The sequence below is a fragment of the Thermobia domestica genome, chromosome 18 (assembly GCF_964235325.1).
Source record: "Thermobia domestica chromosome 18, izTheDome1.hap1.1, whole genome shotgun sequence".
NCBI classification, from domain to species: Eukaryota; Metazoa; Arthropoda; class Insecta; order Zygentoma; family Lepismatidae; genus Thermobia; species Thermobia domestica.
The window spans coordinates 24,414,253-24,486,341 of NC_137471.1; the positions used below are offsets into that span (position 1 = coordinate 24,414,253).

Here is a 72,089-nt window from a genome sequence, read left to right on the forward strand (position 1 = left end):
GTCACTGAAAATTCTCTTTAGAGTTATTTTTAGATGGGGCAAAATACAATTTAGGGGTGCAGTGCCCTCTCTAGCCTCTCCTTGGCTACGGGCCTCATTCGTGCCCAGGATTCTTACAAAATCATTTTAAATGTTTTTCTCTGACTTTTTCCGGATTTCCAGGTTCCAGACCAACCATTAACTTGCGACATTTACTAAGATGTAATGGGAGTTAAATAAAACCTTGGTTAATAACAGTGGATAAAAAAAAATCTGTAAACTAGCCAACAACTTGCTATTTGAGCTACTGAATAAATTTAGAAGATATCTTTAAGATAATATACATCAATAATTTTTTCGGAATGAAATTGTCTCTCCTCCCCTATGTAGCATTAAGATTTTCATAAAAAACTTAAGATAGATGCTTCAAAAAAAAAAAAAAAAAAAAAAAAAGACAAGAAGACATAGCCCTACGTGTCTGATGAAGACAAGTGGTTTAGTTGGCGAAACTGTTACAAGATATCAGTTTTATAGGGCCTAATAATAAATTGGTTGCTTTCCTCAGCTGTTAGTTTATTTTTTTTTAATTATAAGAGGCCAATGTAATAGGCAAAGCTATGTAATGTATTATAGTATGTAGACCTAATAGGCAAATGTATATTATTATTATTATTATTATTATTATTATTATTATTATTATTATTATTATTATTATTATTATTATTATTATTATTATTATTATTATTATTATTATGTATTCTGCGTTTTGGCACGTCCTGGGACTATTGAGTTTTTTGCCCTTCTTAGTTTTCAGTTAGGGCTTGGAAATGTTTCTTCCTTGTTTCTCGATTTTCAGCTTCGTTTTTTAACTCCCAATATTTTCTTCTATTTTTCAAGTCATCGATCACTTGTGTTCTTCTTCTTCCTATTCCTCGCTTTCCTTCCATCTTTCCTCTTATGACGGTATGAAGAAGACAATTTTTTTCCAAGATGTGTCCAATCCAATTGGCCTTCGTATGAAGGATGGTGGATAGAAGCATCCTCTTCTCTCCTATCCGTTTTATAACGTCTTGGTTTGCTACTCTTTCTCTGTCCATTTTATCTTCTCCATCTTCCTCCAACATCACATTTCGAAGCTTTCTAAATATTTCTTCTCTAAAAATGTAATGTCCAAGCCTTTGAATCACACAGTCCAATAGAAATAAACTCCATATGTAGCACTTGGCCAATTTCTTCCTTAGTCCAACATTAAGGGTGTTAGTTAATAGTGATCTAATGGAGAATAATTATTAAGCATTACGATGGTTTAAAAAAACAGATCAAACTGTTGTTTCATGTCTCATACAGCCTCGATACTGAAAACGGACGCTAAATTTGAACCAACCAACATTCGTCAATAATTTTAATACATGCCGGTGATTTTAGCTACCAATTTTGGGAACGAAAATCCGGGTTCGATTCTTAGTGAAGATAAATGTACTTATATACTTGTTCGGATTCCAAGTTAAACTGTAGGTCGAAGTTTCATGCAAAAGAAATAATACGAGAAAGCACATTAACATTTTTTTACTATAGTGTACAAAGGGATTGAATCTAATTTTGTTAATAAATAAATAAACAATAAAGAATGAATAATATTATCTTGAAATCTCGAAAATGTTTTGAAAGCAGTGTTTGTATTGTGGGAAGCAACACTGTTGGGACCACCCGGTAGTCCGCGGTAGGACTTCACATCACTTATGAGCGACACCTTAACATCCCCTCCCCAGCTCCTGCCCACATTGTGAGCTATGGCGCCGCTGTTCTTTTCACCCTGACCCCGCCCACAGCGGCAGCGATTGGTCAGCTGCATGTAGTCGGCGTAAGACAGCGTGGTGCTTTTGCACGAGGACCAAGTGGCGTGAAGAGAGAGAGAGAGAGAAGAAGATTCCCTTTGCAAGTGGGTGCTCTCATTTGGCAGTAGTTGCATATGTGTGTGAGTGCGTACGTGTGTGAATCAAGTGTGAAGTTATTCTGCGAGAGAAGGAAGGCATACAGGAACCCGTATGGCATCGCTACTCCCGAATCCAGGGATTGCTTATCATCAAAACCAGGTTGGTAAACATATTTAGCATAATAATGATCTGTTTATATACAATGACTTATTCCTTCGTTTACACTTTGACGCGTGTTTTCAGAACTAAAGCTACGTAAGACGTGAACCTAACATATAAAAGTGGAATTTGTTTTTTTTTTAAAAAAAGTAAGGCATTCAATGCTCTCCCACTGGGAATTGAAAACGGGTTCTGTGCGCAGAAGACGCGTGCATTAGTTACTTAACAAGGGTGTATATTTAAAGTACAATTTCGAAATTCGCGTGGTAGAACTGAAAAAAAAAAGTATGGGAAAACACAGGATACCCGGCCATCAAACACGAACGTGAAAACATCCTCTTGCAAAGCAAAAACACTTCCATTGTCTACGTTTTCTACTGCAAGCTATCGTTGTTAAAAGTACTTTACATAAAAAAAAGTAATGTTTATTCAGCGTCTACATTGGAAGGGGGGCAGCGTTACATTGGGAGTCGTGGGTAGCAGAGCGCTCGCCTCTGGTGCGAAGGGTTACTGGTTCGATTCCAGTCTAAGCACTATCGTCGTGGACAACATCGTATTCGTGATTTTTACGGGTTCTCCCACATTATCATTCTATCACATCTTTCGATACCACTCATTTTCATTAATTGTGGGATGTAAAACTGAAATATATATTTTTTAAATATCTAGGTTATGTATACTAAGATTTATTACTGTAATGAGATACGTACTAAATGTTTTTAAATGTAGGCGCTAATCAAACAATGCTTCAAATTTCGAAAGCGCTAATATTGGTGTAGCGCTATAGGAAACTAAGGTATAAGATGGAGACAAATAATATACAGTCAGTGACAAAAGTTTTTTCGTTTCGAGAAATTAGTTTCGTAAATAACTTCAGAATGGAAGGACAATTTGAGTAGTTTTTAGTAAGTTGAAAAAAAAAACTGTAATTTTTCTGTACATTCCAGTCTTGAAACTGGTCCAAGATAAATTTTTACCAAACAAAATGAACTTTTGTCGCTCAATGTACACTCATGTCCAAAATTATTGTCGCATGTCTATAAATATGTTGTTGTAGGAATATAATTTGATAAAGAATTCACCTAGTATTTCTTACAATGTTAGTATATACGTGTATAATCGGCAAAGACAATGTATGTGGCAAATTTCATGCTAAACGAGTAATAAATAGGAACAACATAACGAAAATAAAAATTTTCTTGTCCATTTAGCACAAAATTTTACTTTACTCATTATGATTTTCGTTTCTTTTCCTATGAAATTTACCACAAATATATATTTCCGATTATACACAGTATCAGTATTAAAAGTACCCTGCAAAATCATTATCAAATTATATTCTTACAAGAAGACAAATATAGATATGCGACAATCATTTTGGATATGAGTGTACAAGTTTTTTTTTTTTTTTTTTTTTTGAAACACAAATGGTTGTGGTTACTAATGTCCATTAGGAATGTTGTCCACGAGACAAAAAAAAAAAAAAAAGTCTCGTCTCGAAAACAAGACCAACAATTTCTGAGTCGTGAGCATCATTAGTTCAATGAAGTTTTAGTTCTCCAACACTATGTTAGTGTTACATAATTCATAGCACAAAAAGTATAAATTGGTAAAATGACTGAAATTGAACAGAATAAAAAAGCATTTATTAATGTTTAAAGACATACAAGTCATTAGAGAGTATACTTTAATAATAAACATGGTTTTAAATGTTGTTATACCACACCCTTGATGGACCTCTCGTAGCGTGAAAAGATTCCGGTAACTTTTTGATCAAATGAAGAAACAATCAAGGCCAGTGGCGTATTTAGGGGGGCTTTCGGGCTTAAGCCCCCCCCCCGAAATCTTACTATAGTAAAGTATATGAAATATCTTGCAGAATTTTCACATTTTCAGGCAAAGCCCCTCCCCCCGAAAGTTAGCAAAGCCCCTCCTGAAATAAAATCGTAAATACGCCACTGATCAAGGCATAAACTTACTAATCGAGACGAGAAAAGCTTTTCGAGGATCGAGACGAGCCATTATTATTATTATTTATCTTCTTGTCTCGTCTCGTCTTGTCTCAAACCCTGGTAACGTAAAAAAATCATTCTTTGAAGAAACTATTGGGATGTATTAAATATATGGGCACACCGATGATTATACGGTAATTTACTTCAAGAGCTCCCCAATTGCCTCATGATATCAAGTCAACACTGCGAAAGTTGTGTCTGATCGGGAACCGAAATCGCGAGTATGTAATATAGATATGAATTCTATTTTCATGTACATACGGGAACAGTTTAGTTTTTTCCCTATAATAATGATACTCGTTTGTTCATATGTCATAATGAGGACCTAGTGCGCACCTAGAAATTTTTGTTTGAGGGGGGGGGGGGTCCAATAGTATAAGCTACTACATCCGAAAAGACGATAAGTAATTGTAAAATACTTGCACCTGTATTTTCTGCGGGGGGGGGGGGGGTGATAGACTATTGTTTTTTTTAGATATATATATATAAGAGAAAGAGTACAGATGAAGCATAAGATGAAATTTTTATGCTACATCAATCATTTCCCTGTAGAAACAAATATACATTTATTGAGAAAGTGTATGAATGTATGTTAAGTTAGGAAGTTTTCTTGGGGTGTCCTTGGGGTGCGGTGGACCCTCCTCGTGGGTGCACCCCTGACGAGGACAATAGCTCTATTTTAGAAGATGTTTAAATTATAATTTTCTCATGTATCAGATATCAACAAATTTTCAGTGCAATATAATTAATATTTTTGTTCAATGAATTTCAAAGTTAACATGAAAATACAGTTTTTTGAAAATAGATTTACTTAATCATCAGATTGTACTTACAATGTTCAATAATTTCTTTAACTTAACTAATTTTTACATTTTATATTTAGCACTTTCGTATATTCATGTAACCTGCTGACATAATAGTAACAGTGTAGATGTAATATTTTAGTTACGATTGTAAAGTTTGATGTAATAAGGGCGTAAGCGAGTTCATGTCCTTTTTGCATTAAACACATTTGTGGCTTTTGCCATGCTTGTTTAACCTCCTGGTAACATTTCAATTCAATATCGGAATAAAATGCTGCATATTACATTGTCTTATGTAAGAAAAAAAAAAACACTACTTAAATTGTCAACATCGTTTTTCTCCAACTGCATGTTTCAGACTTACGCCCTTTCAATTCATACTGTTAAAATTCAGAATACTCAAATTATCTGGCATCTCTATCCTAAAAGGTAGACAAACCAACAAAACAGTTTGATTTTGCAGGTTGTATACCCAATAAGCGGTTTTCTGAGTTTTCAATCATTTGGCTTCTGTACAAAGTAAAACTCTTCAGTTGCAACACATTTTGTACACATTAGAATATCTCACAAAAATATTTCAAATACATACAGTATGTCTCAAATGTTTTAAGTATTACATATGCTCAAGTGTTTCAGTATCATTAAAGTAAATTGCGTATCTTTAAACGTTGATAAATGTTCTTTCATTATACGTATTTACAGTCACTTTTATCTATTTGTAGCTTTTATAATATGAATTATGTAACATTAATACAGTGTTAGAGAGCTACTTTGGACTTGGAGAAACTAATTGAACTAATGTTGCCCACGAAACTCCTGGGATTGTTATGAAATGAAATGGAATATTTCAGTTTTACGTCCCATGATGTGAAATAAAGGAAATGGTGGAATGAAGAAAGTGGGAGGAAATGGGAGAAACAAGAGAAAATCCACATACACGATGTGTGTACACCACAAATCCCACTTGGCGCGAATTGAGGTTGAACCAGGGACTCCGCACAACAGAATAGAACGCTCTACCACTTTGTGGAATTGTCATGTTTCTTTCTCGACTCGAATTTTAAAAAGTACTGTAAGTCTTAAAATTCGAGACGGGACTAGAAACATAACGAGATTTTGTCTTGTTTTTAAGGCGAAAAATTTCACTAGTCTCGTGGGCTAATCACCCAAGGCTTAATTTTTAATTACTACTTTGGTGTTCCACAATGTATAGTGTAAAAGTGTAAATTGATAAAGTGCACGGAAACGTTGAAGAACATTTATCAACGTTTAAAGATAGGCAAGTTATTACATATTATATTCCAATAGTAAATATTGTTATACCACACTTTTCGTAGACCTCTCGTGACACGGAAGGATTTCGATAACTTCTGCATGAAATTAAGAAAAAAAAATCGGGGAATAAATTTTGTATTTTAATTTACAAATCGAGACGAGACGAGAAAGATTTTTCTCGAAAATCGAGACAAGACAATAACGAATTTTTCGATAAATGAGACGAGACAAGACGTCTACAAATTTATGAGACAGACGAGAAAGTCTTATTAATTATTAACCGAGACAACGTAAATAGTTGAACGTCTCGTGTTGAAAAACAGTAGGACATAATTAACGAATAATTATAATGAAAATAATAGGTCATAAATGAATTGATGAGATGGGTAGATTGGATTGGGTTTTTTCTTATTTTGCGTCCCGTTCAGTAGCAAGACTATTTGAAACATGAACCTACAGCTTAACGTGGGATCCGAATTACATGAGATCCCGCCGGGAATCGAACCCGGATCTTCGAGAGGAGTAGAATGAATGGAACTGGAGACGAATAAATTTTGTCCACTGCATACTCACACGGGCTGAAGGCGGACCAGGGACAACTTTCACAATAGGTTAAAGGTGAACGGTCTTGCATTGTGTCTCCATATTCCTGAAAATCATAAAAGAAGCAGTATGTTCCTTTGATCGACCAAACGACGTCGATCGACCAAATAACGTTGTGTTTTACAATATGAGAAATCTTCAAACTCAAGTAACGCTCGGCAAAATTTCGCCCGTTCTGCACTATCACCTTCCCCCAATGACTCACGAAATCTGGAGAACTATTATTTAAAAAAAAATATGTGTATGTGTTTCTTTTGTTTTAAGTTTTACGATTCTACCCTTTAGGCCAGCAATTCTCAAACATTTTTCAAGTGGGAGCCACTTTTATTAGTCAAAAAGTTCTACGAAACATCCTATTCTTATCTCCTTCAAAAGCAAAATTTATGATTAAAAAAAAGTTTTGAGGATATATTACTACCAATTTATTTATATTTGAAAAATAACACTATTAAAATTTCCTTAATTTTATAACGGTATTAAAATAAATACGTGCTAGTTTTTTTAAAAATAAATAATGAGTTACCGATTAAAAAAAAAAAAACATTGCATACATATCGATACAAACTATTTGAATCTGGATAAGCTTTACCTTATAAAATTGCATGCTCTGTACGTGTAATATATTGTTATCATGTAATTCATTTTTTCTTTGGTTTAACGTCCTACACTTATGCTTCGAGGCTAAGAGAGACGGTGATGATAAAAGAAAATGGATGAAGTGGTGTAATGAAATCTTACGTCCCACGGTTATGTCGGTTAGGCTAAAGGAGACGGCGATAATGAGAAATGAATGAGATGGTGGAATGAAGAAAGTGGGAGGAAACGGGAGAACCCCGAGAAAACCCACGAGCACGGTGTTTGTCCACCACAAACTCCACGCGGCGCGAGCTGGGATCGAACCAGAGACCCCAAGCACCAGAGGTGAACGCTCTACCACTGAGCCACCGCGCCCCCTATGAAGTGGTGTAATGATTATGCGTTTGTCCACTACAAAGCCTACTTGGCGCTAGCTGGAATCGGACCAGATTCAATTCACTCGAATTTTTGTTTGTTTATTTGTCTTTTTTCGACTAATGTTCAAACTAAGAGGACCACAAGGGCAGACCTCGAGGACCATTTGTCACCCGCGGACCACAGTTTTTAAAATGAGTGATAATAATTGAAATGAACGCTAAAAACACAATACATAACACCCATGTCCTGATTGGGATTCGAATCAGATATGTCTTTCAATTGTACTATAGCCAGCTTAGGTTTTTGCTGTATATAATTCTCCATAAATGCTAAACATCTAGTAGACGCTAACATTTTCTTTTTTAAGCAATATGTTTTGTATTTCCTGTCTTTGGAACAACATTGGAGGTGTTCAGCAGATTGTTGTCCATTGGTTCCTTAGGTGAAGGTTCATTGTTCTTTGTCGAACATGTGTGTCTCTGTGTGTGTGTATTATTTCTATTTCCTGCGTCACACATGACCGTCAACCTAAGCACTTCAGAAATCCCTTCCAGATGGTTTCACAAAATGGGTGAAAGTTGTCTTTGATAAACAAATGTAGCCCAGCTACTTTTGTACACAGCACAAAGATTCAGTTTTGGTCAGTAAATGGAAATGGAAATTGAACAAAAACACAAAATGAGCGACTGGAAGTATGGATGTATATACATATTCGCAAATGTTTAAGTTGTGCTTCTCACTGAAAAGATGTAGCAATCCTGTTTAGCAAAACGTTTCGTGTTATTAGAAATGTTTTTCTAGAAATACCTTCTTACTTTTGTTGCATAGACACGGGTTAAATACCACATAAGATAGTATGGTTTTTCATGAAATTAAATATTTCAGTTTTGCGTCCCACGTTTATGCCGGCTAGACTGAAGGAGACTGTGATGATGGGAAATAAATGTAATGGTGGAATGAATAAAGTGGGAGGAAACGGGAGAACCCCGAGAAAACTCACGCACACGTTATTTGTCCATCACCAAGTTCACGTGGAGCAAGCTGGGATCGAACCAGGAACTCCCCCACACAAGAGGTGAACCACTACTACTGAGCTATCTCAGCCCCGTATGGTTTTACGTTACGTTACGTTGTGGGTTTACGTTAAACTGTAGGTCCTTGTCTCCTAGAGCGTTGACGCTGAAAGTGGTATACGCTCTGTTATAAACAAAGGATAAATTCTCCATTGACAGTTAAGAGGCCTCGTCCCGGCGAAATTAAAATACCGCTAATTTTACAGTAATTATGTGATATTTTCAAATAGGTAAAAGATAATTGAAATATCGAACAAGAGCGCCCTAGACAATATTATTTTGCGTGATGTACCGTTATCAATAGTCACCTAGTGACTTTCTGTTTTCATGTGTTTAGTAACGCGAAAATAAATGCCGGTTTTCTAAATGACTCGAAATAGAAAGCAGATAAGTGAGTCGTGATAACGGTATCTCATGTAAAATGATATTGTCTAGGGCGCTCTTGTTCCACATTTCCATTATCTTTTATCTGTTTGAACATATCACATAATTACTGTAAAATTAGCGGTATTTTAATTTCACCCGGATGAGGCCTCAGTTCCCAAATACTAAACTAACAGTGCTTTATGATGTTAAAAAAACCTTCTCAAGTTTACGTACGAGAAACTTATTTTTAGTGTTTTTTTTGTTTCGTAATCTAAAGATTTCGAGTTCAAATACAGTGATTTATTGCACTGTCTGAGGGATTTCTGAATCCTATAATAATAATAATAATAATAATAATAATAATAATAATAATAATAATAATAATAATAATAATAATAATAATAATAATAATAATAATAAATATTTAATGGTTTGTTCTACATATTCCCTCCAATTCTTGTTTTAAACATTTATCAGTAAAAAAAAAAATAAGAAAAGAAAAACTAACCATCCTCATCATAGTTATTCTGTCATTAGGGCTATTGGCAGGTCACTTGTTGCAATTGAGAAGCTTCCATACTCCACTTTCTTCAGCTAATCTCTTCCTCTTTACGTACGATTTTTTTTTTGTTTATTTGTTTTGATATCATTCATCAATTGCAGTCTCCTTCGTCCCTACCTCTCTGTCCTGTCATCATAACCTCTAACACGTCCCTAATGACACAGTTTCTATTCTAGAATTGATCTAGAAGAGATCCTATTAAAGTATGAAACAGCTCTCCCTAGGGAGACAGAAGTTCTAAAATTTCCATGTTGCCCACCAACCAATAGTTGAGGTGAGAAGGAAGAAGAAGAAGGAGATCTAGAATGGAAGGGTGCTTCCCTAACATGCCAACAGTAGACTCAGTGTTTTCGATGTTTGATCTAGAATGGATGAAAAAGGGATGGAGTCAGGGCCAGATCCAGAATTCTTTAAGGGTGTGTGTGTGTGTGTGTGTGCACCAATAACCACCAGTACGTTTGAATTAGATTTGAGTTATTTAAAAGCCTTTAGGCATCTGTGATGTGAATGAGGAATTCTTTTGAAAATACTAAATGTCTGCTCTCGATTAATTCTTTTCCTTCAACCTTCAGAAAATTGACTTAAACTATTGATTTTTGCAAAACTCCTGCTAGCTTCTCACTTTAGGTAGTGTATATGTACAACGAAGGGGGGTGGAGGTGCACGTGTACCTTTGCACCCTCCTAAATCCAGCCCTGGATGGAGTACTTCCTTAACATTCCAATACTAGACCTTTGAAATTTTTGCGAGATTGAGTTCAGACGAATGTATGAAAAACATAGAAGGAAGAATTCAAAATATTCTGTAACAAAGGTGTAACTAAGTACTCGGGGGTCCCCTCATAGTGTCCAATGAAGTTTCTTCCTCATGTTTCTATTGAAAAAATAATACGTATCACAGGCCGATTTTATTGCAACTTTCAAGAAGGCCTTACTGATGCTATAACGATTTGTGGAATTCATCACTGTACAGTAGATCGGAAAGCATCACTGTACAATGCTTTAAAAAGTCCTACCTTTATGAGTCAGCTAATTCCAAACCGGCTTTTCTCCATTTATTGCAAATCTTGGATATCTGAGGAAAACTGTATGATCCATATGCTTTGTAGAACTGGAAATACTTGAGTGTGTTCATATGATCAAATATTTCCAGTTCTACAAAACTTTTTTTTTTTAAAAAAAAAACACAAACCACTTGCCGTAACGGCCCGATTTGTGAGCCTGAGCCGCTCCACCCCATCTGGTAGCCGCTGGTGGAACTACGTCTAGCATAGCGAGGAAACGCGTGGCCAGGAGCTAATTTTCGTATCAGGGGCTTTCTACACATAGTGTCCATTTCGTCTTTTATTCACGTGAGTCCCCAGTTTGCCTCACGACGCTGGGTGAACGCCGAAAGTTGTAGAAGCACCGACCGAAAATCGAACCCGGGATCACAGGAACATGAAGACTACGGTATCCCTCTCTCTAGAAAACATATAGATCCTGATTTATTTTCGTTTTTCGAGATTTCCTGTAAATAGACAAAAACCCATTTGGAACTAGATAACTCATATAAATCGTACTTTTTAACCACTATACAGTGGTGGTTTCTGATCTATTATATAGTGATGTAACATCAGTAAGCCCTTCTTGAAAGTTGCAATAATGGATCTATGCTTCATATTATCTTTTCAATAGAAACATGAAAATAGGGACTTCACTCGACACTGTCTGTTGGATTAAGGGGACCCTCGACCCCTTAGTTACGCCTCTGTTACAATGGGCAATATTTGCTTTCTTTCTTCTCCGCCTTTCATTAATTCGTCTGAACTTAGTCTCACATAAATTTTGAAAGTCTGGTATGAGCATGTTAGAGAATTGGACAACTGAAACACAAAATATTTATTTAGGTCAAACAACTAGTAAGAATATAAATAGTCAATTTTAAAGAAAAAAGAAAAAAAAACAATGCATGTTGGATATGAATACTTACGCTGTAACAAATCAGGCGTGCACAATTTTTCATTTTTCTTAGCCTATAACTTGCTTCTAAATACAGATTGATTTCTGTTGCTCGTAAAAAGTCAAACATCGTAAATGTTATTTCGTTTGACAAAGAAAAACAGAACATACACAGAATAGAATGTAAGGTGCACTAGGAGTATCAAAAGTTTTTGAATGATTTCTCAAAATCAATAACAGTTTTTAAAATTATTTTTCACCGAAACAATCCGACCTAATTTCTCTAGCTCTACCACCCTACTTGGGCTCTTAGTTCAACATTTCAACATTTCAAAAGTTCAACATTTTCCAAATTGCGGTTCCACAGTTAGAAATGTGTTCACTACAACGTCCAGATTCAATTTGAGATACGCTTCATTTTCAATGCTAGCGCACTAACCCACACTCTCGGTTCGATCCCCGCTGGTGCCAAGTGAGCTTCGTGGTGGACAAACAGCATGTGCTTGTTTTTCCTCGGGGTTCTCCCTTTGACTCCTACTTTCTTTATTCTATCATTTCATTCATTTTTCATCATCACCGTCTCCTTTAGCCTAGACGGCATTTTCATGGGACGTAAAACTTTAAAGATTTCCTTTTTTTTTTTTTTAATTTACACTGAGTCATGGTTTTCCTTCAGAATGTTTTGATTAATTTCAACTTTGAAGAAAGAAAAAAAAAGCTTTCTACAGTTGGTTATGTTACTGGTAAAGTTAATAAAAGCTGCAGGTAAATCAGGCAGACTACTTGCTAAGCAGTTTAAAAAAGAAAAGAAAAAGAAAGAAAGAAAGAAAGAAAAAGAAATCGTGCGAGATATCTAACTGATACAAGTTCTTTTCTTTTAATTTCTGCACTCACAAAGTGTTCCACAACAGAGTAGCGGCTGAAACAATTCACCAGTTTCATCTGTAATGAACTGAAAATGAAATTAAATGAATTATTTGAGTTTAACGTCCCACGATTATGATTTTTAGACTAAGGGAGCCGATAATTAAGACAAGAGAATGATTATGGAAGAATTGGTGGGATGAGAATGAGGGAGAAAATGGGAGTGCTCCGAGAAATCTCACGGATACGATGTTGTCCATTAGAAACTTACTTGACCGGGAGTCGAATCAGGGATCTAACATACCAGAGGTAAGCAGTCTACCACTGAGACATCATGTTCCAATCCCCTTAATCTATAATATCAGCAATAGTAAAATAACATTTAATAGTGTTAATTTAGGTAGTATGTGCGTCCTTGACTAAATACTTTATTAAAAACTTAGGGTTGGACGGTGGTTCAGTGGTAGAGTGCTTACGTCTTGTGCAGGGGTTCCCTGGTTCAATCCTCGGTTAAGTATGTGGTGGACATCATGTTCGTGGGTTTTTCCCGAGGCACTCCCGTTTCCTCCCACATTTTCATTCCATCAATTCTTCCATCATCATTCATTTGCCTTAATCATTGCCACCTTTATCCTAAAAGGTATAATCGTGGGACGTTAAACTGACAGATTTCATTTCATTTATTAAAAAACTTATTCACCTTAATTCCTTTTCACGATTTGGGAGCCCCGTAAAGGCTTGGGCATCTTTCCAGATTGTAGGGTATGGGGGGCCGTTATTTACGCCACTGGGCCCAGCGCCGTAACTTAGATTTTTTCTGAGGGACAAACATTAATACCTGTATTTGGGCCCCTTAGAAAAAAATTCCTAATTTTTGGTCCCATCTTTCTCTTACTCTTTATAGGCCCCCCGGAGCCTGTAAGCTCTTCCGCACGGCAAGGTCTGCGGGGCCGTCAGTTACGCTCCTGGGACCGTCCCATATATGACAAATTAATTAAGGGAACAATATTGACAAATCTCAAAGCCATACGAATTAATATTATTTCTAAGCGCCTTAATAATATATATCGAAATGCATCACGATTCTTACCTTTTGTGTGCTGTTTTGTTTACGTATTGTAGTGAACCTGTTTGATGCTTCATTTATGATTTCGTGTTCGTATCGTACGTTGCGTGTTACTTGCCACGGTGTTACTTGCCACTATTGGAATTTCGTGTTACTTGCCGCGGTTACCTTATCGCATATTTATCTATCTATGACAGCGTGTCCGTTGCCACGCATCTGCATCTAGATTTGACCTTGACGGGATGGGAGTAATTTCCCTGTGTTGTTTTATCTTGGCTGGAAAGCTCATTCTAGTTTCTTATAACAGCGAAACACACTTCCACAATTTCTTCTTTAATGCTGGGCGTTTCTCTATTTCCTCGATTATTTTTTCATAGTCTTTATCACTAATTAAAGACATGCTAGTCACTAATCAAAGAATGTATTAGTTTCCATTGCGAACACTTCTTTTCACGCGCTACACACGGAACGAACTGTTACGTGAAAAAACTTGTAGAAAACATTTATTTTTTACCTTTCTACTTGGATATATATCGGCAACTTTTCTGTTGCCGTCGCCTCAGTGAGCGGACTCCCATAAGATTCAATGCATTTTTAGATGTTGTGCAACTGTTTCGTCGCCAAGCTGTTGCCCTGCTGTCACCCTGCTTAGCAACACCTCGGCAACTTTTCTGTCGCCGTCGTCTCAGTGAGCGGACTCCCATAAGACTCAATGCATTTAGCCAGAGCAACAAGATAGTTGACCAACAAAATGATGCCAGTGAGCGGTAGGCCTAAGGCAACAGCTTGGCGACGAAACAGTTGGGCAACATCTAAAAATGCAATAATTCTTATGGGAGTCCGCTTACTGCGGCGACGGCGACAGAAAAGTTGGCGAGGTACATCCAAGCAGAGAGATAAGAAAAATAGATGTTTTCTACAAGTTTTTTCACATAACAGTTCGCTTCGTGTGTAGAGTATGAAAAGAAGTGTTCGCAATGGAAGCTAATACATGTATGTCTTTAATTAGTGGTAAAGACGATGAAAAATTGAGGAAATAGAGAAACACCCAGCGTTATATATATATAAAAAAGTTTGCAAGAATATTCAGACATAAATTGAGAGAAGAAATTGTGGGAGAAAGTGTGTTTCGCTATTGTAAGAAACTGGAATGAGCTTTCCAGCCAAGAAAAAAATACAGGTATTTACACAGGAGTCTATTACACAGGTATTTACACAGGAGTCTATTACATTTTGAAATGAAAATGAAATGAAACCTTGGAGTTTTGCTCCACGGTTATGCCGGGCAGGCTAAAGGAAACGGGAATGATGAGAATGAATGAAATGGCAAGATGAAGAAAGTGGGAGGAAATGGGAAAACCCATCTACACGGTGTTTGTCCACCACAAACCCCACTTATAATCATTATGACGTGCAACTCGCCAGTGACAAGGTTCCTATTGGAACCACTTAGGAGTATGGATCGAATGTGATGTAATATATAAATCATTGCGTTTCTTCCATGCTTTCAGGCGGCAAAATGAGCGCTCGAATTACTGAAGAACTTCAATTGTTTGTGTAGATTTGCAAGAATACTCCTTTGTTCAGAATCTTGTTTTGTTTCTTGTATTTCGTGTGAATTTGTGAGTTTTGTGCACGCATAAATGTAACAAGGCAGGGGCGTCATTTAGGGGGGCAGGGAGGGGCATTTGCCCCCCGTGAGTTTGAGATTTATATAGATTTTATCAACAGAATAGTAGCAAATCAGTTAAAAACGCGAAATTTTGCTTATTTCAAGGGATCTCCTCACCCCAAGCAAAATTTAAAATGACTCTTCAGTAACAAGGTTCCTATTTCTTAAATCAGAAATTTGCTTTGTTTCTTCGTTTCACGTGATTGCCTTGCTTTGAAAATTGCTTGGGAAATTACTCCCACCCCTTCAAGGTCAAATCTAGATGCAGGTGCGTGGCAACGGACACGCTGCCATAGACAGATAAATATGCGATAAGGTAACCGTGGCAAGTAACACGAAATTCCAATAGTGGCAAGTAACACCGTGGCAAGTAACACGCAAACGTATCGTACACGGTATAAGAAAATTTTGTCTTAAAATGGGCCCCCTCGAATGACGCGAAAGCTTCTCTGGGAGGGCAGTTGCCCCTCCTGCCCCCCACAAGTTACGGCCCTGACTGGGCCATTTGTTAATCATTCATAAATTCTCTTCATTACGTTTGTACAGTCATTTTTATCAATTTAAAGTTTTTATGTAATTTATCATGTAGCTCTAAAATGATGTTTGAGGTTGCTAAAACTTGGGTGAACTAGTGTCGCCCACAAAACGCGGGAATTTCGGGTCGTCTCGGAGAAGAGACAAGAATTATGTTTCTCGTCTTGAATTTGTGACTGTAGCCTACTTATTTTCTCCTCTAGAGTCTCGTCTCGTTTTGAGCCACAATAGGATTATATTTGATTTCCACTTTCCAGTGCATATCTTAGCTAATTATCAAGACAAAATTAGTCAGAAGGAGCTCCTTCGTGGCTAAGCGGCTAGCGCACGCGCCTTTGGCATGGGAGGCCCGGGTTTGATTCCCGGCGGGAGCTCATGTGGTTCGGATTCCACGTTAATCAGTAGGTCCCGTCTCATATAGCCTTGCTGCTGAAAGAACGTTAAACTCAAAAATCAAATCAAATCAAAATTAGTTAGAAATTCAGAATTAACATTATCTTTCTAGATAGATTTCCAAGTAGTTTGAAACACTTCTCAAAATGCAAATATATTCCAGGTGTTACAAACTATTATAATGATCTTCCTTTGCTGACTTTATAATGAACTCTTAATTAAGTTCTACTGAATAAATAGGATAAGCACCTTTTCATTACTATCAGCTACGCCCTTTTTTCGTTTTAATATCCTAATTGGTTGAAGCGATTTCGACCACTCCTTCAGTTTTGCATACAGTCCATATTTTCTTTTATTATGGCTATCGTAAAACTAAACTTCGTGGTGCTACAACTTGCATGAGCTGTGTATGGTTGGATTGTTTTTTTAATTGTGTGGTGTGTGTCCACAATACGACAATACCTTTACAAATTCGAGACGAGACTAGAAGAGAAATTTCTCGAGCCTTGTGGGCAACACTAGTTTATGTAAGCTTTAGATCTCAAAGACTGTTTTAGGGTGACATGATTCACAATATAGAAGCTATAAATTGATAATGTGATTGTGCGAATACAATGAAGGGCATTCATCACCCTTTTAAAAATACTCCCGGTACACAATATACCCAAACAATAAAAGGGGGCAATGTGACTCAGTGGTAGAGCGCTTACTTCTGGTGCATAAGGTCCCTAGTTCGATCTCCGACCAAGGAAATTTATGATGGACAACATTGTGTCCGTGGGATTTCACGGGGTGCTCCCGTTTCCTCCCAGGGGGGCACGGTGGCTCAGTGGTAGAGCGTTTACCTCCGGTGCTTGGGGTCCCTGATTCGATCCCAGCTCGCGCCGTGTCGACTTTGTGGTGAACAAACACCGGGCTCGTGGGTTTTCTCGGGGTTCTCCCGTTTCCTCCCACTTTCTTCATTCCCCCATTTCACTCATCTTTCATCATCACCGTCTCTTTTAGCCTAACCGGCATAACCGTGGGACGTAAAACTTAAAGATTTTGTATTTCATTTTCCTCCCACTGTCTCATTCCACCAATTCTTCCATCATCATTCACTGCCTTAGTCTAAAGGGCATAATTATGGGATTTTAAACTCAAAACATTTCACTTCATTTCATTTTCAGATAATAAATAAGGTTATTATATTACATGTTATTATATTACGATATAGTGTATGTTACTATTATGGTATATGCTATTATATTACACTCTCCGTGACCTCTCGTGGCACTGAAGGTTGCTGACAACTTATAGATGAAATTAAGAAAAAGTAATCAGGGCATACACTTTGTGTATATATATTTACAAAATGAGACGAGACGATAAAAACTTTTCGAGGGGCGAGGCTAAACTTAGTAAATTAAAGAGAGTAGATGATAGTACTTTATTTTGTCGTCCCTTCTTATTTCGTGGGCAATTTATGTACTAAGTTTACTTTATTTGTTGAAGCACTTTTGGATTTCGTTTTACATATATTTTCAAGATACTAATGCATGGGTTTTCTTCCACTTTAAAGAGACCCCATCACTGCGAAATTAAAATACCGCTAAATTTACAGTAATTATGTGATATCTTCAAATAGATAAAAGATAATCAAAATGTGGAACAAAAGCTCGCTAGACAATATTATTTTACATAAGATACCGTTATCACGACTCACTTATCTGCTTTCGATTTCCAGCCATTTAGAAAATTGACATTTATTTTCGCATTTCTAAATGGCTGCAGACGGAAAGCTACTAGGTGACTCGTAGCTTGTGGTAACGGTACCTCATGCAAAATAATATTGTCTAGGACGCTCTTGTTCCACATTTTGATTATCTTTTATCTATTTGAAGATATCACGTAATTATTGTAAAATTAGCGGTATTTCAATTTCGCGGTGATTAGGCCTCATAACAAGATCGGACTAAGAAAAAAAGAAAAAACATGAAATACAAGGTTTTTTCTCTTTCTTTCTTGTTTGTCATTCTCTTACACGTTGGTGATTTCAATGAATGTAAAGAAAGACACCTTTTTTCATTTTATTGCATTCTCTACTTTTCTGTGGCAATCTTTTGTTTTCCTTCCTTTCAGTTTTTTCTGTATATTATAAATAAACTTGGTGATGTTACACCCTATTGAAAGATTATGCCCATTCAGATTGTTCTTATTTGTGTGATGTATGGTCGGCTCATCACCGGAATTGACTGTCTCTTAATTCAATTAGATATTTAGCTCTCTTACGATGCTAGGCCAACACGAAACATTTTATATATTTCAATGGGAAATCGAGATTTCTATTATCAACCGTAATGTCTTATTTCTTCTATTACATAATAACCATTGTAAGATGTAATTTTTTTTTCTCCTCATAAGTAGCACTATCACGTGAACACCATGTCAAAAAGTTTGGTTTGTTTGATGTGGTATTTTCCTAATTAATAACTAGATTTCTACCACTTCCGGTTTTATCAAAGAATTGTAATACACTTTTAGGACGCTTAATTAATTGCAAAAAGCATTTTTTCGCTATCTATTACAGTTTTTACTACTCTCTAGAATGGGGGCGCGGTGGCTCAGTGGTAGAGCGTTCACTCTGGTGCTTGGGGTCCCTGGTTCGATCCCAGCTTGTGCCGTGTGGACTTTGTGGTTGACAAACACCGTGCTCATGGGTTTTCTCGGGGTTCTCCCGTTTCCTCCCACTTTCTTCATTCCACCATTTCACTCATCTCTCATCATCACCGTGTCCTTTAGCCTAACCGCCATAACCGTGGGACGTAAAACTTCAGATTTCATTTTTACTCTCTAGAAATCGACGTTAAAACCGGAAGTGGTTGATTTCTGCCACTTCCGGTTTGAATAGAGAGTTAAGAGAGAAGATGATACCTATGCTTCCAGGGACGTACGCAGGGGGTGAGTCTTGGGGTCCGCCCCCCCCCCCCCCGAAATTTCGACTTTTGTATAGATTTAGCCTATTTTTAGGGACAATCTTAGGAATTTTAATATAAAATGCCCTGATATTGGGTTTGGACCTCCCTCGAAATAAATTCCTGCATACGCTACTGCTTAGGACGATAAATCGGTTCCAGAAACCCGCTTCTTGCTCTTTCTTATCGTTTTTACTCTACATTTATCAATATTGAAACCAGAAGTTGTAGTGGATTTTTATCACTTCCGGTTTTAGTACAGAGTTAACGGCAAAGATGAAATACATTCTTTGGACGTCTAATCGATTACAGGAAACCACTTCTCGCTCTCTATTACCGTTTTACTCTATACTATACTGATTAACGTTAAAAATGGAAATGATTGATTTCTGTCACCTTCATTAACGAACGTGACTCCTAACTATTGACTATCTACATCATAGCCAAAGTTGATAAACTTACTTAGCCAGGTTCGAACCAGGGACTTCACGCATCAGAGGTAAGCGCTCTACCACTGAGCCACCATCCTGCCTCTGATTAAAAAAAAGAAAAATCATATGAATTTGATTTGATTTGCAGTTTTGCGTCCCTTTCAGCAGCAAGGCTATGGGAGATGTGGATCTACAGCTTAAGAGTCTTCATTCCGGCGAAATTAAAAATACCGCTAATTTTACAGTAATTATGTGATATCTTCAAATAGATAAAAGATAATCGAAATGTGGAACAAGAGCGCCCTAGACAATATTATTTTATATGAGAAACCGTTATCACGATTCACTTATCTGCTTTCGATTTCGAACCATTTTGAAAATCGGCATTTATTTTCGCGTTTCTAAACGGCTGAAAGCTACTAAGTCACTTGTGGTAACGGTACCTCATGCAAAATAATATTGTCTAAGGCGCTCTTGTTCCATATTTCAATTATCTTTTATCTATTTGAAGATATCACATAATTACTGTAAAATTAGCAGTATTTTAATTTCGCCGGGATGAAGACTCTTAACGTGAAATCCGAACCACATGAAGTCTCGCGAGACTCGAACACGGGTCTCCCATGCATAAGTGGTACACTAACCGCTTAGACACGAGGGAGCTCATATGACTTACGAAGAAATGTTGGAAGGAAATTGGACGACTATATTGGAAGGTATTATACTGGTGAGAAAAAAAGGATTTGAACATGGAACTTCCTAAATACGAAGCAGGCACCCTATTTTCTACCCTACTTCCACTGAATAATGTTAAGTTTATGCTATACCTTGAAACAAAACAAAACCCTGGTTCAAACTGAAGATACAAACTAGGAGTCTTTCCTGCCAAAGATAAGAGCGCTAACTTCCTACTTCATAATTCCAAATTTCGATTTGTTTTACCCGGCGAGAGTTCATGTGGTTTGGATTCCACGTTAGTCAGTAGGTCCTGTCTCATATAGCCTTGCTGCTGAAAGGAGCGTTAAACTCAAAGCAACTCAACTCGGATTTGCTTTAGAGTTTAACATCCTTGTCAAGGCTTTATGAGACATGGAACCAGGCCTGTATCCAGGGATCTAAGGGGCAGGGCCCCACCCTAAATTTTACTGCCCCCTCTAAAATTTTCACTTTAGGCTTGTAAATGAACAATAATATGGTGATAGCCATAATATGGTTGGATCGGCCCACCTAACTTCTACCCCCCCCCCCCCTTCATTTTTGGGCTGGCTACCTGTCTGCGTTGAATTAAGTTCGTTGTCGTATATAGGGTAAGAGAAAAGGGGCAAAACTCTTTGTGTCATGTCTTACGATGCTTTGGATGAAGTACACAGTTAAATGCCATAGTATGAATCCCTTGACCATGGACAACATAAAAGATGAAAAGATCCAGTTTTAACTAAGCGTCAGGTCTTTCTAGTTCTTGGAAATGATTCAATTCAAAGAAAAGCTACTTAGCAGTCCTTGTTCTACAGATCAACAATGACATATTTAGAACATTGAAGGGCTTGGCGCCTCAAGCGTTGTACTGTCTTTGTCTGGCGACAAGGAAACGACAAGGATTGGGCGCTTATTAGAATCAAGGACAAAATGACAGAATACCATATACTAGCTCTCTATTGCCGGGAACAAACACCATTCCCTGGGCGGGGTATTGTAGTTTTGATCAAGCGATATACGGTTCTGTTCTAGTTCTTTCTAATTGGTTTGTCACGAGTAGGGGAGACCGATGCACACTTGCCAACTTTTTAAAATTGCATGTGTGGTATTTTATCTGAAACCTATTTAGAGGTAAACAGGATATCATTTTCTTCCTTATACCTTTATGAACGAAGTGGAGTAGGTATTTTTTTCACAAAATTAATATTGATTTTTTATTACCAATGCTTAAGCGTGATTATGTGACGTTGGAAAATGTGCCCCGTATGCGGGACAAGTTGGCCAACCTACTAAAACTATACAGGGGCAAGTGTTCCAACTATTTCACATGCTAATAAAACACAGGTAATAAATCGTTGCTTTTACTGAAAATGTTGCTTGGACAGTGTAGAGAAGTGAGATTATGGTGGGACTAATCAACAAGTTAACAAAAGTCAAAATTGTCTGAATCACAATGAACGTGAACAAAAAATACATCTCCCTTTGTACAGTTTTCGTGTGCCCAGTTATCGCATTTTGTGTACCTGACCCACTTCTCCTTTGCCTGAGAGTTGGAGAAAGGTTCAAAGCAATAAATGCATAAACAATGTTCATCATCTTCATCACTCGAATTAAAGTTTTTTACACAATAGAATATATAGTCAATTGCAAACACGTATCCAATATTGTTTTTTGGGGGAGGGATAGGGCCACAGCCACTTCGATATTTCGAGGGGGTTGTTCGGATGTCATTAAAAAAAAAAATGTCAGTATAGAATAACATTAGCTTTTCTTACGTTCCCCCTGGCTGCGTGCCTGGTCACGGGCTACGTATTGTGTACCGTACATTGTTATTTCGGAGATTTTTTTACACAGTAGGCTCTATATGCATTTGTTATAGTCCTACTAAAATTAGAGAAATTGACTGAGACCAGAAAAATATTGGAATAGTGCCCCGTTCCCGTATGTTGGAAAACCTATCCCATCGCCAGTTTTGAACTCCAACATAACCTTGACGAGTAATGGTGTATATTATTTGCAAAACAAACACATCATTACGTAAAGGAAGAACACCATCTTCAGTACATGCAATGTCAAAGCATTACGTTTAACGCTAGTACATTTATTTTAAGTTTAAATGCAGACCTGCTACTTTACTCATTTTCGAAAAAAAAAAAAATGATTTCACAAGATCTCCTGCCACGTCAACACAGCTACTCAATTGAAACTTGCGTAGATGGCGTGCCAAGCATTACTGCTTCAGCCAGTCCACCCGCAGGAGCGATCTACCAGATCCTTTCAGAACTAAAGCCAGTTGGAAAATGTGCCCCGGTCTCCCCTACTAGAACTTAGAGAGAGGGCGTAAATGAATGGTAAGCGTTATTGCTTTACAATCGGTAAAAGAGGATTAGATATCCTCTTGGACTTAACCTCGAAATCACACCTCAAATTGTGAGGTTGAAATATCATAAATTGTAGTGAGATTCAAAGGGGGGGGGGGAGGCAACCGGGGTCGAATATTCGAAAAAAAAAAAGAAATATGTTAGTTTAACGTCCTACGACTATGGTTGTTAGGCTAAGGGAGACGGATGATCAAGGCAGATAATGAGAGAATCGGTAGAATGAGAATGTGGAAGGAAACGGGAGTACTCCGAGAAAACCTAGGGACAAGATGTTGTCAGTACCTACGGAAATTTACTTGGTCGGGGATCGAACCAGGAGTCTTCATGCATTAGAAGGAAGCGCTCTACCACTGAGCTACCGTGCCCCTCCCCCCGCCGAAGAAACGTTAAAGACGGCTAGTTTGTATTCTAGACCCTTTTGAGGTCTATCTGTTCTCAAGTCTATGACTGAATATCAATGTGGATAACCTTTAAGCAAGGGCGCTGATCCTGGGGGGCCCGAGACCGCCAAAGCTCATGTGGGCCCCCTATTGTATTTATGAATATACAATATTTGGCATAATTTGAATGCAATTTGTCTTAAAATTCTCATATATATATATATATATACCTTCTGTATATGAATGGGCCCCCCAAATTTACTTAGAAATCGGCACCCTTGCCTTTAAGTCACTGTTAACGATGAGGTTGAGGTCCAAAAAATGTGAGCTTCAAATAGTGTTGAGATAACAGATACACACACACACAGACACAAGCGGCGCGCGTCAGTGATGCCAATCGTCATCTGCAGAAAGTAGCTAAATGATCTACAAAATCTAGATAAAAAAAATTAGCCAAACTTCTGCAATTGTGGCTAAATTTATTTATAACTAACAGATTTTAATAATAAAGAAAGTAGAACATTCCATAATTGAATTGCACTCATCTAAAGGAATCTCAAACATTTTCTTTTTTGTAGTAAATAATTTACACTAGAGAACTTGGAGTACGCTTTCTTTGCATCATTGACCACATATTAAATATCCCTTCAATTCTTTCCTTCGCCTGCAATTCTTCAGAGAATGTTGGCAATCCTTACACTACTGATGTAACACACCCAGTGGTGTATTTACGATTTTGTTTCGGGGGGCCTTTGCCTAAAAATATGAAAATTCTTCAAGATATTTGATATATTTTACTATAGTAAGTAAGATTTCGGGGGGGCTTAAGTCCAGAAGACTCCCCCTAAATACGCCACTGAACACCCCACTAAAAGTATATACTCCTAACTACATACCCTCGAAATGCTGATATGAAAATTAACCACATATTGAAATTAGCAATTCTTAAGAGGCCTTATCCGCTAATTCCGCTATTTTTACAGTAATTCCGTGATATCTTCAAATAGATAAAAGATAATTGAAATGTAGAACAAGAGCGCCCTAGACAATATTATTTTGCATGAGGTACCGTTATCACGAGTCACCTAGTAGCTTTCCGTTTGCAGCCATTTAGAAACGCGAAATTAAATGACTGGTTTCTAAATGGCTGGAAATCGAAAGTAGATAAGTGAGTGGTGATAACGGTATCTCATGTAAAATAATATTGTCTAGGGAGGTCTTGTTCCACTTTTTGATTATCTTTTATCTATTTGAAGATATCACAGAATTACTGTAAAATTAGCGGAATTTTAATTTCGCCGTGATGGGGCCTCTTAAGCCGGTATATCAGGAATCAGGACATGTTATTAGAGCTATGACACATAAGTAAGAATAATAAAAATAATGTACCGTACATAAAACAGGTTGTATCTACTATTACTGCTAAAAATTATTCGATTAAATATTCGATCATGGGGGAAGCGGTGGGTGAGTGGTTGAGCGCTTCTCGCTGGTGCATGGGGTCCCTGGTTCGATACTCGACCAAGTAAGTTTGTGATGGACAACAGCGTGTTCGTGGGTTTTGTCGGTGTATTATTATTTCCTTCCACTTTCTCATTCCACCAATTATTCCGTCATTATTTGCTTGTCTTAATCATAATGTCTTCCTTAGCCAACAGGGCATAATCGTGGGACGTTAAGCTGAAACATTTCATTTCACTTTTCATCTTTGATCATTTACTCGCATGTTCATCTCCAATTATCTGTAGCATGTAAAGCAGTGATGCCAACCTGAAATGTTATAAAATCCCATCTTGAGTGGCAGAAATTCCCATTTTGCTTTGAAATGTCCCACGGTATACTAATAACAAAATTTTCTAAACTTAGAGAACATAAACAGTGAAATTAGTGTATATTAGTTATTTTCTTTAATATATGAGCGAATGACCCAAAAATTCCGATCGTCTTCGTGTATCAAACAGCTTATGAACACATACTTTCCTGAATTGAAAGAGACAGTTGAAAGTACTGATGAAAATAAGTACATTTTGTTGTTGAGTTTAGTATTTCCATTATGTTCTTGAGCCACGATTTTCCACTGAACGTAAGAAAACTAGTTTAAACTTTAAGTCTTCAGTTATTTCGTATGGAACATTTTGGAAGTTGACGTTTTTCATTTTACCTTTCTCCATTAATTCTATTCTTTCTTTCATTTTTTTAAATTTAATACCAGAATAAAATAAACTTGGTGCTTGTTTGTTTTAAGATTCACAAGTCACTCCATAAATCACTTTAACACTAACATGCATTTTACACTAACAAAATTTGACAATTAGCATTATATTCATGTTTATGGAAGACTCGTTTGTTTACTCCTTGCTCATAGACAATTTTGTTGGGGTCAATGGAATAGATATATGAAAAATCCCATAAATCTTGCCAGTTTTTATGAAAATTCCCTTTATCCTATTTCGAGGTTATCGTCAAAAAATCCCACAATATCCGATTTTTCCCACGGGTTGGCATCACTGATGTAAAGTGACAATGTGTAAAGTACGTCTTGAGACAAAATATATGTAAACACCAAGTTTTCCTTTATGTTGTTATGTTTATTAGTATTTAAGAGAGACTGTAATTGGAGAGAATATTTTAAATTACCGTTAAAATGCAGATAGTTAGAAATTGGCAATTATAATTGCAGAAATTAGCCAAAGTGAATAACTAACAGTTAAACTACATTTTTGTTGGCCAATTGACATGCGAAATTGACTAGATACTGCCATGAAATTATTAAATTGGCAAACACTGCACTCTATTGTGTTTGATCTTCTACATATAACACGTATCGTATGTAAGCACATGATTTCCGCATGGCATTCCTACCGTAACAACTGTGTTTATAACTAACTTCCTGGCGTCAGCTAAGACAATAATATCGTCGATTTTCTCAAAGACGTCACAACAATAGTGAATAAAGTCTATTGTTTCACCTATGTTGCATTTCTTGTTAAGGTTGTATTGTTGCAATTGATTTTCAATCGTGGCTTCATTCTGATTTTCCCGTCACCAGTTTTTTTTTTTTTTTTTTTTTTTTTTTTTTTTTTTTTTTTTTTGAAACGCAGCAAAATCTCGTATCTATAGAAAATAAACTGTTACCGATTCCAGTTCAACAACAACAACAAAGAAAAGAAGATGCTACAACAGACCTATATCCAAGGGGGTCTTGGGGGGCCGGGCCCCCTAAAATGTTCACGGTAGGTTTGCAAATGAACTATAATGTGGTTAATGAACTATAGTATGGTTGGATCTCCCCCCCCTAACTTGTACCGGCCCCACCCTACATTTTTGGGCTGGCTACAAATGGCTTGGGATAACATTCAAAAAGCCTACGAAAAAAAACTTGTCACATTCTTCTAGCCACTTTAATTTTAGATAATTTCTTGACAGTGGTACCCATCTCCCTTTGCAACACTGAAATTTACTATTTTCCCCTGAAAATTTACTATTCTTCCCCCAAATTTACCATTTTCAATTAAAATTTCCATTTTACCCTCAAAATTTACCATTCTTCCCCAAATTTACCATTTCCCCATAAAATTTACCACTCTTTCCCAAATTTACCATTTCTCCTTCAAAATTTCAGGGAAGAATTTCGGCACTGGGGTCAATTCATTGATTAGAGGTCCCTACAAACACCGTCCTACACCGGGGCCCCTAAGCGACTTGTTACGGCATTGTATGGGAGGCCCCTGGGAACATATGTACTGGCGCAAATTATTTTTCAATAATATTTTAATTCTGAAACTGCCGGAAGATGCACCTGAAAAATTCTTATGTTTTTATTTTGTATCTCACTCTCTACATAGCAGACAGGAAACACACGACTTTATTAAGAAGTTTCTTAAGAAAGGAAAAAAGAAAAAAAAGAAAGAGTACAATTTCCATTAAAAGAACAGAAAAAAGAATGCCATTCAGAATAAATTACCTTAGAAAGCCTTTGCCGCTATATCTTAATATGATGTCTGACTGTAACTATATGCAAAATAGCAATAATACACACACACAAAAAAGTATATCAGGACATTCGTAATTTGCATAATAATGATGAGAAAAAGGGGTGATAGGATCCTGTCTACCTACATTTGTTTTATTGTGTCGCCAATTACGTATGTGACGGAGAAAACAACATGTGAAGCCATTTCACGATGAAATTGCAAATAGCTCTTTCTGCTACAAAACTGTTCTCTTACATATAAATATATAGCGCATGTTGGATGTCAATTATTAATGCTTTCCAGTTCCGTTCATTAGGATCCCTTTTGAGGGACCTAAGGGTGCCCACAAAAGGAAGACATGGAGTGACGCAAAATATAATATTGGAATTTTAAAAGTGAGACAATTTGATTTTTTTCCCAATCATTTTGAATGAAAGCAAAATACTAGGAGTCCAGGGGATGGTTTTGAACGCCCGCGTGGCCGATTAGCTGGTGGTAATAGGCGACTAGTCTCTGGTGTTCGGCTTCCGATGAAATTGATTGTGGTTTTAAGAGGCTTAATCACTGCAAAATTAAAATACCGCTAATTTTACAGTAATTACGTGATATCTTCAAATAGATAAATGATAATCGAAATGTGGAACAAGAGCGCGCTAGACAATATTATTTTACATGAGGTACCTTTATCACGAATCACCTAGTTGCTTTCCGTTTGCAGCCATTTAGAAACGTGAAAATAAATGCCGATTTTCTAAATGGCTGGAAATTGAAAGCAGATAAGTGAGTCGTTATCACAGTATCTCATGTAAAATAATACTGTCTAGCGAGCTCTTGTTTCACTTTTCAATTATCTTTTATCTATTTGAAAATATCATATAATTACTGTAAAATTAGCGGTGTTTTAATTTCGCAGTGATGGAGCCTCTTAAAAGCTTTCAACTTCATTAAAAAGAGACAAGTTTTTTTTTTTTTTTTTCAATTAGCTCACATAAACAGCGCATGCACTCACTTCATCATTAGAAATGAAAATTCTTATTTGTAGAATGTTTGATAGATACTGTATGTGACATTACATTAATTTAATTACATGATACGTAGGAGTTTACATTGTTGTTGACAACACTGCAGTTAGCAATTATACACGAAATAGGTGGCCAATTTACAAAAGATTTCTTTCTATTATAGAATCACATTTTGTGACTTAAGGCAATATTCACAAAAGGTCATTTCATGAGTAGCAATCATTGTATACTTGTTACGATATAACGGAAACAAGTATAGCCTCAAGCGTTCACATATATATTCTGTCTTGTAATATTATATTCAAGCTTTTCCATGATTTCTTTACTATTATAATGCTTTTTACAGCTCGAGTTTTATTATTTACGTTACGATTTTATTTAGTAAGATTTTTTTTTAAATACTCTTCTCTTTGTCTAATTTTTATTCGATATGTAATTCTCTGTTTTATAAGTTAAACTGGCGCGGAAATTGGAGAGTCTGAAACAGATTAAAGCGAGGAAATGAATAGAAAGACGTTAATGGCGGGAAAATGTGGACGGAAAGTTTAGCGTATTTAAAAATATATAAATATAACGTTCATTTAGGCTGGAGGAGATTATTAAGAGGCCTCATCCCGGCGAAAATAAAATTCCGCTAATTTTACAGTAATTATGTGATTTAGATAGATAAAATAGATAAAAGATAATCGAAATGTGGAACAAGAGCTCGCTAGACAATATCATTTTACATGAGATACCGTTATCATGACTCACTTATCTGCTTTCGATTTCTAGCCATTTTGAAAATCAGCCTTTATTTTCGCGTCTCTAAACGGCTGAAAACGGAAAGCCACTAGGTGAATTGTGATAACGGTACCTCACGCAAAATAATATTGTCTAGGGCGCTCTTGTTTCACATTTCAATTATCTTTTATCTATTTGAAGATATCACATAATTATTGTAAAATTAGCGGTATTTTAATTTCTCCAGGATGAGGCCTCATAAAGTGAACATCCCTAATTTTGAAAGAATCAGTGGAATGAATGAGAATGTGAAGAAACAATAAAAGGAAAAACCTCCAAATTTTTTAGAGGAAAAATATGCGATTTCTATTAGGTGAAAGGAAAGGAAGATGGGGATACCGCATATTAACTCATTCTGCTAATTATTACTACCCACCGGACCGCGGACGAGACGAAACGAGACGTGAAATAACGTTTTCTAATTTCGTCACGTAATTTTTTTCTGTTAGAGGAGAAATATTGTGCAACATTCCTACATAATTTGGAATACCGAGAAAGCTAATTAGATTAATTATGACATATTTAAATGAATCCCATAGTAAAGTTCAGGTAGAAAAATTTTTGTCCACGAGCTTTCACGTCGAGAACGGTCTGAAACAAAGCAGATGCATTATCGCCATTATTATTCAACTTTGTCCTGGAATACACTAGAAGGAAAATCAAAGATAGCAACCAGGGCCTAGAGTTGAATGATATTCACCAGGTTATGGCGTATGCTGATGATGTAAATTTAATAGTGTATAATAGGAGAACAATAGAGAAACGTACAGAGGTCTTATTAAAGCTTGCAGGGACATGGATTTAGAAGTAAACGCAGAGAAAACTAAATACATGGAAGTTCGTGGGGGTCGTAAAACGGCAAATGATGAATGTGTCAAAATATCGAATAATACTTTTGATAGAGCATATACTTTCAAATATCAAAACTACGAAAACCATATTCACGAAGAAATTAAATGTCAACCAAAAACATTGAATCCTTGTTATTGTTCAGTTCAAAATCTCTTGTCGTCGCGAATTCTGTCGAGGAATTTGAAGCTTAAAATATGTAAAACAATAATCATGCCTGTTGTTCTGTATGGTTGCGAAACATGGTCCTTTGCTCTGAGGGAAGAACGTAGACTGAAAGTAATTGAGAACAAGATCCTGACACGAATATTCGGACCCAAGAAGAACGGGAATGGGAAGTGGCGGAAACTTCATAACGAGGAACTACATAATTTATATGGTTTACCCAACATTGTTAGGGTCATCAAGTCAAGGATGGGCGGGTCATGTAGCTAGAATGGAAGAAAGTAGAAACGCTTTGAAAGTTTTGACTGGAAGACCAAGCGCAAAACGACCAATAGGAAGACCTAGGTGCAAATGGAAGGACAATATTAAGATGGATGTCGCAGAAATAGGAATACAAAGTAGAAATTGGATCGAATTCAGGGACGGCGCTAAGGGTGGGCGGGGGTGGGCAACCGCCCACCCGATGGATGGCCTCGCCCACCCATCCGCCCACCCCAACAGAACAGGGGTGTCATTAAAGGGGGACAGGAGGGGGCAATTGCCCCCCCGCAAGATTTTGAGGAATACATATACTTTATCGATTGCCTACTAATATACTAGTGCAAACTGTGAAAGTCTTATATTGTTGGTGTTCTTGCCCCCTCAAGCGAAGTCTGAAATGACACCCCTGCAACAGAAGAATAATAACCCACAAACGTCCAAGTCCAGTTTTATTCGTTAGCAACTGCCTTGAACAATACCGTGTTACATCGAAAACCTGAGAAGAAAACTGAACGAAATTTGTACAACAAGAGAACGGGTAGTGTGCCTGAAGAGGAACAACGGTGGTTTGGCTAAATGAATGATATAGCCCGTGTAACGTAGTGAAAAATATAGTGGGTCACTGGTGGCACAAGGGGCGTTTGTGGGATAATAAAGGTGACCAGTGCCGGATTTTGGTTTGATGTTGCCCTAAGCTATTGAAGATAATGGGGCCAATTTATTTCTAGCATTCTTTTTCAGCAACAAAATTTCGTCTTTTCTGTTTGAATATATTCTATATGGTAATTTATGGACCTAATACATATCTATTAAGTAAATACGTTTTGGTGTATATTTCGTTAACTTAACTTACTGTTTTGAATACATTACAGAAAAACTGTAAAATTTGTAAAATTAGCGGTAGTTTAATTTGGTACCAATAAAGTCCCTTGCCGATCTTTTTGCACCAACTATGATCCACGCTCCACGCCATGCTTCTACAATATGTGGAGACCGCATCATTTCTCATTTCAAGTTGTTTCTATTCAGTTTGGTAAAGTTTGAAACGTTTCCAGGGATCCGTGTAAGTAAATACAGTCTAAATATCATCCAGGGTTGGTAATTACTGCCTGAAGCTCAACTAATCGTGTGAGCTTTTTCCAGGTCAGGTTACTGGAGTAACTCAAAATGGAATGCAACCCTCGAAGATTACACAAGGTGTAATACGACACAAATTCGCTGGAACCAGAGGCGAACTTAGAAGCTTTAAACTGGAGAAGGGGCAACTAAAACCCAGATTATGATAGATATATCGTAAGTTTACTCTGAACTTTCAAAAATATGTAAGTAATGGCTTCAATTATTTTTGTCACTCAAAAAACTGGGATCGTAGACCTCTCCGCCCCTGGATCCGCCACTGCCTTTAGTGATCCATTATCGCACTCTATAGATCACTATATTAGACCCTCCGTGGCTAAGCGGTTAGCGTACGCACTTTTGGCGTGGGAGACCCGGGTTCGATTCCCGGTGGGAGCTCATGTGGTTTGGATTCCACGTTAATCAGTAGGTCCCCTCTCTTGTAGCCTCGCTGCTGAAAGGGACGTCAAACTCAAAATCAACTCAACTCTATAGATCACTATGAAAATCAGTGCCAAGTTCTGAAAGTTATGAAAATACTTCTGCAAACTACTCTTTTCATACTTACGTACAGCGAAATAAAATAGCTATAATTTCGCGATGTAAAGATTATTGCCGCTTAGGACTGTAATTCCTTTATATTTTACTATTATTTCGCGAGCTTGTCGTTTCATGGCTTCTTCTTAAGCATCCACTGTTACCAGATTCAATTTCTTGTCGAATTCCAAATAGTACAAGAAAGGGTAGCACTAGAGTTCTATCCGCATACAAGATTCTGTATCACTTATGCTGTGAAATCTTATTAAAGTAGCTAAGTGTAATGGCTGGAAAACAGTGTCCCGATTAAAATGGGGCTCTGAAACAAAATCCCCATTACAAGCGGAGCTGGGAAACGAGGGTTCCATTATAAGCGGGACTGGGCAACAGAAATCCCATTGCAGGCGCGTTGGAAAACAGGGCCCTATTACTTGCTTCATGAGAGCTTAATACATAACAGTACAGAACACCGTTGTTGTATGTGCGTTTTATCTTATTTGCTTTTTCTTATTATTTGGAAATGACACTACAGCCACTTTTTCTTTAAAATTTTTGGGGCCCCCAAGAGAGCTATAGCTTGTTTAGCTTATACGCAAATCCGGCACAGAAGGTGACATCCTGTACTTCACAAGCAATAGGTATTACTTTCGATTGTAATGTAATAGGTTCTATGACTCTGTTTAACTCTGCAATGGACAATGATTTTAAGACAGATACTTGTAGTAATATAATGATGCCAAAAGTCGTGATTAATGAATTGAAGTTTAACACACACGCACAATCGTGCTATTAAAACGCCAGTGTTTGTATGTGCTGCACTGAAAAAAAAAAGTGCTTTCTAAAAAGCCAACTAAATAATTGACAGAGCTGGCCAGTATTATCTATTCTCTCATTTTGAGAAAGAGAGGGAGGAGAGTAGTGCTTTGTGTCAAGGGCGCCGATCCTGGGGGCCCAAGGGGGCCCGGTCTCCCCCAAAGCCCATGTGCGCCCCCGCATTTTATTTATGAATATACAATATTTGGCATAATTTGAATTCAATTTGTCTTAAAATCCTCATGCATGCCTTCTGCATCTGAATGCCCCCCCCCCCCCCAAAAAAAATTACAGAGAAATCGGCGCCCTTGCTTTGTGTTGACGCGATAGCTTCTTATAAGAGGGTTCCAACTTGTAATTGTTTACAGCAATGTACCACATGTCTTACCCGTGTGGCATTAAACAGATTTGTAAAAACCCTTATTATAGCATTGTTGAGTTGATCTCTGTTGCGTTTAGAAGTCTTGGCGGTCGGTGCTTGTTCAGCTAATATGTCGAAAAAAATTAGCGATTTCTTCTCAGGCTCGGTGTCTTTCTCGTGTTCAAAGAAGCGCGATTTTCAATCCGTTGATGTTAGTGATAATCCTTGTTCTTCAATGGGGAAAAAGACAAAAAATACAAATACATGTGACAACCAGGATTCGCAATTTGAAGTGTTCGATTTCGAGGAAAGTGAAAATGAACTAGATGTTGGAGAGAGCGAAGACGACAGCATTGCTTCTGAAGTTACTCATTTATATTTTTTGCCTCTTGCTTTCTTGTAATAAATACTTCAAAGATAAAAATGTTTGCAGCAGCCTATTTTATCCTTGTTTTACTTTACCTACTTATTGTGTATTTTATGTTATTAACGAAAAGTATAGTATTATTTGTTAGTCTGCGTTGTTTGAACCTTCTTTTATTTCTATGCATTCATGTGCATTCTTGGAGGGAGAAGAGTTAAAGCAGTCTTGAACTTCTTCGACTACACAGAACACACCGTTATTATTATTTAAAAAGCTGAAAGTAGAGGTAGTGTGTGTGACACGCGGAATTCGGTAGGTCGAGCATATTGCCACGAACTCACGCAGCCCATCCTAAGTCCTGCATTTCTTCAGTTTTACCAGGTGAATGCTGGAATGGCACCTTCTATAAGGCCAACACAGCTGTTTTCCACATCCTTGTTTCTCCCCTATTTCGGTCTGAGCCTTAGCTAACTAAAGAGTATAAAAATTGAAATTTAATTATTGTCAAAAAATGTCTACATTGCCCAGTTCTCATTTCCGTTGTCCGCCCACCCAGCAACTAGGTCCGCCTTTTCCCGCCCACCCCATCAAGCGTTCCTCGCGCCGTCCCTGATCGAATTGGCTAAGGACAGAAGTCAGTGGAAAGCTTTTGTGAACGCAGCATTGAACCTCCGGATTCCATTGGCCATAGGGTGAGTTTCCTGTAGAACTCTCGTCTTGTCTCGATTCTCGAACAATTCTTTATTGTCTCGATCTCGTCTCGTTTGGCAAACTTATGTGTTGATTTTTTTGTATCATCTAGAAGTTATGAGAATCGTATTATGCACGAAGGGTGTTATATAGCATCATTTAAACCATACTTATTATTTGGATTATATTTTGTAATGATTTGCGTATCTTTAAGCGTATTTAATTTCCATTTGTACAGTCACTTTATAGTTTTTTTTTTTTTGTAAAATAATTAATATCAATAATGTAACTGTAAAACAATGGTTGGGATCTAAAAATTGGGTCAAATAATGTTGCTTACGTGAGTCTAAAGACGAGAATTGCCAAGTGCTAGTCTTGACTCGACTGTTAATATTCTGAATGTTGCTCAGTGATGACTTTCTACATTCAATTCAGCATTTTCTAGCGATGAACCCAGCGGTGGCACATAAGATTTCAGATCAAGATAGAATGGCATGATGACCGAGACACAGCAATATACTTCCAACAAAAAGAGACAAACCAGTAAATCGTGATGCCCAAATATGATACAAATAACCATGCACACATACATTAGATACATAGATGTAGGGATGTCCCCTACAAAATTACTTTTCCTTCAATATTATCAACAGTCGAAATTCATTAAAGGTCATATACAAATGTGCTAAACTCTTACACACCACCACCCCTACGCTGGGTGAGAACCGAGAATCAGCATTATTTACGAGGTGAGAAATAAGATTTTCGCATCTTGTCTCTCTAAATTTTGTAGAAGTTTTTTCTCGTCTCATTTGGCAAATTTATGAACAAGATTTACACTCTGATTTTCCCCTTAAGTGTCTTCATCCCGGCGAAATTAAAATACCGCTAATTTTACAGTAATTATGTGACATCTTCAAGTAGATAAAAGATAATTGAAATATGAAACAAGAGCGCCCTAGACAATATTATTTTGCGTGAGGTACCGTTATCACAATTCACCTAGTGGCTTTCCGTTTTCAGCTGTTTAAAAACGCGAAAACAAATGCCGATTTTCAAAATGGCTCGAAATCGAAAGTAGGTAAGTGAGTCGTGATAACGGTTTCTCATGTAAAATAATATTGTCTAGGGCGCTCTTGTTCCACATTTCGATTATCTTTTATCTGTTTGGAGACATCACATAATTTCTGTAAAATTAGCGCTATTTTAATTTCGCCGGGATGAAGACTCTTAATTTTATCAAAAGTTATCAGAATCATTCCGCATCACCAGAGGTCCACGAAAGGAGTTACATAACAGCATTCAATCCATATTTAGTATTGGAGTATATTGGGTAATGATATTAGTATACTTAAACGTTTGTAATTGTTCTTCATTATGTTCGAATAATTACTTTATCAATTTATAATTTTTATACTAAGAATCATGGAATACTAAAACAACATTACGAATATCAGAATAACGAATATAATGCCTTGTGTTCAATGTTGTCTGAATCTACGTAAGTGTTCGCCGCTCTCAGTTAATGATAAATTCAAGGAGTTACTCAGGGGATAACCAAGCATAATCGCTGACGCATAGAAAACATCGGCGATTCTAACTTTAATTTCTTAGGGGCAAGCGAAGGAAGAGATATTTCTTGGGGGGGGGGGCAGCTATTTCTTGTATACTGAAAAAAATAGTTTTATGTTATTTGAACAACATTGGAATACAACTTGTCTGAGGGACAGGTGTAGCCCTCTTCGTCCTCTGGCATTCTCACTGGGAGGACTCAATTACCGTAGAGTTTTATTGTATAATTGTTTCCTAACGTTGAGAGTAGGTGTTGAGCTTCTTAAGTGGTTCCATTACGGCGAAATTAAAGTACTGCTCATTTTACAGTAATTATATGATATCTTCAAATAGATAAAAGATAATAGAAAAGTGGAACAAGAGCTTGCTGGACAATAATATTTTACATGAGATAGCGTTATCATGACTCACTTATCTGCTTTCGATTTCCAACCAGTTAGAAAATCGTCATGCGTTTCTGAATGACTGCAAACGGAAAGCAACTAAGTGACTCGTGATAACGGTACCTGATGCAGAATAATATTGTCTAGGGCGCTCTTGTTCCACATTTTGATTATTATTATTTATCTATTTGAAGATTTCACATAATTACTGTAAAATTAGCGATATTTTAATTTTGGAGTGATTAGGCCTCTTAAAGACGTTAGGAAGATGATACGGTCTGAGCCTCAGGTTCCGGCCTCTATGCCCATGGCATCACTCTTTCTCCCGTGTATTTCAAGTCCTCTCCCTCCCGAAAGAAACTGAAGTAACCACATCACCATTACTTCCAGCACATGTTATATATATTTTTTTCTTTTTCAAAATGAGGTAAGCCCACTTCGAATTGGGTTGCAATATCTTCGTTAATGAAATGAAATCTTTTAGTTTTATTTACCATGTTTATGCTCTATATACTGAGGAAAATCCTTTATCCGGACAGCCGTATATTGTACAAATATATGGTATTCTTATGTTTACTACCAAATTTAGTACGGAGCATACGTTATGCATATTCTAGATATGTACGGAAGCTTTCCCCGTTTAGATGTTAACACAATGCCGTTGCAGGATGTCTGACATCTAATAGTCTTCCATATATTACATACGTCAGCTATTTATTACATACGTCCATCTGTATGTGAGATCCTGACCGCCTATATTGTTTCATATGGAAAGTACGTATAGATGGAACACTTACACGGAAAGTACTATAAAATATTCGTTTTCAGTTATACTTTTGCTGTACGTTTAGTCCAAAAACTACAGGATTTATACACATGTAACATACGTTTTTACATACACCACGTACGATTCCTTTTCTCAGTGTAGAGTAAAGGAGACGATGATGATGAGACTGATTGAAATGGTGAATGTAAAAAATAAGAGAAAAAAAGGAGCGTCCCGAGAAAACCCACGCACACGGTGTTTGTTCACCATAAAGCCCGTTTGACACGAGCCGGGAACAAACCAGGGATCCAAAACACTAAAAGTGAACGCTCTACCATTGAGCCACTCCGGTCTTATATCTTCATTAGTGTAAAAAAAAATGTTAAAGAAATGCCGGGTTCGATGCTAAGTAGGACACCGTGCACTTCGTAATGTCTGAAACTTTCTCAATCTTTTTGTATGTAGAGTAAAAACAATCTTGATGTATTGGTATTTTTGATTACACCACATTCATTTCTATTTCCTTTTAGAACATATCTTTAGGGAATTCTCATTATTACCTTGCATATTGTTAATATTCTCAGACCGTATTATTTTGATTGTAATCCTGGTATCTTCTGCTCTTATAAATGGAAGTGAAAAGAAAGAAAGAAAAAAAAATGTCCGCCATAACATATCAAAGCCTCCTCAGGACAATCACGCCGCGACACTGTGGCGATTCTCGAAAGTCACGACCCGCACCGTAACGCACGCAAGCCAAATATCTAGCCCGTCTATTCCTCTGCAGATATCCTTTAAAAAAAAAAGACGCCATATTACTCCCCGCTAACTGCACCCAAGGCCATACTATATACGTGTGTTTGGTATATATAAAAATCCAGAAATGAATTAGTATTTCCCTATACAAAATCCAACGCAATGGCAATCTTTAGCCTGTAAGGAAGGCTGTTGGTTATGTCTTAATGGATATTTTGTTTATCTAGTTATTTTGATGTTTCAAGAGGAATTTCTACAACGAAAAACTAATTATAGTTTTCTAAGAAATAACTGGGATAATCGAATTTTGCTATGCATAGATATTAATTTGTAGTCAATGCACAAGTGTATTTTTCTATCTATTTTTATCCATACAATTTTATTGTTGATCGTATTTTTCAGTTTTTCACTTTTTTTTTGGGGGGGGGGGGGGACAAGTACGTTATTTTGGGTGTGTTCACTTTTATGTTTTATTACTATCACGAAGATTCATATAAAATTTTGAGTAAAAGGTAGCGCTGAGTATCTTCCGAACTTCCTTTCATCAATCCGGAGGCAGATACAGTGAAATTAGCGTTGTCCACGAGATGATACTTTTTTAGTATTGTCTAGATTCTCGTCTCGAAAACAAGACGAAAGGACAACAATTACCTATTTCTTAAAAAAAAAAAAAAAAAAAAAAATCCAGCCGAGACCACAAATTTCTCCAGTCTTGTAGGCAACACTAATTCACCGAAGTCTAATTCACCGAATTCACTAATTCACCGAATTCACTAATTAAGTGTTACATTATTCATAGTGATAAAAAATATAAATTGATAAAGTGATTGTCCGAACATCAGTGAAGAGCATTTATCAACGTTTAAAATAGACAAGTGATTAGAGAACATCCTCCAATAAGAAACATAGTTTAAATGTTGTTATATCACAGCATCGTAACGCGGAAAGATTCTGATAATTTCTACGTGAAATTAAGAAAAAAAAAAAAAAAAAAAAAAAACAGGACATGAATTTTGTACATAAATTTACAAAACGTGACGAAACGAGACTTATATATCGTCTCGTCTCATGGCCAACATTACTCGACAGACGGACTCGGGAGTTTAAACATCTATTGTCTAGAACAGTGCTATTCAACCTTTTTTCCTCGCATGCACCTTGACACTGTTCGCCATCCAATTGTGTACCCTTGAAGCTGTTTTATAAAAATAAGTCGGAATGAACTTATTAGGCCTAATACACATGTTCTGTCGATTAAAAAGGGGGACAAACAGAGACCCAACAACAAGACAATCAGTGTGCCAATCAAGAGACTATTTACAGGGATGAAGGACTGATTGTTTGTAAAATTGTGGGATGATTTACAGAAGTGTAAAAAAAAAAAAAAAAAAAAAAAGATTCATGTGTGTGAAAAAAAATTCTGATCGTGAGACTGTATGCAATAAATGTTAACTGATTACTTGGAAATATTAGACGCACTTGACGTCATCTCGAAAATCGTCCATTGGCAACAAGAAATTTTCTCCAACCATGATCATTTAATAATTATTGGAAATATGCCTATTTTAGTATTACGTACTCCCAGAAACATCTTCGCGTATTCCCAGTTGAATAGCATTGGTATAGAAGGTAAAACTCAGCAATCTCTGGTTTGATTCCAGCTCGCGCCGTGTGAACTTGTGGTGGACAAACACGGTGCTCGTGGGTTTTCTCGGGTGTTCTCCCGTTTCCTCCCATTTACTTCATTCCACTATTTCACGCATCTCTCACCATCACCGTCTCCTTTAGCCTAACCGGCATAACTGTGGGACGTAAAACTTTAAAGATTTCATTTCATTTCTTTTTCCGTAACACACATCAATAAGGGAAACATTGTGGCTCAGTGGCAGAGCGCATGCCTCTAAGGATAGAGTTTCTTGTTCGATCCCCGACCAAGGAAGTTTGTGGTGGACAACATTGTGACTCTGGTTTTCTCAGGATACTCTCATTTCCTCCTACGTTCTCATCCTACCAGTTTTTCTATCATCATCCACTTGCCTTAATCATCGTCTCCTTTACCCTAAAGAACATAACGTAGGACGTTAAAGTAAAAATTATTATTATTATTATTATTATTATTATTATTATTATTATTATTATTATTATTATTATTATTATTATTATTATTATTTGGAAATTCAATGTTAGGTAAGGAAAATTTCAAAACTAACTAAAATTATTTTGTCCTTCAACTTATCTAGTCACAAATGAGACATTTTGACCAATCTATGTGAGTCGTTAGTGAGAAGGAAGGCCTATAGGTGAACAGTTAGGGAAAATTTGTGGCTGTCTCGACTCGAAAATGTGGTGTAAAAGTGATGTCTCGACTCGAAAAATGTATATTTTTCTATTGGAAGAGAAGTATCTCGACTAGAATTTTGTAAAAAAAAAAAAAAAAAAATCCTGTCTCGACTCGTCTCGTGCGCATCCCTATGAACACTGATTGTGTATTGCCGATGTTTTCGCAAACTGCCCAGTGCAGTACCGGTATCCCATTTCTCATACATCATGAACCGGCAAATGTGTAAAAAAAAAAAAAATCTTGACTTTTCGAGAAAAAAAAGACGTTGAAAATCGTAAATTTTTCGTTACTTGTGTATTACTGAAAAAAAAAAAAAGAATATTCGAACTAAATGGAAACTTCATATTTTTCAGAACAGTGTAAAAATTGTTCCAATACAAACAGCGACACAATACTCAACATCTCAAATTTTGCATATGAGTTTCTAGTACATGTGGAGTGGGATATTTACGAATTCATGAGAACATCGACGATATACAGAGTGGCCTAAAAGTAGGTATACACTAGGGGTGTTCCAAGAACCGGTTAACCGTTTTCGGTTCGGTTTGTAGTCTAAACCGAATCAATCGGTTTGGACTTCAAACCGGTCCGGTTCGGTTTGGGAACGGTTCGGTTCGGTACGGTTTGGGAACGGTTCGGTTCGGTTCGGTTAGGTTTGGGAACGGTTCGGTTTGGAAACGGTTCGGTTTGTTCGGTTTAAGAACTGTTGGGCCCTTTTTGAGGACTGTTTTGTTCAGTTTTAGTTCAATATTTGAAATCAACAGAAATGCAGTTTGCATTATTAGCAACCGTCTACCCAGACATTATAATAAGGGTGAATGTTACGTTTTTCGGTATAACTTTATTCAGATTAAAATTATTTCGATATTACTGAAACAATTTAGGGGTCGTACTTGTGTGGGTACTTTTACTGATGCTTTGGATTTTGGATTAAAACTCTTAATATCAGTTGGAAGACAACTTTACGGCATGGGTTGATTTAGGAGACAACGTGCTAGGGGTGGCAGTTACTTGAAGGGTGGATGCTATTCCAGGAGAAACTACGTTTAGAATGAAACATTAAATTCATCTTGAAATTACATGGGGGGAGGGCATGATTTACACCTGTATGTGGAATATATCGTGGTGTAATATTATCAGATAACCAAGAAAATTTATGCTGTTTTTGAGAACAGTTACTTTTGTCGCGTTAGTGTAGTCAAATTGATTCTGATGACGCTACACAGTATGGCGCTAAATTCGTTATACAAAACCACTCACATGTGGTGCTAGAGGTCGTCGGATCAATCCCTGCTCATGCTATGTGAGCTTTGTGGTGGATAAACATTGTGTGCGTGGGAGTTTCTGTGGTGGTCCCGCTTCCTCCCACTGTTTTCTTTCCACCAGTTCATCCCATCATCATCCATACAGCCTGAGCCGTAGTTACCTAAAGAACGTATAATAAAGTCAAGTACTTGACCTAGTAAGTAGAATTTGGTACGCTATCATTGGACCACGGAGGGCAAAACCATGAACTGGCGTGCTCATAAGATCAGTGCAATTTGTAGTAATGTTCAATTAACAAGGAAAATATCGAATGGTGTTACATGTTCATGTATTGTTTATAGTATGATGCTACAAATATAACAAAATATAATGATCAAATAAATCACCAAATCGCCAGGGTCGATTAGGTGTTCCTGGAACGGTGGCTCAGTGGTTGAGCGTTCACCTCTGGTGTATGGGGTCCCTGGTTTGATCCGAGCTCTCGCCAGTGAACTTTGTGGTGGACAAACACCGTGTGGGGGGGTTCGCAGCGTTCTCCTGTTTCCTTCCACTTTATTTATTCCACTATTTCATTTATTTCTCATCATCATCGTCTCCTTTAGCCTAGTTGGCATAACTTGGAACCACCTACCAAGAAGAATAAACTAATGGATTGGGAAGATAGACATTCAGTCTCTGGTGAATTTGATGCTAAGTAGACACCTACCTCAACATGTCATCATGTGTAAGAGAACTAGATATACTGCAGTGGTGGAAGCAACAAGAACAAATATTACCAAAATTATGTAAATTAGCGCGTCAGTATCTCGTCATCCCTGCTTCTAGTGCGTCTACTGAAAGAGCTTTTAGTACTCAGGAACGGAGAAATGCTCTAAAGCCTGAAACTGTTGACTCTGTTTACGTGTTATTCGATGCATACAAGGACATACAGTAAAGCGATGTTCATTTTGCACTATTGGTTTCTTAGGAAACGTTATATTTTCATTTTCTTAATATCAACTATCCCTTCTATTATATGTGATGTTAAGAGGCATTTTTGATAACTGATATCTATACATTTTTCATTCAGGGGACTTTCGAGGTATTTTTCGTTCAACAATGATATCTGTGGATTTTGTTTTGATTTACTGCCTCGCATTCCGTCATATAGCTCTGTTATTTACTTGTTACGACCCGTTCCAGGAACACTTCATCGATCCTAGGGTCTGGGTGATTTATTTGATCATTGTTTTTTGTTATTATTATTGTAGCATCGAATTATAAAGAATACAGGAACATGTAATATGATTTGGAAACTGCCGTGCTAATTGAACATTACTACAAATTGCGCTAATCTTATGAACACGCCAGTTCATGGTTTCGGCCTCCGTGGTCTAATGGTAGCGGAACAAATTCTAATTAGTAGGTCAAGGACTTGACTTTCTCATATGTTCTTTAGGTAATTACGGCTCAAGACGTATGGATGATGATGGATAAATTGGTGGAATGAAGACAGTGGACGAAAACGGGCTAATCCAAAAACTCCCATGATCACGATGTTTGTCCACCACAAAGCTCACATAACACGAGGAGGGATCGATCCGAAGACCTCTAGCACCAGATGTGAATGCTTTACCTACTGAGCCACCATTGCCCCTCGTCAAGCATCTGTTCGCATTCTACGCAGACTGGTCATAATAACTAGTATTTCTTCGATTTTTTCTGTACTTAGATTGTAAAGTATGTACCACCAGATATGTCAACTCTGACGCGAAGTCATAGCAGTTGTAGTAGCAGAAGTAGTAGTAGTAGTAGTAATAGTAATAGTAGTAATAGTATGAGTAATAATAATAATAATAATAATAATAATAATAATAGCAGTAGCAGTAGTAGTAATAATAAGAGTAGTAGAAGTACAGTACTTTACAGTCTTGAATAGAGTTAATTTCCCAAACACATTACGATTAACACAGGCTGCCAACATTAGTTTCTGGTCCGTCTTTCACAGTGTTCGGGCCGAGCCGGGCCGGCCCGGTTCGGCCCGAAATGTGCCCGGCCCGGTTACAGGCCGGCTCGAGATTCGGGCCGGGCCCGGTCGAGCCGGGCACAGAATTCAGATCCATCCGGGCCGGGCCGTCTTCGGGCCTGGGCTTGCAGGGCTCTGACTCATACACGAAGATAAAAGATGGCGGATGAAGTAAAAATTACTGTGTGTGGTTGCGTACCTCCTCAAAAAGTACTAGTAAAGTCGTTGTACAAGAACTCACTGGAAACTTTACTTTTCTAGAATGTAAAAATACGTACGCCACAAGCCGATAAGTAACTGAAAATAAAGAAATTCCGATTGCTGATCTGCTCATATTAATGATATCGCAACGCTTTTGAGAACGCACCTTCCTTTACAACTACAGTAATTGAACAAGAACTACAGACAAATAAAGAACGCATAATAATAATAATAATAATAATAATAATAATAATAATAATAATAATAATAATAATAATAATAATAATAATATACATAACTGTTTTAGCACATTCATTTCGATCAGTACATCACACAAATGCGACTACAGTACGTTTTTTTAATCAATGTGCTAAACTGACGGGTGTGAAACAAAATATTCCTTCCATTCACGGTATTTGTACGTACTGTAACAGGGGCCGATATTTCTGGATCCAAATCGTATAACGGAACTGCATACAGAAGGTAGTTGTAGGGAGGAAGGTACAGAGGGGAGTTTTTGTTTACATGGAAAGAGGATAGTTGTCAGAACGGATACTGCAAAAGGTGTTCAAAGTTTTAACCCACCACTTCAATGCAAAGGTTACAGCGGCGTCGAAGGGAAAGACGCTGCGAACGCGTCGAAACACTCCTAGCGTTTCCCTGAATGCTCCACGCTGCAGCAACAATTTGAGCAACCAAATTCTCCTCTGATTGCACAGGCGTCGCGCAGATTAGTTGTTTCATACGGTCCCAGGAAAAGAAATCTAAGTGGTTAAGATCGGATGAGCGAGGTGGCCAAGATACCGGTCCTTCTCTGCCGTCCATTTGTTCGGAAAGGATGTGTTGCGACAATTTCGCACCTCCACAGCATATGTGCTGGAGCACCATTGTGCATAAACCACATGTTTCGATGAACAGCCAGTGGCACAGTCTCTAATAGTTCAGGCAGAATCTCTCTCAAAAATATCCAATACTCCCACCCGGTTAGTCATTGTGGTAGTAGGTACGGCCTGATGAGAATTATCAACGATTCATGCCCACACATTCACAGAACCCGTTCCTGATGGGCACGAGTTGACATTCCAAATGGGTTTGCCTCAGACTACAAATGTTGAGTGTGAGTGTTCATCACTCCATCATGGGAAAACATAGCTTTATTTTTGAAGAGAATACGAGACATGAAGCGGGATATATTAGGATGGCGTGTAATGCATGCACCCTTTGGACATGGAAAGAGTACATCTGATTTTCGTGAAGTATGTTCCAAACCTGCCGATGATAGGTGTTAATTTCAGCAGTTACTACCCGTGTGCTGGTGGACGGTTTTCTCTGATCTCAAGCAAGAATTTCCTCCTCAAAAGCCACAGTCCATACGGTTCTGTTTCGTCCAGCATTGGGCCTGTGTGCTTCCAGCAATCCTGTTTCTTGTAATCTTCGATCTACACCTGAAAAAGGTTACGTGGTGTGGAATTCTAAGATTAGGAAACTGTTGTCTGTACACCGTTGTGCCACACGGCCATTACCGTCCGCTTTCCCGTATGCCAGATCAATGTCTGCCAATTTAAATTGAATTGAATTGAATTTCTCTTTATTTCAGCGGGCAAGGTTCAGCCGGAGGCTGCTCTGCCACCTAACCCTTGTCATCATTACCAAAAAAAAAAAAAAAAAAAAAAAAAAAAAAAAAAAAAAAAAAAAGACACAAATAAGATACAAGATACAAATAACAACATAACATGGTACATTCAATAATACTAAGGATAAGCAAAACACTCAGTAAATGTAAATGTAAAAAAAAAAAAAAAAAAAAAAAAAAAAAAAAAAAAAAAAAACTAATACTTTTAGTCCAATTTCATACTGTAGTAACTTTTCATGTGTGCCAGTGCTTTGTCTCTGATCTCTAAATAATAATGTTTGGAGTGATGATTTAAATGAATTGTATGGTTTAGTAAACAACAGTATCGGAGATATCGTCTTCGGGACATGGTAGGGTATTGTTTTCATTAAGTACCGGCAGAATATGCTAAGACTTTCTGTAATTGAGAGAGAAGCGTAAAGAGTAATTCTGTATTTTCTGAATTGCCCTAGTATTTTGAGTGGAGAGAGAGCTACCATATATTGAATCGCAGTAATCGAACAGAGGCAAAATGAGAGTGTTAACCAGATATAGTCTTGTTTCTTGCGACAAATAGCCTTTTAATTTATAAAGCTGTCGTAAGATGGGCTTAGCTTTAATACACTGTTCAGAAATGTGTTTATTCCAGCTAAGCCCTTGGTCTATTATTAAGCCTAGATCTTTTACAATTTCTCACGTATGTACTCATTTATTACCTCTGTAATCACACTCTTTGGCCGTATGGTGATGAAATAAAGAGAAATTAAAGTGGGAAATGGTAGATGTTTCCTCGCCATTGTATTCACTGTCCCATGGTGGAAAGACTACAAGGTGGATGTAAACTTCTCTTCTATTTATAGTGATCTTTTAAATTTTAGTACAAACAATAATTATATAAACGTAATGTAATAAATGCTTAAGCTAAGTGAATTCAAAGGAAGATGTTTACAATAGCAAAAGAAACAGCAATATCAGTTAATATTAAACAACTTTGAAGCTTGAACAAGCCAATATTACTCACTACATTTTCCGTTTTTTCTTTCTTTTCTTTTCTCTTTCTTTCTTTCTTTTCTTTTCTTTTCTCTTTCTTTTCTTTTTTAAACATCTGAAGTAATACAGTCGTGTATGTATAGGCCTGAATAATCTATAACACAATGTGTCGTTAATGCATTTCATTATTATATATTTATATATTCTATATATTTTCGTGACACATTGATCGGTTTTGATTTACTATTATTATTATTTTGCTTGAAAGAGAATTCTTTACTGATGACCCCATATAAATTTTGAGAATATCTCAAGGTAGAATTCATGGTTTTCGTAAACAGAAATGCACGTACGTATATTTTCCTTATGCTTGGACATTTTTTTTTTAAGAGGTTGCTCCTATGTAAGTTTCGTCAGAATCCTAGGGGAGGTTAAACATTTTATTGAGCAGGGACGCACATATTTAATATTTTAAACATCGTTTTTATTTTTGATTTATAAAAAAAGAAACATCTTATTTGAAATCGCTGATCGCTTATTTATAGAATTTGTATCTGAATAAAAGGTTTGGTGAAACTGACAGTTCTCTGAATATTAGTGTCAAAATTTACGCCATAACAAACTGTATTATTAAACATTTGTACGAAATAAAATGTTACATATACTATTGTGTTCTAAAAATATATAGAAATAAATATGTATATACTATACAAAGCACCTCAACCAAAGAAATTGCAACATGACTATTTCAAGCAAGATACAAAGTACTAGGCGTAGGTGAAGACGATGTAGGGGTGTAACAGCTAGACTAGAAAACATATAAACCATAAAATTACATATATTTTTTTAAATTTTCTTGATAAGTTTTCTCTTTTCTGTCCCATGGACTAAAGGAGACAAAAGATAAGTGCAAATGAATGATTATTTGGAATTTGGTGGAATGAGAATGCGGGAGTACCCCGAGAAACTCACGGACACGATGTTGTCCACCAGAAACTCACTTGACCGAGAAGCGGACCAATACCCCTTGCACTAGAGGTGAGCCTTCTGCCACTGAGCCATCGTGCTTCCTTGATTGGTTGAGAATCTACCATATTTTAAAATTTACTGCAGTCATTCTTAATTTTGTAATTCTGGAGGGAACCCCTAAATATGTATCCAAAGTAAATTATCCAAAGTTATGATTCAAATGAAGAAAAATTTCAAAATCTGAGTGTAAAAATGTCCCGACAATGTCGCCCTGACATGGTAGGTGGATACTTTATTCTCTTGATCTAATACATTGTTTTATATCTTTGTAACCGTTAATCGTTATTACGAACCTTCCATTCGTTAGTTAATTTGAAGTGCAACGTCCCGTTTTAGTACCGAGGCTACAGAGAAGGCAGACCTACAGAATGAAATGGGACCTGAACTACTTTAACGCGTTCAATGCTCTCCATTTGCGTAACTCGAGGGAGGTAAGCCTCCTAGATCATCGTGCCTCCCTTCTCGAGTTACATGCCTGCCTCTGTGGGGAAAATTTTATCTCAGTATCTTATGTAGAAGGAAATGATGATAGAAATTATCAGCTCTGTCGGTTCTCCTCCCTCATCATTTTGAATCCGGGTCTTGCCCCAAAGGCCTTTTAAATCGTCCAATTGGATTTTTGTATGCAGAATCAACACAAGCTGCTGTAGGCTTATATACTATTAATACTAAAAAGAAACTATATAATGAAATCTCTTTTTTATAATTTCATTTAACATTGCATTTATTTATTACTTTTATGTAAAACTTACCATATTTTAGGTTTATTTTGTCCTGTCGCCTGCAAGCTAAAATCCATTTCTGGGGACATTCCCCCTCTTTTGAGGAAATCTAAAGTATTTTATATTAGTTCCCTTAATTTTTCTGTAATAATTACTACAGCCGTACACTGCACAGTTAGGCATTCTCGATATCATTTAAAAGAACAAAGTAACAAAGAATTTCCACTTGTGGTCATTTAAAGCCGCGCCGCTTCGTGGTCTCTTGCAAACCAGATAACGTCACAGCCACGACAGCGCTCCAGGCGACATGCGCATGCAACCACCTTGTAGTCTTTCCACCATGCACTGTCCAGAATCGAAGATAGCGAGATTGCAACTTAGTGCAACTCTTCTGCCAGAGAATGATATTTATGCGTACGATTAGCAAATGTACAAAACCTACATCGTGACGGAGAAGATAACCACACCCAGAGCCGTAGCTACGGGGGAAGGGAAGCTGGTAGCAAGAGGGCGCCGATCAAGCAATAAGAAAAAAGAAAGAAGTGTTGAAAATGTGTAAACGATGTGGTGCCCCGTAAAAGTATTGGCGCCCTATTAAATCAATATTGTTGTCGGTTTGCAAAGAAATAGATTTGTTAAAAAATTTCTTGCTCGCTACGCTTGCAATCCAAACGTTGCAGTAAAACTCACAAGAAGATTTACAGAAAGTAATTATATAATGATTTGTTAACGATGTGATATACAAGGTGCCGAGTATTGACTTACATTGTACGTAGGAGCACGGTCAAAGTCTGAAATATGTGTTCGGCGTTTTGATGATGATGAGTCTGGTTAGTTAATCACGCTTTTCTTATAATATTAATCACGACGGTGAGAATAAAAGTATGAAAAATGAGAGAAATGAAGACACACATGCAAGCTGCTGTTTGAGCAGGAATATTAAAAGTGAAGGTAAACAAGAATATTAATAACATTTTCGAATTTGAAGCAGTTGTAGAATGGGGGCTTAACAGGTCAGAACTTAACCCAACGAATTTCATCTCTTTCAAAGACTGATCACTACCAGTGATTTTTTTTTATTCAGTTGACATATGAAATGCTTCTAATTTGAAGGAATTTATTGGGATCATTTCTCCATCAAATACTTGTATTGCCACGATTTTTTTTTGTGCATACGTGGTATCTAGTTGTGTGATATTTTTTATCTATCTACATAGATACAAAAGATATACAAACATTATATATATATATATATATATATATATATATATATATATATATATATATATATGGATAGATAGATAGATACATACATACATAGATAGATAGATATACACTCCAATGAGTACTTTCAGGCTCTTTGCTATTTTATTCTTTTATTATACACAAACCTGCTAACTGGTCGTATGTTACGAGTGAGTTAAAGATTAAATTGAGCTCCATGTGGACACAGCTGAATTTGCTTTGACGGAGTTTGCTTAAGTTTTGGTTAGCCAATAGTAAACGAAACCACGTTCCAAACCCTTTGGACAGTTTAGTTTGTCACAGTTCTACGGACAGTTCTGAACGGTACGATTCGGTTCGGTTCGGTTTGGGTTCGGTTCGGTTCGGTTTGGGTTCGGTTCGGTTCGGTTTGGGATCGGTTCGTTTCGGTTTGGGATCGGTTCGGTTCGGTTTGGGATCGGTTCGGTTCGGTTTGGAAACGGTTCGGTTCGGTTTCGGTTAACCGTTCCAAACCGGTTTAAGTGGCAAACCGAAACCGCGGTTTACGTTTTCAGGAACCGTCCACCCCTAGTATACACCCTTGCGTTGATCAATTATAACATTTTAGTTTATGAATTTATTTGCTTCGACTGTTCCGGGCTTAGTTATAAGTAAAAACACGTTAAGAGCAAATAATAAAGAAACTAGATCTATCTGTTTGATAACAATAAGAAATGATATAAAATACAGTGAGGTGATCATTACGGAACTACATACCTTCTTTTGGGCCACCTTGTATGCATTCATTTCCTTTTTTTCAAAAGCATTTAAATACCAACAACTACATGATCGTCCCTGAACATTAATCATACTTCATTTTTAGAAAGCAATACAGAAAAATAAATAGAAGTATTAAAATAGAGAAAATATTAAATAGGGACATAGAAAACTAGTTGAAATATCCTTTCTTCATATCACACAAATAAATTTATTAAAAATATTTGAAAAGGATATTGGATTGTTTTCATATATTGAGATAAATACTATAAAAATACCCCCATCTTCCCTGATAAATGGAACTTTCTAAATACTGGGGCATTACGTTCACTTACTCTTAATAAGGAGTTTATGTTCCAAAATTTATCTTAATAATATGAAGAGCTCATAAGATGCATTATTCGTCGCATACATATTAAACTCCAAGTTTTAACTATGTTCGAGAATTTGTTTCAAATGACTCAGCCGTCTTCTCGTAATGTTGAGATAGACGACGCCTCTTTGAATGAAAGAAAAAAAATAGATATCAATTCCTTCTTCCCCTTAAGAGTGGAATATTCGCATACACTGGGACACATTCAATTAATTTTAATGAGAACTTTATATCTATATAATGATAAGGTGTTGCTGGTATTCGGCTATGAAAATAGTTTCTACCTTAGACACAGAGATAGTTCTGTGCGTGCATGTAAACTTGCAGATGAAAGCGAAAATCAAGCGTGTTCTCATTCGTCATATAGCACTCATACTTGATTTTCTAGTCTTTTATAAGAGAAAGAGGAATAAACTACATATCCCGCCCACTTTTGGTCGTCATTTAGGATAGTATGATATTAATCCTGTCCTCCAACCTTACTTGGACACTCTCTGGGACTCCATCTTCCAACAGTGTATCGCGCGTCCCCATACCGCTCGATGTCCGGTGTACACCTTCCACTCTAGCCTCCCAGGTCTCCGGACGTAAGCCCAATCGAACACGTGTGAGATGTGGTGGAACGAACCTTAACCATCAGCTGGCTCCGACAACAATGATCTCCCACACAGACATAGCCTAAGCATTTGACCGGTTAAGTGTCTGAACACTTGTGTGACCGCTTAGCATAGTTACACTTTATATTAAAATAAGTAACTTAGGCCTATGTATGTTTTATAACATGTTCAAGAGTGCCATAGGATATGTTGGGGATATTAGGCTACTACCTCGATTCAATTTTGGTTTAATACTATTACTTAAGAAGCTCACTTACTCTTCCTATTTCTTTACTTATTCCATATAAATAGTTTTAGCCCTCACCCATTTGCTGCCATACCCAAAATATTGGGGGGACACGTTCCCCTCGACTAGCAATCCTGTTGTAAGGCTCATGATTTGCTGGTAATAACAACTAAGAAAATTCTTGTCAACAGAAGGAATTTTAATCCAAGTCTGATAATTATTATTATTATTTTTTTTAAGAAAACAAAAGTTACCAAACTCCATTGAATAAATTCCCCAAGAACTTAATCGGACCAATCACTTATTTTGTGTGCCAGAATAGCGAATCATATCGGTGTTGAGTCTGGTCTTTCTTTCACTCAGCTATCTGCTCAATGAGCCTCACGACGCTATGTCAATACCATACTACAAACATAATCGAGTTTTCTCCAACAATTGCTCAGCCAAGTATTGGCCAGACCCGTACTGCTTCACTTCGTTGATCTTTCGACCATCTCGGTTAGTACAATGAGTAAACATACTACTATATTTGTTATATTTTAATATCATAATGTTGTACTTGTTAGGTTAAATTCTTGGGATATATTTTCATGAATTATTACGATATTTGTTTCTTTTTTATATTACAGAGCAATCCTTTGACAATGTTGGCAGCAACATGCAGTCGTCTTGGATCTCAGGTGTCAACCTCAACAGATTTTCCCAGAACGTCCACATCTCATTTCCAGACATGGAACTACCATAATCAGCAGACATATCCTGAAGTCACGTTACAAAGCATTGGTTTCCAGCAGAACTCATCAGGTTTCCACCATGATATGGCTCTTTCAGCTAGTCCACAAGTCCCTGCTGGTAATACCACAAACTCTGCACCGTATAATTTATCAATACATCAATATCATTCCACATCTGCTGTTGCCCCAACTAGTGCTCAATCCACTGCTGGAATTCTTCCGTCATCACCTGTGATAGCACAGTCACCTCCACCACTGGAGGCTGCTGATCAGCAACAGCAAATACAGGACTGTAATTCCAGGATGGCTTGGTGGTTTCATCAGGCGTCAACTGCAAAACAACCGGTTGCCACTTCTTCGCCGCCAGCTTTCACCAACTCGTATTTCTTTGCTCATCATCAGGCAGCTCAAACAGACCAAACCTTGTATCACCAACAGCGGTTTGCTGCTGCAGCTGCAATGCTCAAGTCTTCTGCAGCAGTTGCATCAAGGCGCTGCAGTCGTTGTCGATGTCCAAACTGTCAAAATGGAGGCAATACAGCAGGACAACAACCTCAACGGAAGCGTCAACATGTCTGCCACGTCCCTGGGTGCTCAAAGACGTACGGAAAAACATCACACCTGAAAGCTCATTTGCGCTGGCACACGGGAGAACGTCCATTTGTCTGCAATTGGCTCTTCTGTGGTAAAAGTTTCACAAGATCAGACGAATTACAACGCCATCTGCGGACTCACACAGGTGAGAAGCGATTTGCTTGTCCCGTCTGCAACAAAAGGTTCATGCGATCGGATCATCTCGCGAAACATGTCAAAACTCACGACGCAAATAGAAAATCGTCCGGCGGTCGGGGTTCTAAGTCCACCAGCAATAAGGGTAACAAAGAAAGTGGTGAAGGTAAATCTAAGATTGACGATTCTGTGACCTCAACAGACTCTTCTTCAGAAGATGCTTCTGTGACCACAGAAGACAGTGTAACATCTTCAACCAAAGAAAACTATTACCATCAGCTGCATTCTCATCAACTGTGTTCTATGTACGGTCATGTGTAGAAATCTTAAAACTCATATCAATCTCCAAAGATTAGTTCTTAAATACAGAAAGACCATCTGGGATATTTCATCAATATCCAATCTTGTATCACGGTCTGCCATGATGTACAAAATATAACACACGAAACTCATTTAAGTGCATGAAACAAAGAAAAAAAAAACTTAAGCTTCTGTTCCTTACGGACATGTTTCCTTGGTACGAAAGTGAATACATTTGCAATCACATGTTGACACAACTACTATGATTTTTATACAAAGATGGCTGCTCTTTAAAAACTGTGGTATGTATATTTACATCAACCAGAACACTCTAGCTGGTTATCCTATATCTATGTTTTAGTGAAATGACAGACTATATGTTCTTTTAAAAAAAGACCACTGTGTAAATGAATTGATTACACAATGATTATTGTACGATCATTAAGTTACCCGCTGTGCAGAAATATTTTCTTCCATTAATGCTTTTTATTGCGTAAATATAATTGAATGATTTTAGCACATCGCATATAGATAAGTTTTTCTCAAACTTTTCTCAAATGGGGACCACTTTCATTAATCGGAATATTTATGGATCATCCTACACTTGCCTTTTTCGAAAGCAAAATTATCTTTGTTTTTTTTTTTCCTTAAAAAAATATTTGAGCATATGTTAATATCAGTATGTTTTGAAATGGTATTAATTATAATTCCGTTGACATTGATAGAAAAAATATATTAATATTTTTTTTTTTTTAAAAAAAAGGAAGGTTACATTTTATGATAATACATGTATTTAAGCTATTAGATATTGGTTTTTATAATTTAATGATATGTTAAATTATGTCTTGTAATATATACTATTTGAGATTCTTAACTACAGTATAACAGGACCATAATGGTATACTTCAAGGACCAATTGTGGTCCGCGGACTACAGTTTGAAAAAACAACTAGTATAGATGAATATATTTCATATAACCTAGTATTCAAAACTCATTTAATTCTGTTTAGGCCAAAGAAAGCTACGTCGGAAAAGGATTACTTTGCAGCGGACAACTTTGAACGGTGTGATTGTAGATCCTGCGACAAAAGAAAATAGTATAGTTTGTATAAATGGGATGTCCTACTTTTGTCAATGATTGTACAATATGATAAGTTTACGTGCAATTGGATTTTCATTGTAATCTTTCCAACGAAATTCGAAAATGTAATATTAGTTCTGTGTGATTTGAAAGATATTGGTAAAAGTATTTTTTAAAAATCTTTCTTGTATTTCACAACTAAAAAAGTTTGCAATTTCTGTAATTTTCTAATTTTCTGTTACAAAACTAATCATGTATAAACACATATGCAGAGGCGGCGATTGGACGTTAAAAGTGGAGGGGGACAAGACATGATCTGAATATTTGTATATCAATGTTAGTTTTCCTGGTTGTTTCTACTTTGTTTAACAAAAGATTGTATAACTAATAGGATACTATCTTTTTCAGTTAAAATACCATATATCGTATTTCATATTTTATTAAGTAAATTGAAAAGAGCAACGCAAGTAGGTACTACCCTTTGTACTCTTAAACAATGGAAGTGTAAGAAGATATTTGATTCCTTGCTCATGAATATCTTAAAATTCTGTCTGGAAAATTGTGATCAGATTATTTAATAACAAATTTGCAAAGCAAATACATAGAAATGATAATATTAATCATAGTAATGAATAATGAGGCTTGTTTTTTAGAAATTACATTGAAACTGGGGATTAATGAACAACTTATATTTTTAATTCCACACATGCCTTTAAATGTATGTTATTACTCTTAGAAAATGAAAGACAGTAAATACTACAAGAGTATGCTACGAATTTAAAGAAATACGCAATTACAATTAAAACGCAATTCCTGTAGCTTTCTTAACTCCACGGGAAGACAAATAATAGCCAATACGTACTTACGCAATGGCAACGTATTATACGCCACCATTTTTTCTTTTTTTATGAACCAGTAATACACACAAAAATTTTACATTTCCAAATGAAACTTTGCACATTAAGGGGTCACTTCAAAGAAGTGAGGGAAGCAACTGCCCCTCTTGCCCCCCTAATTGCCGCCCCTGCATATATGTATATAAAGAATTTCTGGAGAATCCGTGATTGGAATAGCTAAGATGGCGAGCCTCATTACGTTTTTATTTATTTTTTTTTAAATAAAGAAAGCTTAGGAAATCTGATACGTAACATTCCTATACAATTTTACAGGATACTCGTATAGTGCATATAGTAATTTTTCTTTTCTATTTTCCAACACCTTAATTGGGCTGTATGTGTGTAATATTGCTCAATCGGTATTTATCTTTAAATTAAGGATGAAATAAGTTACTTCACAATGGAAGAGTAATAGTGTTTCGAAACAACACCGACATCGTTTGGAAGACGATTCCTCACATGTCCATATTCCATGTATGTCCATATTGCAAGCAATATTTGATGGACAATATGTCTATTGAAGTTTAGAAAATTCATTACATTATTTTTCTCTTTGAAATATATGATTAAAATATATGATTTTCTCTTTGATCTTTTATCTGCGGTATTCTGATGCATCCTGTTTCAATTCAAGAGGTTTAACATACAGTGCAGTGTCGTGGAAAATCAGCGCCCGGGGCGAGAGTATACGACGGCGCCCCCGTACATATGAGGTGAGATCGGCAGACCAACAGCGAAGCGCCACCATGATTGGCGCGAAACGTGAGAAAATTTTCAAAAAACAAACCCTGCTTTTTCTTGATTTTGAGCACTTTTTATTACTTTTTTTTCCTTCCATTTTATATATGTGCACATGCATTTTCATGCTATAAATCTGACACTCTGGTCAAATTAAATATTATATTGAAAAATACTGCTGTTGATTTAAAATATTCCAAGTAATTTTTCCTCTCTTTTTTCTTCTTTCCTTTTTCCTCTCCCGAATTTTGCGCCCTCTTACTTTGGCGCCTGGGGTTGTCGTCCCGAAACCCCCCACGGCACCGCACTGTTAACATATAAACTGTAATAAGATTGGCTTTATTTTTTATATGTTTATGCATGCAAATAATAGTAATGTATTTTTTGTTTAAAATGTTTGACAAGTGCACATTTTCCATTTTATTAAATATAATCCATTAAACAATACATTCTTTATTATGTATTATAAATTGATAACCAGCAGATAATTAGAATGAAGAGCACAAGTTCTAAATGAGAACAAAAGTTCTAATAATTTCTTCCAAATTAACTTTTGTTCTTCGCTGATTGGTAGTAATGACCTGCTATGCAGGTATCATTAACGTTTACGACTGAATTGGAAAGCAATAATACATCAAAGGTAATCAACTCTGAGTTGTTTTTTTTTTTTTATTGGCATGAATATCAAGGTCTTACATCACCATTACACTAATAAAAAGCTTTTCTTTAGGCAATATTTAAGTTCTAAAATATTTCATAAGGCACTTTGAGGAATTAACAATTTTCGTGCATTAAATTGCTAAGTATAAGCTTACGAAGTTCCAAGTACGTAATAAGAATATGAATCACGAATGAGGTTCTTTCCATGACATGTACCAAAAGATGAATGAATTATTCTACCAGTCTGTAAAATTTTTCAGTGCAGAATAAAGTTTCTTGTATATAATGGCTAAATGTATGTACTGTCTTTCATATAAAATCCACTCTTAATAGTTTAAAAACTTTTTTTTTTTTTTTTTTTTTTTTTTTTTTTTTTTTTTGCAATTTCCCATACTCACTTCGTCATCCACATGGAATTGTAAAAATGATACCAACCGGACAGAAGCGAATTTTAAAGAGAATTGAGGTACCGAAGGCACGTTGGTAGACGTTATCTAGGTGACTTAAGCTGCAGCAAACCAACATCGGAAGTTAACTTCTCTAACGGAGCTCTTGCGTCCTGTGAGTGTTTCCTTATGAATGCCTATACGTTAATGATACACTGTTATACAATTTCTGTCTGCTATATGATTTTTACTGTAGTTACCGGTACGTTTGCTTGCATAAATCATTTCCGTAGTTGTTATTAGTGCTTCTTCCTGACGTAATAATCTTATCAATGAGTTTTTCAAATCTTGAAAACCTTATTCTTAATCTGCACCATTTTTGTTTATTCTTGAGATGCAGAGTATTGTAAATTATCACCAAAATAATGTTTTATGGAAAGAAAGTACCGTTAACAGTTGGTTTCTTTGTCTATGTGATCAAAATGGTTTATTGAATAATTTCAAAATGGAGTTCTCATTAAGTTTATAGGATAATCAGCCTAATACAGTTATTAGGTCTGTATAAACATAGAAGATAAGATCTCTTATTAGTTTATAGGAGGTAGACATTTTAACTGCAAGAAAGTGTAAGGTGCTGCATCTAGGTATAGTCCGATAATATTGACTTAATACTGGAAACACAAAGTGTGTCAACATTTGCAGCAAGATGTGTTGCAGTGTCGGTCAACGATTGAAAGCATATTTCGTCCACAGTGACAATATATTAAAATATTACCAATAACCATTCCCTGTCAAGCTGACTAGCTTTCGAGATACATTGTTCTACAACTGACACTTGATCGTATACCTCTTTCATTGAAACAGAAAACAAAATTCTTGCATCATTAGAGATCGAATGTAACGTTGTACGCACCGTGCACAAGTGTAAGATAAAGCAATTATTTGTAAGGAAAACGTATATTAAACATCATGGGTGTATTTCACTAAATGTTTGTCTAAGTATATAAGTGGCTCGGGCGAACATAATGGTATGTCACGTATTTCTAACTTTCGAATAAATTGAACAAAAAAAAAAGATTGGCCATTCCCATACAATTCAATGCAATGACTCATATCAAACAAGCTCCTCCTGTCGTTTACAGGTACATCTCCGAAATAAAACTTCGTACATACTCTTCTGTAGTTCGATCACAACCCATTCCAGCCAATAACTCAATTTTATCAGAAATGGCGCTTAGCATTGTGTTCGCCCGAGCTACTCATACAATGAAGTACCGACAATCATTTTTGTTTTTTTGCTCAATTTTGTTCTTTAAATCAGGGTCAAAGTGAGAATGTGAAATTTTGTATTTGTTATGTAAAATATATTCTTTGCAAATAAATATAATAAATGTATCAAAGTATGGATAGTTCTTTTTTTTTTTGTTTTGTTTGTTTTAAGCGAAAACAAGTCGGAAATGGTTCAGTAATTAGATGTTCACTTTCACGTGAAATAATATAGATGATTGTGCACATGGTATTCATGGAATAAATATAAGTATTGTGTTCAGATAATTCTCAGATTACTGTTTTATGTAATTGCTCATTTGTACAAAGTTGAAACAATTTCCTAAATGTAAAAAACTAGTCTTATGATTTTTTTCTAAAAATTCCTATCTGTTGTGTGTATATAAATAAACGTATATTGTACGCTAGGTGAAGTATATGTTTTATTATGTTGCTCGAATGAAATACCAAACATTCAAATTATGTGAAGAATATTATTCGAACTTTTATTACAATAAGTTTAAATCTTCAAGTATTTAGTTACGATTTAAAAAAAAAAATGTTCTTTTAACTTGGTACCTACGATAAAATTCTTCTGTTGATTAGCTTTTCAATATTTTGTATTTATTCCAAACAGTTTTCTCTCCTGAAGTTGATCTCAGGGTCATTGTATAAAATCTCTACTTCTACAATTCAAAACATAAGTAGAAAAAATGACTTATGTTATAATTCTTTGTTATAAATAATTTTTGTAAATATCAATCGGAATGTTATATGTCCTAAATACATAATAAATGTTACCTTATTGTGAAAATTACTGTGTTTTTATTGATTTTCATGTTCCATTTAGAGAACTGCATTACTACAAAAGGGAAGTAAATATGAATAGGCTACTTAAATAAATGTAAAATTTGACCAAAGAATACGCTTATATTTTAATAGTCTGTGTGAACAGTTTTGGTAATATGGCATTGTCTACTGATAAAATGTATCTGATAAAGGCATGGCTTACTGATAATGTGTTTAATAAAGCCATTGTCTACTGATGTATCTGATAAAGGCATTCGCCTAATGATAATGTATCTGATGAAGGCATGACTTACCTATAATGTATCTGAAAAAGGCATGATCTAATAATAATGTATTTCATAAAGGCATGGCCTACTAATAATGTGCCTGATAAAGGCAAAGCCTGCTAATAATGTATCTGATAAAGGCATGACCTACTAATAATGTCTTATAAAGGCATCGCCGACTGATAGTGTGCCTGATAAATGCATTATCTACTGGTAATGTGTCTGATAAAGGCATGGTCTACTGATAATGTGTCTGATAAGCCATTGCCTACTGATAATGTGCCTGATAAAGGCAATAATACAGTGCTGAAATTGTAACACATTTGTTAAAATATAGGCATTTGCTTTGGTCAGATTTTATTACGTATCTTTTTAACTCATTTCTCAAAGTCACAGCATATTAATGTGTCTGGTCAAGGCATTGTCTATCGATAATGTGTCTGATAAAGGCATTATCTACTACACACAATGATGCAATTTTGCACAGCGGCATAAGTTGAGTGACAATACAACATTCCGTTGTTACTTTTATATATTTGTATTAGTGGTGAGATGTGATTCTTCATCAGATATAAATGGTAAGGTAAGACTCGTATTGCCATCTACATTTCCTATGTCAAAGGCATTAAAACTAATTAGCTACGGTTACGTGTTGAAGTTTCAATCCATTTTGTTGTTAATAGTAAACTGCAAATGAGCATAAATGTTGGTAGTTTATAATCCCTTTATATCAAACTAGAACTACTTCCTATGTTAAATCCGCGGTGTCGCACTTCATAAGACGTCAATCTACCAACTGGTGGGCGCTAGAATTATTCTCTCGTGATAGTCTCGTTACAGTATGACTTTGGATTTCATCCAGTTCTGTCAAACTGGAATTTCGCAAAAAATTGGAGTAAAGATGGCTGAAACGTGGTGTTGGTAAGATAATTTCGTTTGATGCTATGGAAGTATGTAGTTTTACTGTTATCACCACTTGTACATTGCACTGACGGTCCTGAAATGTCAGCATAGGGGGAGGTTATCTTTATTTTCTCTGTGGTACTACTTTGTACTTATAAATTACTTCCTTGAAAATGTGAATAATGAATAAGTTCAAAATAATGAACGTTAAATCAAGAACAATTAATGAAAAGTATCATGAACTGTAGGCAGATGTAGACCCTGGATGTTTCTTAGGTACTTTTTGATTCCTTCCAAACAAATGATGGGAGTTTCCAAAGATTAGTGGTTAGAGTCCTGGACTGATGTCCCGGGTTAGATTCCTAGTCGATGTTTTCCAATTCTCGGCGTCCACCCAGCGTCATGTGGCGAACTGGGGAGTCACGTGAATAAAAGACGTGGCCGCCACTAGGTCCAGAAAGCACCCGATACGCGCCTGTCTCTGAGGGCGACGCATCCTGCTGACCACGTGTTGACATAGTTCAGCCAGTCGCTAAAGGATGGCGGAGCTGCTCAGGTTCACAAAGGGCTGTTACACTAGTGGTTAGTTTAAAGCAAATAATGATCTTCCTGATCAGACACAATTCAGACGAGAATTGTAACTATTAATTTTCCAAGGTTTTGTCATTTGCAGATGGGTGTCGCCAAATTCTAATTAATATAAATATTTAAGTATCTTTTACACTTTCCTGTATATCATCTGAATAAGCAACAGAAAGCTTACTTCGCAGTAGAGGAAAATAATACAACTATCCAAATAGCTTTTACAAACAGGTAAAGTATTGTCCAGGGTACGAGAACGAAAAGTGAGGAAACTCTTAGGCTTAAGTATGGTAATAGAGTAAATGTATTAAAATCGGAAAGCCTTTTACCAGATAGGCTTATGTGCCAATGGTTTGATAGTAAAGTTTTCTGTAAGACATACACATTTTCAGTTACTACTTTTCTACTGCAGTGGTTAATGGTAATTGGAATTAACATGTAACCAAGTTAAATCAAAAAATTTTTTTTTATTTCATTGGTCTTAACTGGAAGACCAATCGGAAAACGACAATTGGGAAGACCGAGGCGCAGATGGAAGGACAATATTAAGATGGATCTCGCAGAAATAGGAATACAAAGTAGAAACTGGATCCAGTTGATTAAGGATAGAAGTCAGTGGAGAACTTTTGTGAACGCGGTATTGCACCTCCGGGTTCCATAGGCTATACAGTTAGTTATTATTATTATTATTTTTGACAGTATCCTATGTCTTATTTTTCCTTTTGTAATTATTTTAAAAAATCACGTCCTCATTGACTTTTAATGTGCGCAGCGCACTTTTATATTGAGCTTTGACTCTAGGTTGTAACCGCGAGTCTGCGAAACTAAAATTTCCTCGCATTGCCAAGCTTCGAAGATTTTAAATCCATTTGCTATGCGATCACTATTGAAATCAGTAAGTCCAAGGACCCGTTCATGGACAACACCCTATCTTCTCGCATATTGTAACACTATGAAAATTTATCATTTGTTGTGTCCATAATTTCATTGATTGATTTAGCTTAGAGTCCCGTTCAGCACCGAGGCTGTATAAACGTAGACAAGCTTATACCACAATTGACTACTTGCTCTTTCTGACAGCTCGCTACGTGCACGTGGTGCTTAATGCTGTGTTGCCAGCTTTTGGGTCGGGTATTGAAACACGAAATTATTCATTGCAAGTAAATCTCAGTTTTATAAAATTAAATGACACAAAAGAGAACCAAAAATAATGCTCTCAATAACCAGCAGGTCCACTACTCAAGTTGACATTCGACTAAAACAATGTGTATTTGTTTATATTCAAATTGGCAACGTGCGGAAAGGGTGAAATGTTCACCATTGCAGAGAGAGAAAAATGACCCACTATAATTGGCTGAACGTGCTGTTGCCATAGAAACAGTACTTCTTGCCTGATTGTTATGACCACGTGCAGGAAGGAAAAAACAGAAAAGCAAATGTCAGGAAGGACAAGTTGTGTCAAGTAGATTCTAACATAAGTTTTGTACCACAGGAGCTTCCACCAGGTATTGATCCCGGGTCTCCCGCCATGATTTCATTATAAGTTGCTCCACCAGGATGATAATGATCCAATTAGACACTATAATACAGTCCCTAGCAATACCTCTGTAGGAATTTCATAGTTGACGACATTTCTCTTCATATTCATGGATAACATGTTTATTTGAATAAAAAAATATGAGGTAGACATTCTGTGTCCCGGGCATAAGTTCAGAATCCGCCATTTTGGAAAATGGCCGATTGACACCCGTCAAAGTCCGCAGACATGCACTTTAGCGCTCCTTATACTCCTTCTAATTATCCAATTGTCATAAGTAATACATCGTTGGAAAGGACATAGAACGCAGATTAAAACGATATATAACTTGTGTTCATACTGTCTAAATTTTAGAAGAAGAAGAAGAAGAAAACTTAAAATTTAGGAAAAAAATAGCTTGTGTTTCTATTCTTAGGCAGCTGGCAACACTTACACTTACCGTACGCCGACAAAAAAAAAATCCAGCGTGTAACTTGGATATTTCTGTAAAACATACGCAACAATCATGCAGATCGGTGTTATACAAAGTAAGAGAAAAAATCAGAAATCAAATATTGCCAATGAAGCACGTTTATTATTAGGCTTATGGAGCTCCCTCCTTTTCCCGTAATGTTCTCCACTAGCACTACGCAACTGAAACTAACTTGTCCATATACAATTCAACTTCGACTATAGATGTTGTAGCGTCATATATGAGGAAAAATTTAACAAATAACGTATGATATAGTTCACTTATACATTCATAGTAATCGAAATTTTTCAATGTGGCAAATTCTGAGGTTACGCCCATTACGCAGAACGTCTACTTCAGATATTTTAATTTGAAGAAGCATATTCTCTTTGAATATGAAGAGAAATGTCCTCAAGTATGAAATTGCTACAGAGATATTGTCGGAACTGGTTATTTTTTATCACTATTGAAGCTATTTTAATGAACTGTGTGATGTTAAACCAGGAAAGTTACATGTTTAAAGTTATAATGCATGGCATTAGTATGTTAAATTATTAAAAATTAGATGTAAACTTATTTTTCAGTTTCTTATTTCAAAGTTGTTAATTGCACCTTTTCGTCTTGCAGATAAATTTGAGTAACCAAGATTATGGATATTAAATCTGGGAAAGGTATGCCCCTTAACGGGTCTATTGAACAGAAAGAGACTGTTGATCTGTCAAAATGTGTTATTTGTCAAAAAGACATACCAGGAAAAGTTCCAACTACATCTGAATGTGGGCGCAAACGAATTTTGGAGGCAAGTGCCATACGATGTGATGCTGTTGGAAAACGATTGAAGACTCTTAAAGAAAATCAATCTTTTGTGTACCATTCAAATAATGATTGTTACAAAACATATACAATGAAGAAGACTCTTGACAAACTTAAAAGTATGTGTGAAGAAACTAATGAAGATGATGAAGAATTAGAGAATGGAAACTTCATGAATAGAGAACGTCCAGTGCGGCAATCAAAAGTAACTGCAAGTGAGGTGGATGCAGATAGTCGAACTTGTGTTATTTGTAACCATTTGAGACATTCTGGTGTGAGACAAAAGTTCAGAATTTGTAAAAGTGATAGAGCGACGCGATTCCTAAATGTTACTACGCATTTTCAAGATGAGGTATTTACACTTGTTTATGATTTACAAGATCCCGCTGCTGTGTTTGGTGCCGACGTATATTATGACAAATTGTGTCTAGAGGGATATTTTGCTAAATATGAACGCCAGTGTCGTGAGAATTTGCCTAAGGTAGACAACATTAAAGTTTCAGCTTTCCAGAGAGTGAATGACATGATTTCACCCTTGCTTGAAAGTGGTTGGGGATTTACACTAAGCGAAATAACAGATATGATAAACGATACTGCTAACGAAATTGTAATAAGCAACAAAGAAGTTAAGATATTTTTATTGCGACAATATGGAGAAGCTATTAGATTTTCTAAACCTAAAGAAAGAAAAGAGTCTTTGATGGTGTTTTCATCTAAAATTAGTGCAGAAGAAATTGCAGACAAAGTAAGAGCATATGATGTTAAAGAAGCAGCAAAACTTCTTAAATCAGCTTTAAGATATGTTGATTTCGGTAACACAGCATGGAGAAGTACAAAGATACCAAGTGTTGTTCAAAGCTTTTTTGTTGAGTTATTTAGTATGAAACGATCAAAAGTGTTTCCAAATAACGAAGATATTGAGGAGGAATGTGAAGAAGAAGAAGGTGAACCACAGAACTTTTCTGAAAAGGTGACAGGGAAAGGACTGAAAGCAATGTCACTATTTCAAATTCTCTACTACAATGTTCACCGAGGCCAGAAGAAAACTCCTCTTCATTTAGTGAATGCTCATGCGATATATGAAAAATGCAAAAGCAAGCTACTTATTACATCTTTCAACAAGCTAGGTTTATCTGTAAGCTACAATGATCTTATGAGAAATCGGCAAATGTTAGCTAAATATGCCATTAGCTCAAACAACAGTAGTGTGCCACTACCTAGTAATCTAACAGGACATGGGTTTACAGTAGGCGCTTTCGATAATTTTGATAATGAGGAAGCTACTTTATCTGGATTACATGGAACACACGACATTGTCATGGTACTCTTTCAAGATGCCTCAACGACTCTTCCGACAAAGCCAAGTGTTTCATCCATGAATTTAGATAATGAAAGTAAGAGAATGCCAATGCACCTACCATGCCAAATCCTTAGAAATTATTACCATCGTGAAAGGGTATTGCATCTCCCAGAATCAATGAAATTTCCAGAAGACCTGCAAACATCATATAAAGAAAGTAACTTAGCCGCAAACAAAGAGAAAATTATCACTTTGTGCCGAGCCTTACCTCATGTAGAGGACAAGTATGAGTCTACTGTGCCTACACGGAATAGCTTCAATGCTGTTATATCTTCGGCCAACATTCCAAAGAAAAAAGTAGGATTTCTTCCAATTATCCCATATCCTGCAACAAATGAGGCAGCTGTATACACAGCTATGAAGAATTTCCAAGACATAAGGAAACAGCTGCGTCAAGAAGCACTTCCAATTGTTTGTGATGAAGGAATCTATCATATTGCTGCAACTATAAAACTTCTGAACCCGGAAGAATTTAAAAAATGATGTTAGTAGGATCGTTCCACATGTCCAAAATTGTTATGAAATGCATTGGAAAGTATTTGTCAGGAACTGGAATTGAACATGCTTTTACAGAGAATAGGATATTCGGTGTCAACATTATGTCATCAATTCTAAAATGTAACAACTACAATCGTTCGTTAAAAGCTTTTCTAATGCTAGCAGATGCTATTGAACGTATGCAATGGAAATAATTCTTTCAGATGTTTGGGAAGCAGTTTCAAAAATTGAAAGATGAAGCAAAAATCCTCTTAGATGAAGTGCATAATGGGAACAAGCCTTATGCTCAAGAACAGTATCAAAAGCTGAGTGATTTAATTTCTGACCTTCGTCACAAATTAAATGCTTTTGTCTCAGATTGCATGGAAAGAAATGAAATGGCTCGTTATTGGAATGGATTTTTGCACATGGTAACACTTCTAAAAAATCTTATTCGAACTGATAGGGAAAGACTATGGCTACTACATTTAGAGACAGTACAACAGTTATTACCAATATTTAGAACTTTCAATTGTATTAATTATGTCAGATGGTGTTCATTGTACTTGGAAACTATGAATTTGCTGAGCAGTGATCATCCAAACATCTATACCAAATTTGTTGAAGATCATTTTGTTGTTCGGCGTACAAATACTCAATTCAATGCTGTGGGAGCTGATATGGCTTTAGAACAAACTATAAACCGGAGTCAAAAATCCAGTGGTGGGATAATTGGAGAAACCTGGCGAAAAGAATATGTTGCAGAATGGGAATTAGTTTACCACGAAGTTCTGTCTATATTCAATACTTTTAGGAAATTGACTAATACCACATTGGTCACTTACGAGCTTTACTTACATCATGAACTGACAGGAAGTCTTGCAGTTCAGCTAGAATCTCACGTTCAGTCCATTCTACAATTTATGCAGATTCATTGTGGCAATCCGTATGAACCACATGCTGGAATTGTGAAGTTGCATAGCTTTCTGACTAAAGAAGTTGTTCATTCGGAAGATGCAGAATTAATTTTAAGTTTTCTAGAGAGAGGAGTCAAGGCTTACGAAGATTTTCGTCTTCATAGATTTGTAAATAAATCTAAACTGTTGTCTGATCCTATTGTAAGACTGAAGGAACCAAGATATAAACGAGACCAACCAGTTAAGGTAAACAATCTTATGGCAAAAAAAAAAAAAAAAAAAAAAAAAAAAAAAAAACTTTGAAGGAGAACACAAAACGCTATAGGATTTTTGCAATTGCTAAGGAAAGAGGCTATGATATTGGTGAAATTTTGAAGTACGATATCACACTTTCCAATAATTTGTTTGATTCAGATGGCTTTACTTTAGGAACGAAACACACACTATTATCTGAACTACTCAAGAATTTAGTACCTGATGATTGTATATTTCCTACTGCAACCAACAAACCTTTTTGTATTGTTATTGATGTGATGAATCAACTAAGAAAAATTCCAGTCAAAAACATCAAAACTTTCCAGGAAATGTGCAAAACGGTCTTGGATATGTCTGTAAAGAGTAGGAAACCATGTCGAGTAGACTTTCTGTTGGACAGCTACCTAGAAGGGTCAATAAAGCAAATAACAAGAGAGAGAAGAAAGATGGCTGATCAAATTGAACTCTTAACAATTGATAGCTCCACGTGGTGTCCGGTGCAGATGGAAACATTTTGGGCGTCTTCTAGGAACAAAGAGTTGCTGCAAAAGTATTTTAAACATACAAGAATTAGAATTCCGAACATACATCAGTGGCACAACAACAAATTCTTCCAGGACCCCAGCGATATCCATTTGTAATTCTGTGATAAAATCACATTCTGAATTTGAATTTGACATTGAGGAAGCAGATCTTAGAATTATACCACACTGCATCCATGCTTTACAGGAAGGAAGCTCGATAATCGTTGTAATGTCATCTGATACGGATGTTGCCATTCTGCTTCTGCACTTTTATCAGATAATGATTTCTTATGGACTAGAGGAACTTTTGTTGATGAGGTCAGCAAACAACACAATTCCCATTCATACATTAGCTGAACGCTTGGGTCAACCTTTGTGTAAATCTTTACTTGCTCTTCATATATTAACAGGTTCAGATGTCACTAGTAAGATTGGCACTAAAACGTCAGCCTTGAAAGCACATCCAGAACTCTATTTACAAGATTTCGGGCTAACATTTCCACCAGATCAGAAGAGTTTTTCTCAAGCTGAAGAATTCCTTGTTAAAGTTATTAAACCAAAGTGTGAAGGAAAAACATTTAATGAGTTGAGGTGTTACATGTACAAGAAAAGTTTGTTGCAATCACTGAATGAACTGCCTCCTACATCACATTCTCTGTATACTCATCTAAAACGTTGTTACTATGTTGTTCATACTTGCGCATCAGTCATGACGCCTCACCACAGACTAAATCCAGTGGAATATGGATGGTACCTTGACGATGAGGTTTTAATGCCTGTACAGAACATAAATTTCATTCCTGACAGAATTTTCCAATCTTGCGGGTGTAAAAGCGGTTGTTCGAATATGAGATGTGCTTGTAAACGTGAAAATGTTATATGCTGTTCAGTTTGTGCGTGCTTCATGACTTGTGCTAATAAGGAAAATAAATGAAGATTAAGTGTCACAAATTTTTCATTACTGTGAATGTATAAGTGAACTATATCATACGTTATTTGTTAAATTTTTCCTCATATATGACGCTACAACATCTATAGTCGAAGTTGAATTGTATATGGACAAGTTAGTTTCAGTTGCGTAGTGCTAGTGGAGAACATTACGGGAAAAGGAGGGAGCTCCATAAGCCTAATAATAAACGTGCTTCATTGGCAATATTTGATTTCTGATTTTTTCTCTTACTTTGTATAACACCGATCTGCATGATTGTTGCGTATGTTTTACAGAAATATCCAAGTTACACGCTGGATTTTTTTTTTGTCGGCGTACGGTAAGTGTAAGTGTTGCCAGCTGCCTAAGAATAGAAACACAAGCTAATTTTTTCCTAAATTTTAAGTTTTCTTCTTCTTCTTCTTCTAAAATTTAGACAGTATGAACACAAGTTATATATCGTTTTAATCTGCGTTCTATGTCCTTTCCAACGATGTATTACTTATGACAATTGGATAATTAGAAGGAGTATAAGGAGCGCTAAAGTGCATGTCTGCGGACTTTGACGGGTGTCAATCGGCCATTTTCCAAAATGGCGGATTCTGAACTTATGCCCGGGACACAGAATGTCTACCTCATATTTTTTTATTCAAATAAACATGTTATCCATGAATATGAAGAGAAATGTCGTCAACTATGAAATTCCTACAGAGGTATTGCTAGGGACTGGACTACTAGATAAAATTACTTAATCTATTGAGTATTTTGTACTTGGGATCGTTACAAAGGCGTTAGCCTTACAGCCTTTTCCACCAAGATGATATGCCTTAATAACAGTGTTATAGGGATGAAGATAGAGCTTAAATACTACAATACTCACAAGGCAGGGTACCCAAGTGTAACATGCCGATTGTGATAAGATTGCACAGACATAAAGTACATCGAAAAAGAAGCGACAGGCATTTTTTAAATATTGGCCAACAAGCGCATTGAAAGGGTCAAATAGGGGTATAAAAATGGGGTCAAAATGAGATTATGTGAAATATAGTTCTTCTTTCTTCCTGCTCCTTATCACCCTTTTCGCTCATTTCCGTAACACATTGTGACAATGTTGTACACGTGATTGGTCCATTTTCGGATGTTCTGCTCTCTTCTCATGGGTGCGTTCTACCTTATTGAATTGCGTCGATTATGAGTAGTATTTCGTACATTTAAACTTTTCCGATATCTCTTCTCGTTCTCGCTATATTCCACATAATCTCATTTTGACCCCATTTTTATGCCTCTATTTGACCCTTTCAATGCGCTTGTTGGTCGATACATATAGAAATGAAATAGAAATGAATTGCTTGACACAGAAATATTTCTTATATCTGACTTTAACCAGGGGGAACGCCACCACCCCACCTCCAAAAATACGTACAGCGTCCCCCAGTTCCTAAAAAAATTACAATGGGCAAAGATAGGCAGGGAGACGGCGTGACGTCATGCCGCTACCTACCGTACCCCTGCCTTTTCAGATCCACTTTTACCCCCGACTGTAACCCTCTTTCAGTGGACATTTTGGAAATGAATGTTTGGTGTAGTGTAGTGAATTGCGAATGTATGGAACTGCTGTTGATAATGTAGATGGCTTCCCTCTTATGAGACTGGAAACGGCTCGTCCTTGTAGGTCGGTGAAAAAATTGTAGGTGGCGTACTTAAAAAAGGTATGTTACATGCGTAATTCCTGTAGTTTTTGAACCTAATGTACAGCAGACGTATAACTGAGAACGCATGTTTTATTATACTTTCCGTATAAGTGTTCCATATGTACGTACTTTCCGTATGAAACAATATAGGTGGTCAGGATCTCACATACAAATGGATGTATATAATATATATAAGCTGACGAAGGTAACGTACATATAAGTATCAATGTAATATAAGGGAGACTGTTAGATATCAGACATCCTGCAACGACATCATGTAGCAGTGCCTATGGAGCATATAGATAACGTATGCTCTATACTGATTTCTGTTGTGAGCGAGAGGATTCCGTATATTTGTACAATATACCGCTGTCCGGAGAACGGATTTTTCTCACTGTACTTCTACAGCATAAGTAACTAGGAAGTTCTTATAGTTTGTTACAGTTTGTTGCATACACAGTTTTACATGACACGGAAGTTCTACAATGCAGAGAAAGATCATAATTCACATGTATATAGACAACGTTATTATTTTCCGGCTTGTCTGGACAAGTTAACAACCGGGAAAAATAACCTAAGAGATCCACGTGCTGAAATAAACATAAAGATTTCGATAAAATTAAAACATTGATTTCCATTTTTACTTTCTAAATATACATTATCATGGCTGTATATGTTTGTTTAATATCAGACAATCCGTACGAAATTCAACTAATTAAATCGTTCTGAATGTCACTAGATAATCTATAAAACATTGTAGAACAGCTTTTCCCAACCTGGGGTCCGCAAGGCGATCTCAGAGGCTTCTCAAGTCAATCTGAGAAAGGCACATATGGTGGTGATAAATGCACCGTTAGAAGTGATATTCTACCTACAAGAAGTTGCCAATACTCCAACGGTATTTTTTTTTTCTGACAGGGCTAAAGAAAACGTACAGGCTGATCTACGTGTTTAGAAAATCTTCAAACAAAAAATCTTATTTTACACAATAAGTGACTCGAAAAGGAAAGAGGAAATAATAAATTCTTGCTCAGAATTATTTCATTTGCCAAATCCTTATTCATATATTTCCAACATCTTAGTCAAGGTGTCTAGCCCTAGGTTTGAAACCCAGAACCACCCGATTACAGAGTAGGCATTACATCTACACTCATATTATATTATACTAACATGGGAAAGAAATATAAATACTAACCGTACATGTTGCAAGGGGTTCCTCACATGTATCGTTGGTTAACATTCACAAGTCCTAAACAGCATAAAACCTAAAAATATAGACACTAGACCTAAATTTTAGGTGTTGTGGCGTCTAGGACTTGTGCCGCGAAATGATTTTTAGGCCTTGTGCTGTTTAGGACTTATGAAGCGAAATTTTTTTTAGGTCTTGTGCCTTCCTCATTCACTTACCTTAGTTCTGAAATTCGCCACCATAACACGAAATTGCGACGATGCAGTAACTGGTTGGCAATAATGTCACGAACGTAGCTAATTTCAACGGTAACAGCTATACTTGTATTACAACCTATTGTATAACATATTTAATCCTTAGCATTAATTATGTAATCCTAAGCATTAGTTTCTTTCAAATGAAGATACGAGAATCCAATGACAAATTCCTAAAAAGGAATTAAACAAAAATGTTTAAAAAGCGTATTTTATCAGATTTTCTGAAACTAGATACTAAAGGCGGCCGCAGTGTGGAAAAGGTTAGGAAAGGCTGCCGTAGAATGTTCGAAATGCGAATTTAGTCTGACTCCAGATCTACTATCATCATATCTCCTAATTAAATATACCAGTCAAATTCTCGTACAGACTTAAAATTCAGTTTGGGCCACGAAGTACAGATTGATACTAAGCTTTTTTTTTTTTTTTTTTTTTTTTTTTAAGTAAATGGGCAACATGTCTAGTATTAAATTGTCAAGTTCTTTGTGTTCCTGTGTATTTATTTTATATTGATCAGTTAATGAAAAATATTCTAGAACTGTTACCGAACTTTTCTAGTGCCACTTCAGGACTGTGATTTTGCGACAAGTTTATGTAATCCCTCTACATCAGTATAAATTTCTCAGGTCTCTTAATTAAGTCTTACTCCAGAGCATGGGCGGAATTAAGAATTGTCTCCTAGAGGGGCAGACCTTTTGTCTGCTGGAGGGCACGGTAAATACGAATGAGAATCGAAGGAGTTTATAGGTGGCATTTTTATTTTTTGTCAAAAAGTTGGGTGGGAAATGTCCCCCATAGCTCCACTTATGTTCCAGGGAGAAGACTTTCCACACAGTGGCGGATCTAGAAGGTAAAAAATGGGGAGGAGAAGCACGCAGAACTCAGTATAAGAGGTATATAATGAGTTTTACAATTTTTCATGGGCCCTGCAGAAGCTTCCAACTTAACTCTCTCCCGATGCATATTATGGCAAGGTTGGACGTTGACACTGTGGACTTCAAGTATAGTTTTGGGGTTCTGGGCTCGATCCCAGCCCAGGCCAAGTGAACTTTGTGGTGGACAAACACCGCGTTTTTGGGTTTTCTCGGAGTTCTCCCGTTTCCTCCCACTTTCTTCATTCCACCATTTCATTCATTTCTCATAATCACCGTCTCCTTTAGCCTAGCCGGCATAATCGTGGGACGTAAAACTTAAAGGTTTCATTTCTCAAGTATTTTTTTACACACTGCACAACAGAAAAACTGCTACTGAAACTGTATCTAATATTTCGAAAATTTTCCTATCAAAAATAAAAGGCAACACTTACTATAAACCTTTCAAAAATATGTAAATAATAGTTTCAATTATTTCTGTCACTCAAAAAACAAAGGTCCTAGGCCCCCTGGCCCAAGAATAAATCCGCAACTGTTTCCACACACAAAAAGGAAGACAGCCAACAGTAAATTTTAGTCTACTATTTTTAACAACTGGACATCCACTTCAATGCATTATAATTTTGTTACGTCAGGTGACGACTAAAATTACTACTTTTCAGTTG

General features: G+C 36.6%; 1 protein-coding gene across 2 annotated transcripts; it reads left to right on the plus strand.

The window, feature by feature from the left end:
- Nucleotides 1-1,870: 1,870 nt before the first annotated feature.
- LOC145676180 (uncharacterized) lies at nucleotides 1,871-56,323 on the plus strand. 2 transcript variants are annotated; one of them, XR_014129314.1, is made up of 3 exons: nucleotides 1,871-2,072; nucleotides 51,435-52,870; nucleotides 55,180-56,323. XR_014129314.1 is itself a non-coding variant. In XM_081747086.1 (2 exons), the coding sequence occupies exons 1-2, from the start codon at nucleotides 2,025-2,027 to the stop codon at nucleotides 52,587-52,589; spliced, it is 1,203 nt and encodes a 400-aa protein (XP_081603212.1). In that variant the 5' UTR covers nucleotides 1,871-2,024; the 3' UTR covers nucleotides 52,590-56,323. The 2 variants fall into 2 exon arrangements, 1 of the variants encoding a protein (XP_081603212.1); XM_081747086.1 differs by having other exon boundaries at nucleotides 51,435-56,323.
- Nucleotides 56,324-72,089: the final 15,766 nt, after the last annotated feature.

Coding starts and splice junctions, on each gene's coding strand:
- LOC145676180 (XM_081747086.1), top strand. CDS start 2,025: ATGGCATCGCTACTCCCGAATCCAGGGATTGCTTATCATCAAAACCAG. Junction 2,073..51,434: donor TTGCTTATCATCAAAACCAG/GTTGGTAAACAT, acceptor TTTATATTACAG/AGCAATCCTTTGACAATGTT.